Source organism: Oncorhynchus kisutch, unplaced genomic scaffold, assembly GCF_002021735.2.
Source record: "Oncorhynchus kisutch isolate 150728-3 unplaced genomic scaffold, Okis_V2 Okis02a-Okis13b_hom, whole genome shotgun sequence".
NCBI classification, from domain to species: Eukaryota; Metazoa; Chordata; class Actinopteri; order Salmoniformes; family Salmonidae; genus Oncorhynchus; species Oncorhynchus kisutch.
In genome coordinates this window covers 14,652,726-14,724,814 of record NW_022261979.1, presented here as the reverse complement: position 1 = coordinate 14,724,814, position 72,089 = coordinate 14,652,726, and the positions used below count along the sequence as shown (strand labels likewise).

The 72,089-nt window shown below is 46.5% G+C and overlaps 2 protein-coding genes across 2 annotated transcripts; both read right to left on the bottom strand.

Annotated features, from left to right (window-relative positions):
- Positions 1-7,370: 7,370 nt before the first annotated feature.
- Positions 7,371-12,038, bottom strand: LOC116359314 (uncharacterized). The gene has a single exon (XM_031812159.1). It carries the CDS (start codon positions 12,026-12,028, stop codon positions 7,436-7,438), a length of 4,593 nt encoding a protein of 1,530 aa, XP_031668019.1. The 5' UTR covers positions 12,029-12,038; the 3' UTR covers positions 7,371-7,435.
- Positions 12,039-25,439: 13,401 nt separating this feature from the next.
- Positions 25,440-53,900, bottom strand: LOC116359298 (low-density lipoprotein receptor class A domain-containing protein 4-like). Its single transcript, XM_031812077.1, has 4 exons — positions 53,392-53,900; positions 30,442-30,596; positions 29,414-29,464; positions 25,440-27,141 (listed from the first exon to the last, which is right to left on the bottom strand). The coding sequence occupies exons 1-4, from the start codon at positions 53,486-53,488 to the stop codon at positions 26,623-26,625; spliced, it is 822 nt and encodes a 273-aa protein (XP_031667937.1). The 5' UTR covers positions 53,489-53,900; the 3' UTR covers positions 25,440-26,622.
- Positions 53,901-72,089: the final 18,189 nt, after the last annotated feature.

Here is a 72,089-nt window from a genome sequence, read left to right as displayed (position 1 = left end):
GAGGACTGCTATAGAGTAGACTAGTAAATGAGGACTGCTATAGAGTAGACTAGTAAATGAGGACTGCTATAGAGTAGACTAGTAAATGAGGACTGCTATAGAGTAGACTAGTAAATGAGGACTGCTATAGAGTAGACTAGTAAATGAGGACTGCTATAGAGTAGACTAGTAAATGAGGACTGCTATAGAGTAGACTAGTAAATGAGGACTGCTATAGAGTAGACTAGTAAATGAGGACTGCTATAGAGTAGACTAGTAAATGAGGACTGCTATAGAGTAGACTAGTAAATGAGGACTGCTATAGAGTAGACTAGTAAATGAGGACTGCTATAGAGTAGACTAGTAAATGAGGACTGCTATAGAGTAGACTAGTAAATGAGGACTGCTATAGAGTAGACTAGTAAATGAGGACTGCTATAGAGTAGACTAGTAAATGAGGACTGCTATAGAGTAGACTAGTAAATGAGGACTGCTATAGAGTAGATAGTAAATGAGGACTGCTATAGAGTAGACTAGTAAATGAGGACTGCTATAGAGTAGACTAGTAAATGAGGACTTGCTATAGAGTAGACTAGTAAATGAGGACTGCTATAGAGTAGACTAGTAAATGAGGACTGCTATAGAGTAGATAGTAAATGAGGACTGCTATAGAGTAGACTAGTAAATGAGGACTGCCTATAGAGTAAGCTAGTAAATGAGGACTGCTATAGAGTAGACTAGTAAATGAGGACTGTAGCGTAATTAGAGATCTGCTAGTAATGAGGCTGCCTATAGAGTAGACTAGTAAATGAGGACTGCTATAGAGTAGACTAGTAAATGAGGACTGCTATAGAGTAGACTAGTAAATGAGGACTGCTATAGAGTAGACTAGTAAATGAGGACTGCTATAGAGTAGACTAGTAAATGAGGACTGCTATAGAGTAGACATAGTAAATGAGGACTTAGGCTTATAGAGTAACTAGTAAATGAGGACTGCTATAGAGTAGACTAGTAAATGAGGACTGCTATAGAGTAAACTAGTAAATGAGGGACTGCTATAGAGTAGACTAGTAAATGAGGACTGCTATAGAGTAGACTAGTAAATGAGGACTTGCTATAGAGTAGACTAGTAAATGAGGACTGCTATAGAGTAGACTAGTAAAATGAGGACTGCTATAGAGTAGACTAGTAAATGAGGACTGCTATAGAGTAAACTAGTAAATGAGGACTGCTATATGAGTAGACTAGTAAATGAGGACTGCTATAGAGTAGACTAGTAAATGAGGACTGCTATAGAGTAGACTAGTAAATGAGGACTGCTATAGAAGTAGACTAGTAAATGAGGACTTGCTATAGAGTAGACTAGTAAATGAGGACTGCTATAGAGTAGACTAGTAAATGAGGACTGCTATAGAGTAGACTAGTAAATGAGGACTTGCTATAGAGTAGACTAGTAAATGAGGACTGGCTTATAGAGTAGACTAGTAAATGAGGACTGCTATAGAGTACAGTAAATGAGGACTGCTATAGAGTAGACTAGTAAATGAGGACTGCTATAGAGTAGACTAGTAAATGAGGACTGCTATAGAGTAGACTAGTAAATGAGGACTGCTATAGAGTAGACTAGTAAATGAGGACTTGCTATAAGTAGACTAGTAAATAGGACTTGCATAGAGTAGACTAGTAAATGAGGACTGCTATAGAGTAGACTAGTAAATGAGGACTTGCTATAGAGTAGACTAGTAAATGAGGACGCTATAGAGTAGACTAGTAAATGAGGACTGCTATAGAGTAGACTAGTAAATGAGGACTGCTTATAGAGTAGACTAGTAAATGAGGACTGCTATAGAGTAGACTAGTAAATGAGGACTGCTATAGAGTAGACTAGTAAATGAGGACTGCTATAGAGTAAACTAGTATAAGAGACTGCTATAGAGTAGACTAGTAAATGAGGACTGCTATAGAGTAGACTAGTAAATGAGGACTGCTATAGGTAGACTAGTAAATGAGGACTGCTATAGAGTAGACTAGTAAATGAGGACTGCTATAGAGTAGACTAGTAAATGAGGACTGCTATAGAGTAGACTAGTAAATGAGGACTGCTATAGAGTAGACTAGTAAATGAGGACTGCTATAGAGTAGACTAGTAAATGAGGACTGCTATAGAGTAGACTAGTAAATGAGGACTGCTATAGAGTAGACTAGTAAATGAGGACTTGACTATAGAGTAGACTAGTAAATGAGGACTGCTATAGAGTAGACTAGTAAATGAGGACTGCTATAGAGTAGACTAGTAATGAGGACTGCTATAGAGTAGACTAGTAAATGAGGACTGCTATAGAGTAGACTAGTAAATGAGGACTGCTATAGAGTAAACTAGTAAATGAGGACTGCTATAGAGTAGACTAGTAAATGAGGACTGCTATAGAGTAGACTAGTAAATGAGGACTGCTATAGAGTAGACTAGTAAATGAGGGACTGCTATAGAGTAGACTAGTAATGAGGACTTTGCTATAGTAGACTAGTAATGAGGACTGCTATAGAGTAACTAGTAAATGAGGACTGCTATAGAGTATAGAGAGACTAGTAAATGAGGACTGCTATAGAGTAGACTAGTAAATGAGGACTGCTATAGAGTAGACTAGTAAATGAGGACTTGCTATAGAGTAACTAGTAAATGAGACTTGCTATAGAGTAAATGAGGACTGCTATAGAGTAAACTAGTAAGATGAGGACTGCTATAGAGTATAGACTAGTAAATGAGGACTGCTATAGAGTAAACTAGTAAATGAGTGACTTGTATAGAGTAGACTAGTAAATGAGGGACTGCTATAGAGTAGACTAGTAAAATGAGGACTGCTATAGAGTAGACTAGGTAAATGAGACTGCTATAGAGTAGACTAGTAAAGGAGGACGGCTATAGAGTAGACTAGTAATGAGGACCTTGCTATAGAGTAGACTAGTAATGAGGACTGCTATAGAGTAGACTAGTAAAATGAGGGACTTGCTATAGAGTAGACTGAAGTAAATTGAGGACTGCTAAAGAGTAGACTAGTAAATGAGGACTGCTAGTAGAGTAGACTAGTAATGAGGACTGCCTATGAGTAATGACTAGTAAATGAGGACTTGCATATAGAGTAGACTATGATAAATGAGGACTGGCGATAGAGTAAACTAGTAAATGAGGACTGCTATAGAGTAGACTAGTAAAATGAGGACTTGCTGATAGAGTAGACTAGTAAATGAGGAACTGTAGAGAAGTGGACTAGTAAATGAGGACTGCTATTAGAGTAGACTAGTAAATGAGGACTGCTATAGAGTAGACTAGTAAATGAGGACTGCTATAGAGTAGACTAGTAAATGAGGACTGCTATAGAGTAGACTAGTAAATGAGGACTGCTATAGAGTAGACTAGTAAATGAGGACTGCTATAGAGTAGACTAGTAAATGAGGACTGCTATAGAGTAGACTAGTAAATGAGGACTGCTATAGAGTAGACTAGTAAATGAGGACTGCTATAGAGTAGACTAGTAAATGAGGACTGCTATAGAGTAGACTAGTAAATGAGGACTGCTATAGAGTAGACTAGTAAATGAGGACTGCTATAGAGTAGACTAATAAATGAGGACTTATATAGAGTAGACTAGTAAATGAGGACTGCTATAGAGTAGACTAGTAAAACTGCTAAACAGTAGCAATAAATGTAGACTGCTATAGAGTAGACTAGTAAATGAGGACTGCTATAGAGTAGACTAGTAAATGAGGACTGCTAGTAGAGTAGACTAGTAAATGAGGACTGCTATAGAGTAGACTAGTAAATGAGGACTGCTATAGAGTAGACTAGTAAATGAGGACTGCTATAGAGTAGACTAGTAAATGAGGACTGCTATAGGAGTAGAGGACTAGTAAGAGTAGACGGTAAATGAGACTGCTATAGAGTTAGACTAGTAAATGAGGACTGCTATAGAGTAAACTAGTAAATGAGGACTTGCTATAGAGTAAACTAGTAAATGAGACTGCTATAGAGTAAACTAGTAAATGAGGACTGCTATAGAGTAGACTAGTAAAATGAGGACTTGCTATAGAGTAGACTAGTAAATGAGGACTTGCTATAGAGTAGACTAGTAAATGAGGACTGCTATAGAGTAGACTAGTAAATGAGGACTGCTATAGAGTAGACTAGTAAATGAGGACTGCTATAGAGTAGACTAGTAAATGAGGATCTGCTATAGAGTAGACTAGTAAATGAGGACTTGCTATAGAGTAGACTAGTAAATGAGGACTTGCTATAGAGTAAACTAGTAAATGAGGACTGCTATAGAGTAGACTAGTAAATGGGGAGGACTGCTATAGAGTAAACTAGTAAATGAGGACTTGCTATAGAGTAGACTAGTAAATGAGGACTGCTATAGAGTAAACTAGTAAATGAGGACTGCTATAGAGTAGACTAGTAAATGAGGACTGCTATAGAGTAGACTAGTAAATGAGGACTGCTATAGAGTAGACTAGTAAATGAGGACTGCTATAGAGTAAACTAGTAAATGAGGACTTGCTATAGAGTAGACTAGTAAATGAGGACTGCTATAGAGTAGACTAGTAAATGAGGACTGCTATAGAGTAGACTAGTAAATGAGGACTGCTATAGAGTAGACTAGTAAATGAGGACTGCTATAGAGTAGACTAGTAAATGAGGACTGCTATAGAGTAGACTAGTAAATGAGGACTGCTATAGAGTAAACTAGTAAATGAGGACTTGCTATAGAGTAAACTAGTAAATGAGGACTTGCTATAGAGTAAACTAGTAAATGAGGACTGCTATAGAGTAACTAGTAAATGAGGACTGCTATAGAGTAAGACTAGTAAATGAGGACTGCTATAGAGTAGACTAGTAAATGAGGACTGCTATAGAGTAGACTAGTAAATGAGGACTGCTATAGAGTAGACTAGTAAATGAGGACTGCTATAGAGTAGACTAGTAAATGAGGACTTGCTATAGAGTAGACTAGTAAATGAGGACTTGCTATAGAGTAGACTAGTAAATGAGGACTTGCTATAGAGTAGACTAGTAAATGAGGACTTGCTAAGAGTAGACTAGTAAATGAGGACTGCTATAGAGTAGACTAGTAAATGAGGACTGCTATAGAGTAGACTAGTAAATGAGGACTGCTATAGAGTAGACTAGTAAATGAGGACTGCTATAGAGTAGACTAGTAAATGAGGACTGCTATAGAGTAAACTAGTAAATGAGGACTGCTATAGAGTAGACTAGTAAATGAGGACTTGCTATAGAGTAGACTAGTAAATGAGGACTTGCTATAGAGTAGACTAGTAAATGAGGACTGCTATAGAGTAGACTAGTAAATGAGGACTGCTATAGAGTAGACTAGTAAATGAGGACTGCTATAGAGTAGACTAGTAAATGAGGACTGCTATAGAGTAGACTAGTAATGAGGACTTGCTATAGAGTAGACTAGTAAATGAGGACTTGCTATAGAGTAAACTAGTAAATGAGGACTGCTATAGAGTAGACTAGTAAATGGGGAGGACTGCTATAGAGTAAACTAGTAAATGAGGACTTGCTATAGAGTAGACTAGTAAATGAGGACTGCTATAGAGTAAACTAGTAAATGAGGACTGCTATAGAGTAGACTAGTAAATGAGGACTGCTATAGAGTAGACTAGTAAATGAGGACTGCTATAGAGTAAACTAGTAAATGAGGACTTGCTATAGAGTAGACTAGTAAATGAGGACTGCTATAGAGTAATCAAATCAAATCAAATTTATTTATATAGCCCTTCGTACATCAGCTGATATCTCAAAGTGCTGTACAGAAACCCAGCCTAAAACCCCAAACAGCAAGCAATGCAGGTGTAGAAGCACGTAGAGTAGACTAGTAAATGAGGACTGCTATAGAGTAGACTAGTAAATGAGGACTGCTATAGAGTAGACTAGTAAATGAGGACTGCTATGGAGTAGGACTAGTAAATGAGGACTGCTATAGAGTAGACTAGTAAATGAGGACTGCTATAGAGTAAACTAGTAAATGAGGACTTGCTATAGAGTAAACTAGTAAATGAGGACTTGCTATAGAGTAAACTAGTAAATGAGGACTGCTATAGAGTAAACTAGTAAATGAGGACTGCTATAGAGTAAACTAGTAAATGAGGACTTGCTATAGAGTAGACTAGTAAATGAGGACTGCTATAGAGTAGACTAGTAAATGAGGACTGCTATAGAGTAGACTAGTAAATGAGGACTGCTATAGAGTAGACTAGTAAATGAGGACTTGCTATAGAGTAGACTAGTAAATGAGGACTTGCTATAGAGTAGACTAGTAAATGAGGACTTGCTATAGAGTAGACTAGTAAATGAGGACTGCTATAGAGTAGACTAGTAAATGAGGACTGCTATAGAGTAGACTAGTAAATGAGGACTGCTATAGAGTAGACTAGTAAATGAGGACTTGCTATAGAGTAGACTAGTAAATGAGGACTGCTATAGAGTAGACTAGTAAATGAGGACTGCTATAGAGTAGACTAGTAAATGAGGACTGCTATAGAGTAGACTAGTAAATGAGGACTGCTATAGAGTAGACTAGTAAATGAGGACTTGCTATAGAGTAGACTAGTAAATGAGGACTGCTATAGAGTAGACTAGTAAATGAGGACTGCTATAGAGTAGACTAGTAAATGAGGACTTGCTATAGAGTAGACTAGTAAATGAGGACTGCTATAGAGTAGACTAGTTGTCACGTAGAGTAGGCCAGATGGCTAAACTGGATATCCTAACCTCTATAAAAATAAAAGATGGCGGAACCGCAAAAGTTCTTCTGTGCAAAGGTGTTTATTTACAAGTGATTCCGGAACAGAAAACAACAGTACTGCCATCAACGTCTACCTTATGGGACAGCTTAACAACAATGCTGCCCCATCCACAGCTCAATCCAAAAAATCCCCCTTAGAGACTGGAGAGAGGCTCCTTTTGTAGGGCTAGCCCCTCCCCTCAGAACAATTAACCCTAATTAATTAATCAATTAACAATACAAACCTACATTTTCCATGAACTAAACATACTAAAGGATATACATTGCAACACGGTTTTAAACAATATCACAACATAACATTTACAACATTACATCACTACTGACAATATCTTTCAATATGCCCATATGCATTAATGAGCCATTTGGGACAGGCACTATAAAGCCAACCCAATTCCCTTAGCTCGGGTCCTTTTCCAGCATACCCAGAAGCTACAGAGATGGAGAGAGAGGAACAGAACAAACAAACAATGCGCTCATCCACAACATTGATAAGTATGAAATGCATGCACCAAGACAGAAGTTAAATTGTGTGTCGACCCACATTGTTAACTTATGGTATAATGGCGCAGGGAGGAGTGATGAATATGTGTATATATAAGAACCAAATGCTGCCCGCGGCCAGTGACGGACTTCTACGTCACATTACCTTCCTCCTCTCCTGAAGCGACCATGTTCGGGAGCCTTGATAGGTAGTCCGCAGTAACGTTCTCTTTTCCTGCCTTGTGACGGACACAGAACCTGAAGGGCTGGAGCTCCAGATACCACCTGGTCACACGAGAATTCCGGTCCTTCATGGTCTGGATCCAGGTCAGTGCTCTGTGGTCCGTGTGCAGGTCAAATTCCCTCCCAAGAAGGTAGTAACGGAGGCTATCTAGGGCCCACTTTATAGCCAGGCACTCCTTTTCGATTGTAGAATACCTGGTTTCCCTGGGCAACAGCTTCCGACTCAGGTACAGCACAGGAAGCTCTTCTCCTGGCTCCCCTTGGGCCAGTACAGCTCCAATTCCTACAGCCGAAGCGTCCACCTGCACGAGAAATCTCTTCTTAAAATCAGGGGTCTGGAGAACAGGGAATGAGCACAGTCGTTTTTTTAGTGTCATGAAGGCTTCCTCACACTCCTCAGTCCACTTCACAGGGTTGCTGGCCCCCTTCGAAGTGAGGTTGGTCAGAGGGACAGCGATGGTCGAAAACTGTGGAATGAATCTCCGGTACCACCCTGCCAGACCTAGGAAGGACTTCACCTGTGTCTTGGTTCTGGGTTGAGGGCTATTCCTGATGGACTCCACTTTCTCCACCTGAGGCCGAACTTCACCCTTACCCAGCTGGTAACCCAGGTACTTTGTCTCCTGTTTCGCCCACTCACACTTCAGGAGGTTAAGCGTGAGGCCTGCTTCATGGATCTTCCCCAGGACGCTGCTAAGATGCTGTATGTGCTCCTCCCAGGAGTGGCTGTAGATCACCACGTCATCCAAGTAAGCAGCACAGTAATCGTCACAGTCCTGGAGGACCTTGTCCATCAGCCTCTGGAAAGTCGCAGGGGCCCCATGAAGGCCAAACGGCATGACCTTGAACTGGAACAGGCCCATTGGCGTCCGGAATGCAGTGTAGGCCTTGGATTGTTCATCCAGGGGCACCTGCCAGTACCCTTTGCAGAGATCCAATGTGGTGATGTAATGAGCTCTACCTATTCTCTCCAGTAAGTCATCAATGCGGGGCATGGGATAGGCATCAAACTGGGAGATGGCATTCACCTTACGGAAGTCCATGCAGACGCGCAAAGAGCCATCCTTCTTTGGGACAATGACAATAGGGCTGCTCCATTCACTTGAAGATGGCTCGACAACATCCATCTCTATCATGGTGTGGACCTCTTCCTTGAGGGCTACCACCAGCCTCTCAGGCACACGGTAAGGATGCTGGCGGACAGGGTTCTGGCCAGGTTTCAAACGAATGACGTGTTCCAGGACTTTGGTTCTTCCTGGTCTCTGACTGAAGAGGGCCGGATACTTGCCAAACAGCTGCTTCAGCTCATCTTGCTTGTCTTCTTCCAGGTGAGCCAGTATGACTTCTGCTCGTTCTTTCCATGCCTCTGTGACCCCATCCGACTCATCCTCTTCTACTCTGCGGACCAGAAAGGACTTTCCTTTGGAGAGTTCCTCTTTCTCCTCCCAGGCCTTGAGAAGGTTCACATGGTAGGTTTGCTTCTTCTTACCCTTGTCCGGGTGCAGCACCTCGTAGGTCACTGGGCCCATCTTCCTCCCGATTAGGTACGGTCCTTGCCATTGCGCAAGGAGCTTGCTGGTAGATGAGGGAAGGAGGAGCAGGACTTTCTGTCCTGGCTCAAACTCTCTGTGGCGAGCGTGCTGGTCATAGCCTCTCTTCTGGGCCTTCTGGGCTAGCTGAAGGTTTGCTCTAGCTTCCTCTCGGTACCGTTCCAACCTGTCTCGCATCTGGAGGACATACTGGACAATCCCCTGTCCTGAGGTAGCTACTGGGGAACCTTCCCAGCACTTCTTCAGCAGGTCCAGTGGTCCTTGCACTGGCCATCCATAGAGGAGTTCGAATGGCGAGAAACCTGTCGATGCCTGAGGCACCTCCCTGTAAGCAAAAAGCAGAAAGGGTAACCACTTATCCCAGTCTTTACCAGTGTCAGCCACAAACTTCCTCAGCATGTTCTTGAGCGTTTGATTGAATCTCTCTACGAGCCCATCCGTTTGGGGATGGTAGGGAGTAGTCCTCAAGCCTTTAATGCCCAGCTGTCGGTGGAGTTGAACCATCAGTCGCGAGGTGAAGTTTGTCCCTTGGTCCGTCAGGATTTCATCTGGGATTCCTACACGAGAGAAGAGCTGAACAAGAGCACTGATTATCTTTGGAGTGGTTATGGAACGGAGTGGGAAGGCTTCTGGGAACCGGGTGGCATAGTCACAGATCACCAATATATACTTGTAACCTGCACTACTCTTCTCCAAGGGTCCAACAATGTCCATTGCAATTCTCTTGAATGGGGTAGAGATAACTGGCAGTGAACATAGAGGAGCCCGTTCAGACCTACGGACAGCACTGGTTTTCTGGCACGTGGGGCATGATTTGCAGTATTTTTGTACATCAGTATACATGGAGGGCCAAAAGAAACGGGAGCCTAGCCTAAGATAGGTCTTATGTTGCCCTAGATGGCCTGCCCATGGAACTGTATGTGCAAGGTTGAGAACAAGTGGTCTACAGGTAGATGGCACCACCAACTTCCTGCTATCTGCCTCTGACCCAAGGTAGAGTATGTGGTTGTCTACTGTGTAAATCCCCCCACATAAAGATTGACTGTCCCCAGCTAAGGCCTTGTCAAACAAACATTTCAAGGTTGCATCAGACTTCTGCAGTGTAGCAAAATTTTGTGGAACATCCCATTGCACCTCTAACCCAGACACATCAGCAACAGGTACAGGGGTTCCCACATACTTCTCAAGACGCCGCTGGCGGCGTGACTTTCTGGGCCCTTTGGTTCCCCCCTCGCACAGACTATCACACAAGTCAGGCAGAGGTTGTAAACCAGCTTTGGCCTGGGCACGAGTGACAACTGAACATGCCATCTGAACATCAGACTGGCAAACTGACTGCTCATATAGCTGACCCCCCACACTTCCCAACAGATCAGAGAGTACAGGCACATCCCTCCCCAAAATCATCTCAAAAGGTAGCTTCTCCATTACCCCAACTTTGAGGAGGTATTTCTGACCCTGAATCTCAACTGTGAGCTCAGCTGTGGGCTGCTGTGACTGGTCACCATGGACACATTGGATCAGTGTCTGATGACCATAATCAATGTCATTAACAGGTACATTACCTTTTCTGATCAATGACAGGGAACTGCCGGTGTCAATCATTGCAGTAAGACTTTTACCATTCACTTTTACAGGTACCAAGCATGACCCTTCCCGAGTCTGTCTATTCTGAACACCATCCCCCTCTCTGGGTACATAACAGTAACCTGAGAGCTTGGATTTACGTAGCGGACACATTGAAGCTTTGTGCCCCTGCTGCCGGCAGTAAAAACAGGTCAGACCCCTCCCATCAGAGCGAACTGCATGATCCCTTACCTCCCTCCCAGACACATAACCCCCAGAGTTACCTCCACCATCTCTGGCGTTTCTGATGTCCCTTGTGTCTCTGAGACTCCTTGGAGCGGGTGCTGCAGGTTGTGGTGGGCCCCCTTTACGTGCATTAAGATACTGCAGTGCAAGCTTGGCCGCCATAAGCCCGTCCTTGGGCTCGTGCTCTCGGACCCAGGTTCGAATGTCGTGTGGTAGAACTTGTAGAAGTTGCTCGAGGATGATGACCTCCCCGATTTCGTCCTGTGTCTTCTCCCCCGGTCGAACCCATCGTCGGTAGAGACCCTTGAGGCGGTGGTACGTCTCTGTCGGCGACTCACCCGATGGCGTTGATGCAGCTCTGAAGCGTTGACGGTAGGTTTCCGGTGAGATGTCAAACTTCACCAGCAGCGCTTCCTTCAAGCCCTTGTAGACATTGGCCAGCCCCTCATCCATTGCTGTGTAAGCCTCTAAGGCCTTGCCCGTGAGCAATGGGACAAGCCTGCAGGCCCACTCTACCTCAGGCCACTGCCACGTCTTAGCCATACGCTCAAACCTCAGCAGGTAGTTTTCAATGTCCTCCCCCTGCTGGTATGAGGGCATCTTTGGCTCCTTCCTCAGGAATGCTGGAAGATGGACGTTAACACTGCTGGACTGGTCTCCTGGTGCTGGCCTCATTACTGCTTGGGGTGCCTGCTGTGGAGTTGAAGTCCCTGCTGCATCGAGCCTTTGTCGTCCTGGTGTTGGAAGACCCAATCTTGGGCTCTCACTGACGAGTTCCGCCTGGTGGGGAGCTGTGAGGATAGATTGGCGTAGGCCACGTAACTCCTGCTTGAGGTCTTCGTCCCTCCTCTCAAGGCAGGTGAAAAGTTGCTGAAAAAGGGTTACCATGGTTGGGTGTGGTTCTGGTCCCCCAACTGCTCCTTCAGTCAGCAGCTCACCCAGTTCTGGTTGTCTTTGGCCCCGCGGTCGGGCTCCTAGTTTCTCATACTTGACCTCTTCTTCACCAGACGATTCCATGGTATTCCACCCCGGTTCAACTTCAGGTACCTTTTCTGACAGTTGATGCTGTTGCTGAGAACGCAATCCTGTACGCATTCCTTTACCTCTCTTGTTGGAATTCACTGATTTGCGGTACGCCATCCCACCACTGCCACCATATGTCACGTAGAGTAGGCCAGATGGCTAAACTGGATATCCTAACCTCTATAAAAATAAAAAGATGGCGGAACCGCAAAAGTTCTTCTGTGCAAAGGTGTTTATTTACAAGTGATTCCGGAACAGAAAACAACAGTACTGCCATCAACGTCTACCTTATGGGACAGCTTAACAACAATGCTGCCCCATCCACAGCTCAATCCAAAAAATCCCCCTTAGAGACTGGAGAGAGGCTCCTTTTGTAGGGCTAGCCCCTCCCCTCAGAACAATTAACCCTAATTAATTAATCAATTAACAATACAAACCTACATTTTCCATGAACTAAACATACTAAAGGATATACATTGCAACACGGTTTTAAACAATATCACAACATAACATTTACAACATTACATCACTACTGACAATATCTTTCAATATGCCCATATGCATTAATGAGCCATTTGGGACAGGCACTATAAAGCCAACCCAATTCCCTTAGCTCGGGTCCTTTTCCAGCATACCCAGAAGCTACAGAGATGGAGAGAGAGGAACAGAACAAACAAACAATGCGCTCATCCACAACATTGATAAGTATGAAATGCATGCACCAAGACAGAAGTTAAATTGTGTGTCGACCCACATTGTTAACTTATGGTATAATGGCGCAGGGAGGAGTGATGAATATGTGTATATATAAGAACCAAATGCTGCCCGCGGCCAGTGACGGACTTCTACGTCACACTAGTAAATGAGGACTTGCTATAGAGTAGACTAGTAAATGAGGACTTGCTATAGAGTAGACTAGTAAATGAGGACTTGCTATAGAGTAGACTAGTAAATGAGGACTGCTATAGAGTACACTAGTAAATGAGGACTGCTATAGAGTAGACTAGTAAATGAGGACTGCTATAGAGTAGACTAGTAAATGAGGACTGCTATAGAGTAGACTAGTAAATGAGGACTGCTATAGAGTAGACTAGTAAATGAGGACTTGCTATAGAGTAGACTAGTAAATGAGGACTTGCTATAGAGTAGACTAGTAAATGAGGACTGCTATAGAGTAGACTAGTAAATGAGGACTGCTATAGAGTAAACTAGTAAATGAGGACTTGCTATAGAGTAGACTAGTAAATGAGGACTTGCTATAGAGTAGACTAGTAAATGAGGACTGCTATAGAGTACACTAGTAAATGAGGACTGCTATAGAGTAGACTAGTAAATGAGGACTGCTATAGAGTAAACTAGTAAATGAGGACTGCTATAGAGTAGACTAGTAAATGAGGACTTGCTATAGAGTAGACTAGTAAATGAGGACTTGCTATAGAGTAGACTAGTAAATGAGGACTGCTATAGAGTAGACTAGTAAATGAGGACTGCTATAGAGTAGACTAGTAAATGAGGACTGCTATAGAGTAGACTAGTAAATGAGGACTGCTATAGAGTAGACTAGTAAATGAGGACTGCTATAGAGTAGACTAGTAAATGAGGACTTGCTATAGAGTAAACTAGTAAATGAGGACTGCTATAGAGTAGACTAGTAAATGAGGACTGCTATAGAGTAGACTAGTAAATGAGGACTGCTATAGAGTAGACTAGTAAATGAGGACTTGCTATAGAGTAGACTAGTAAATGAGGACTGCTATAGAGTAGACTAGTAAATGAGGACTTGCTATAGAGTAGACTAGTAAATGAGGACTGCTATAGAGTAGACTAGTAAATGAGGACTGCTATAGAGTAAACTAGTAAATGAGGACTGCTATAGAGTAAACTAGTAAATGAGGACTGCTATAGAGTAGACTAGTAAATGAGGACTTGCTATAGAGTAGACTAGTAAATGAGGACTTGCTATAGAGCAGACTAGTAAATGAGGACTTGCTATAGAGTAGACTAGTAAATGAGGACTGCTATAGAGTAGACTAGTAAATGAGGACTTGCTATAGAGTAGACTAGTAAATGAGGACTGCTATAGAGTAGACTAGTAAATGAGGAGGACTGCTATAGAGTAAACTAGTAAATGAGGACTGCTATAGAGTAGACTAGTAAATGAGGACTGCTATAGAGTAGACTAGTAAATGAGGACTGCTATAGAGTAGACTAGTAAATGAGGACTGCTATAGAGTAGACTAGTAAATGAGGACTGCTATAGAGTAGACTAGTAAATGAGGACTGCTATAGAGTAGACTAGTAAATGAGGACTGCTATAGAGTAAACTAGTAAATGAGGACTGCTATAGAGTAGACTAGTAAATGAGGACTGCTATAGAGTATACTAGTAAATGAGGACTTGCTATAGAGTAGACTAGTAAATGAGGACTGCTATAGAGTAGACTAGTAAATGAGGACTGCTATAGAGTAGACTAGTAAATGAGGACTTGCTATAGAGTAGACTAGTAAATGAGGACTGCTATAGAGTAGACTAGTAAATGAGGACTGCTATAGAGTAGACTAGTAAATGAGGACTTGCTATAGAGTAGACTAGTAAATGAGGACTGCTATAGAGTAGACTAGTAAATGAGGACTGCTATAGAGTAGACTAGTAAATGAGGACTGCTATAGAGTAGACTAGTAAATGAGGACTGCTATAGAGTAGACTAGTAAATGAGGACTGCTATAGAGTAGACTAGTAAATGGGGACTGCTATAGAGTAGACTAGTAAATGAGGACTGCTATAGAGTAGACTAGTAAATGAGGACTTGCTATAGAGTAGACTAGTAAATGAGGACTGCTATAGAGTAGACTAGTAAATGAGGACTTGCTATAGAGTAGACTAGTAAATGTGGACTTGCTATAGAGTAGACTAGTAAATGAGGACTGCTATAGAGTAGACTAGTAAATGAGGACTTGCTATAGAGTAGACTAGTAAATGAGGACTGCTATAGAGTAGACTAGTAAATGAGGACTGCTATAGAGTAGACTAGTAAATGAGGACTTGCTATAGAGTAGACTAGTAAATGAGGACTGCTATAGAGTAGACTAGTAAATGAGGACTGCTATAGAGTAGACTAGTAAATGAGGACTTGCTATAGAGTAGACTAGTAAATGAGGACTGCTATAGAGTAGACTAGTAAATGAGGACTGCTATAGAGTAGACTAGTAAATGAGGACTGCTATAGAGTAGACTAGTAAATGAGGACTGCTATAGAGTAGACTAGTAAATGAGGACTGCTATAGAGTAGACTAGTAAATGAGGACTTGCTATAGAGTAAAGTAGTAAATGAGGACTGCTATAGAGTAAACTAGTAAATGAGGACTGCTATAGAGTAAACTAGTAAATGAGGACTTGCTATAGAGTAGACTAGTAAATGAGGACTGCTATAGAGTAGACTAGTAAATGAGGACTGCTATAGAGTAAACTAGTAAATGAGGACTGCTATAGAGTAAACTAGTAAATGAGGACTGCTATAGAGTAGACTAGTAAATGAGGACTGCTATAGAGTAGACTAGTAAATGAGGACTGCTATAGAGTAGACTAGTAAATGAGGACTGCTATAGAGTAAACTAGTAAATGAGGACTGCTATAGAGTAGACTAGTAAATGAGGACTGCTATAGAGTAGACTAGTAAATGAGGACTGCTATAGAGTAGACTAGTAAATGAGGACTGCTATAGAGTAGACTAGTAAATGAGGACTGCTATAGAGTAGACTAGTAAATGAGGACTGCTATAGAGTAGACTAGTAAATGAGGACTGCTATAGAGTAGACTAGTAAATGAGGACTGCTATAGAGTAGACTAGTAAATGAGGACTGCTATAGAGTAGACTAGTAAATGAGGACTGCTATAGAGTAGACTAGTAAATGAGGACTGCTATAGAGTAGACTAGTAAATGAGGACTGCTATAGAGTAGACTAGTAAATGAGGACTGCTATAGAGTAGACTAGTAAATGAGGACTGCTATAGAGTAAACTAGTAAATGAGGACTGCTATAGAGTAAACTAGTAAATGAGGACTGCTATAGAGTAGACTAGTAAATGAGGACTGCTATAGAGTAGACTAGTAAATGAGGACTTGCTATAGAGTAGACTAGTAAATGAGGACTGCTATAGAGTAGACTAGTAAATGAGGACTTGCTATAGAGTAGACTAGTAAATGAGGACTGCTATAGAGTAGACTAGTAAATGAGGACTGCTATAGAGTAGACTAGTAAATGAGGACTGCTATAGAGTAGACTAGTAAATGAGGACTGCTATAGAGTAGACTAGTAAATGAGGACTGCTATAGAGTAGACTAGTAAATGAGGACTGCTATAGAGTAGACTAGTAAATGAGGACTGCTATAGAGTAAACTAGTAAATGAGGACTTGCTATAGAGTAGACTAGTAAATGAGGACTTGCTATAGAGTAGACTAGTAAATGAGGACTGCTATAGAGTTAACTAGTAAATGAGGACTGCTATAGAGTAGACTAGTAAATGAGGACTGCTATAGAGTAAACTAGTAAATGAGGACTGCTATAGAGTAGACTAGTAAATGAGGACTGCTATAGAGTAGACTAGTAAATGAGGACTGCTATAGAGTAGACTAGTAAATGAGGACTGCTATAGAGTAGACTAGTAAATGAGGACTGCTATAGAGTAGACTAGTAAATGAGGACTGCTATAGAGTAGACTAGTAAATGAGGACTTGCTATAGAGTAGACTAGTAAATGAGGACTTGCTATAGAGTAGACTAGTAAATGAGGACTTGCTATAGAGTAGACTAGTAAATGAGGACTGCTATAGAGTAGACTAGTAAATGAGGACTTGCTATAGAGTAGACTAGTAAATGAGGACTGCTATAGAGTAGACTAGTAAATGAGGACTGCTATAGAGTAGACTAGTAAATGAGGACTGCTATAGAGTAGACTAGTAAATGAGGACTGCTATAGAGTAGACTAGTAAATGAGGACTGCTATAGAGTAGACTAGTAAATGAGGACTGCTATAGAGTAGACTAGTAAATGAGGACTGCTATAGAGTAGACTAGTAAATGAGGACTGCTATAGAGTAGACTAGTAAATGAGGACTGCTATAGAGTAGACTAGTAAATGAGGACTGCTATAGAGTAGACTAGTAAATGAGGACTGCTATAGAGTAGACTAGTAAATGAGGACTGCTATAGAGTAGACTAGTAAATGAGGACTGCTATAGAGTAGACTAGTAAATGAGGACTGCTATAGAGTAGACTAGTAAATGAGGACTGCTATAGAGTAAACTAGTAAATGAGGACTGCTATAGAGTAAACTAGTAAATGAGGACTGCTATAGAGTAGACTAGTAAATGAGGACTGCTATAGAGTAGACTAGTAAATGAGGACTTGCTATAGAGTAGACTAGTAAATGAGGACTGCTATAGAGTAGACTAGTAAATGAGGACTTGCTATAGAGTAGACTAGTAAATGAGGACTGCTATAGAGTAGACTAGTAAATGAGGACTGCTATAGAGTAGACTAGTAAATGAGGACTGCTATAGAGTAGACTAGTAAATGAGGACTGCTATAGAGTAGACTAGTAAATGAGGACTGCTATAGAGTAGACTAGTAAATGAGGACTGCTATAGAGTAGACTAGTAAATGAGGACTGCTATAGAGTAAACTAGTAAATGAGGACTTGCTATAGAGTAGACTAGTAAATGAGGACTTGCTATAGAGTAGACTAGTAAATGAGGACTGCTATAGAGTTAACTAGTAAATGAGGACTGCTATAGAGTAGACTAGTAAATGAGGACTGCTATAGAGTAGACTAGTAAATGAGGACTGCTATAGAGTAGACTAGTAAATGAGGACTTGCTATAGAGTAGACTAGTAAATGAGGACTGCTATAGAGTAGACTAGTAAATGAGGACTGCTATAGAGTAGACTAGTAAATGAGGACTGCTATAGAGTAGACTAGTAAATGAGGACTGCTATAGAGTAGACTAGTAAATGAGGACTGCTATAGAGTAAACTAGTAAATGAGGACTGCTATAGAGTAGACTAGTAAATGAGGACTGCTATAGAGTAGACTAGTAAATGAGGACTTGCTATTGAGTAGACTAGTAAATGAGGACTGCTATAGAGTAGACTAGTAAATGAGGACTGCTATAGAGTAAACTAGTAAATGAGGACTGCTATAGAGTAGACTAGTAAATGAGGACTGCTATAGAGTAGACTAGTAAATGAGGACTGCTATAGAGTAGACTAGTAAATGAGGACTGCTATAGAGTAGACTAGTAAATGAGGACTGCTATAGAGTAAACTATCCCATAATGACAAAGTTAAAACAGGGTTTTAGAAATGTTTGCACATTTTTCGGAGGAGAAGGGCCTTGGTCATGGAGGTGACCACGAACCCAATGGTTACTCTGACAGAGCTCCAGAGTTCCTCTGTTGTGATGGGAGAACTTTCCTACTGACAACCATCTCTGCAGCACTCCACCAATCAAGGCAGGCGGAAGCAACTCCTCAGTAAAAGGCACATGACAGCCCACTTGGAGTTTGCCAAAAGGCACCTAAAGGACTCTCACAGCATGAGAAACAAGATTCTCTGGTCTGATGAAACCAAGATTGACCTCTTTGGCCTGAATGCCAAGCGTCACGTCTGGAGGAAACCTGGCACCATCCCTACTGTGGCAGCATCATGCTGGTGGGATGTTTTTCAGTGGCAGGGACTGAGAAACTAGTGAGGATCGAGGCACAGATGAACGGAGCAAAGTACCTTGATGAAAACCTGCTCCAGATCGCTCAGGACCTCAGACTGGGGTGAAGGTCCACCTTCCAACAGGACAACAACCCTAAGCACACAGCCAAGACAACACAGGAGTGGCTTCAGGACAAGTTTCTGAATGTCCTTGAGTGGCCCAGCCAGAACCCGGAATTGAACCCAATCTAAACATCTCTGGAGAGACCTGGAAATAGCTGTGCAGTGACGCTCCCCATCCAACCTGACAGAGCTTGAGGATCTGCAGAGAAGAATGGGAGAAACTCCCCAAATACAGATGTGCCAAGCTTATAGCATCATACCCAAGAAGACTGGAGGCTGTTATCGCTGCCAAAGGTGCTTTAACAAAGTACTGAGTAAAGGGTCTGAATACTTATGTAAATGTGATATTACATTTTTTGGGCGACATTTTCTAAAAACTTGTTTTTGTTTATGGGGTATTGTGCTGTAATTATGGGGTATTGGGATGTCATTATGGGGTATTGTGATGTCATTATGGGGTATTGTGATGTCATTATGGAGTATTGTGATGTCATTATGGAGTATTGTGATGTCATTATGGAGTATTGTGATGTCATGGAGTATTGTGATGTCATTATGGGGTATTGTGATGTCATTATGGGGTATTGTGACGTCATTATGGAGTATTGTGATGGCATTATGGAGTATTGTGATGGCATTATGGAGTATTGTGATGCCATTATGGGGTATTGTGATGTCATTATGGGGTATTGTGTGTTGATTGATGAGGGTGTACTCTATATAGAGGAGACTGATGGAGGGCTATGTGTTGAGCTACAGAGACACCTCTATATAGAGGAGACTGATGGAGGGCTATGTGTTGAGCTACAGAGACACCTCTATATAGAGGAGACTGATGGAGGGCTATGTGTTGAGCTACAGAGACACCTCTATATAGAGGAGACTGATGGAGGGCTATGTGTTGAGCTACAGAGACACCTCTATATAGAGGAGACTGATGGAGGGCTATGTGTTGAGCTACAGAGACACCTCTATATAGAGGAGACTGATGGAGGGCTATGTGTTGAGCTACAGAGACACCTCTATATAGAGGAGACTGATGGAGGGCTATGTGTTGAGCTACAGAGACACCTCTATATAGAGGAGACTGATGGAGGGCTATGTGTTGAGCTACAGAGACACCTCTATATAGAGGAGACTGATGGAGGGCTATGTGTTGAGCTACAGAGACACCTCTATATAGAGGAGACTGATGGAGGGCTATGTGTTGAGCTACAGAGACACCTCTATATAGAGGAGACTGATGGAGGGCTATGTGTTGAGCTACAGAGACACCTCTATATAGAGGAGACTGATGGAGGGCTATGTGTTGAGCTACAGAGACACCTCTATATAGAGGAGACTGATGGAGGGCTATGTGTTGAGCTACAGAGACACCTCTATACAGAGGAGACTGATGGAGGGCTATGTGTTGAGCTACAGAGAAACTAGCTAGTTGTTCGGTGTGTCTCCCAGGTGGCTTGTGGCAATCTTTAAACAACACTTTTTATGGATATCTTTAAGAAATGGCTTTCTTCTTGCCACTCTTCCATAAAGGCCAGATTTGCGCTATATGACTGATTGTTGTCCTATGGACAGAGTCTCCCACCTCAGCTGTAGATCTCTGCAGTTCACCCAGAGTGATCATGGGCCTCTTGGCTGCATCTCTGATCAGTCTTCTCCTTGTATGAGCTGAAAGTTTAGAGGGACGGCCAGGTCTTGGTAGATTTGCAGTGGTCTGATACTCCTTCCTATTTCAATTTTATCGCTTGCACAGTGCTCCTTGGGATGTTTAAAGCTTGGGAAATCTTTTTGTATCCAAATCCGGCTTTAAACTTCTTCACAACAGTATCTCGGACCTGCCTGGTGTGTTCCTTGTTCTTCATGATGCTCTCTGCGCTTTTAACGGACCTCTGAGACTATCACAGTGCAGGTGCATTTATACGGAGACTTGATTACACACAGGTGGATTGTATTTATCATCATTAGTCATTTAGGTCAACATTGGATCATTCAGAGATCCTCACTGAACTTCTGGAGAGAGTTTGCTGCACTGAAAGTAAAGGGGCTGAATAATTTTGCGCACCCAATCTTTCAGTTTTTGATTTGTTAAAAAAGTTTGAAATATCAAAAAAAATGTCGTTCCACTTCATGATTGTGTCCCACTTGTTGTTGATTCTTCACAAAAAAATACAGTTTTATATCTTTATGTTTGAAGCCTGAAATGTGGCAAAAGGTCGCAAAGTTCAAGGGGGCCGAATAGTTTCGCAAGGCACTGTACATATGGGATGAGTATGTAAACAAAGTGGCATAGTTAAAGTGGCTAGTGATACATGTATTACATAAAGATGCAGTAGATGATATAGAGTACAGTATCTACGTATACATATGAGATGAATAATGTAGCGTATGTAAACATTATATTAGGTAGCATTGTTTAAAGTGGCTAGTGATATATTTTACATCATTTCCCAACAATTCCCATTATTAAAGTGGCTGGAGTTGAGTCAGTGTGTTGGCAGCAGCCACTCAATGTTAGTGGTGGCTGTTTAACAGTCTGATGGCCTTGAGATAGAAGCTGTTTTTCAGTCTCTCGGTCCCAGCTTTGATGCACCTGTACTGACCTCGCCTTCTGGATGATAGCGGGGTGAACAGGCAGTGGCTCGGGTGGTTGTTGTCCTTGATGATCTTTATGGCCTTCCTGTAACATCGGGTGGTGTAGGTGTCCTGGAGTGCAGGTAGTTTGCCCCCGGTGATGCGTTGTGCAGACCTCACTACCCTCTGGAGAGCCTTACGGTTGTGGGCGGAGCAGTTGCCGTACCAGGTGGTGATACAGCCCGCCAGGATGCTCTCGATTGTGCATCTGTAGAAGTTTGTGAGTGCTTTTGGTGACAAGCCAAATTTCTTCAGCCTCCTGAGGTTGAAGAGGCACTGCTGCGCCTTCTTCATGATGCTGTCTGTGTGGGTGGACCAATTCAGTTTGTCTGTGATGTGTATGCCGAGGAACTTAAAACTTACTACCCTCTCCACTACTGTTCCATCGATGTGGATAGGGTGGTGTTCCCTCTGCTGTTTCCTGAAGTCCACAAACATCTCCTTAGTTTTGTTGACGTTGAGTGTGAGGTTATTTTCCTGACACCACACTCTGAGGGCCCTCACCTCCTCCCTGTAGGCCGTCTCGTCGTTTTTGGTAATCAAGCCTACCACTACCACTGTGTCGTCCGCAAACTTGATGATTGAGTTGGAGGCGTGCGTAGCCACGCAGTCGTGGGTGAACAGGGAGAGGGCTCAGAACGCACCCTTGTGTGGCTCCAGTGTTGAGGATCAGCGGGGTGGATATGTTGTTGCCTACCCTCACCACCTGGGGGCGGCCCGTCAGGAAGTCCAGTACCCAGTTGCACAGGGCGGGGTCGAGACCCAGGGTCTCGAGCTTGATGACGAGCTTGGAGGGTACTATGGTGTTAAATGCCGAGCTGTAGTCGATGAACAGCATTCTCACATAGGTATTCCTCTTGTCCAGGTGGGTTAGGGCAGTGTGCAGTGTGGTTGAGATTGCATCGTCTGTGGACCTATTTGGGCGGTAAGCAAATTGGAGTGGGTCTAGGGTGTCAGGTAGGGTGGAGGTGATATGGTCCTTGACTAGTCTCTCAAAGCACTTCATGATGACGGAAGTGAGTGCTACGGGGCGGTAGTCGTTTAGCTCAGTTACCTTAGCTTTCTTGGGAACAGGAACAATGGTGGCCCTCTTGAAGCATGTGGGAACAGCAGACTGGGATAGGGATTGATTGAATATGTCCGTAAACACACCAGCCAGCTGGTCTGCGCATGCTCTGAGGGCGCGGCTGGGGATGCCGTCTGGGCCTGCAGCCTTGCGAGGGTTAACACGTTTAAATGTTTTACTCACCTCGGCTGCAGTGAAGGAGAGGCCGCATGTTTTGGTTGCAGGCCGTGTCAGTGGCACTGTATTGTCCTCAAAGTGGGCAAAAAAGTTATTTAGTCTGCCTGGGAGCGAGACATCCTGGTCCGTGACGGGGCTGGTTTTCTTTTTGTAATCCGTGATTGACTGTAGACCCTGCCACATACCTCTTGTGTCTGAGCCGTTGAATTGAGATTCTACTTTGTCTCTATACTGACGCTTAGCTTGTTTGATTGCCTTGCGGAGGGAATAGTTACACTGTTTGTATTCGGTCATGTTTCCGGTCACCTTGCCCTGATTAAAAGCAGTGGTTCGCACTTTCAGTTTCACGCAAATGCTGCCATAAATCCACGGTTTCTGGTTTGGGAATGTTTTAATCGTTGCTATGGGAACGACATCTTCAACGCACGTTCTAATGAACTCGCACACCGAATCAGCGTATTCATCAATGTTGTTGTCTGACGCAATACGAAACATATCCCAGTCCACGTGATGGAAGCAGTCTTGGAGTGTGGAATCAGATTGGTCGGACCAGCGTTGGACAGACCTCAGCGTGGGAGCTTCTTGTTTTAGTTTCTGTCTGTAGGCAGGGATCAACAAAATGGAGTCGTGGTCAGCTTTTCCGAAAGGAGGGCGGGGCAGGGCCTTATATGCGTCGCGGAAGTTAGAATAGCAATGATCCAAGGTTTTGCCAGCCCTGGTTGCGCAATCGATATGCTGATACAATTTAGGGAGTCTTGTTTTCAGATTAGCCTCGTTAAAATCCCCAGCTACAATGAATGCAGCCTCAGGATGTATGGATTCCAGTTTGCAAAGAGTCAAATAAAGTTAGTTCAGAGCCATCGATGTGTCTGCTTGGGGGGGAATATATACGACTGTGATTATAATCGAAGAGAATTCCCTTGGTAGATAATGCGGTCGACATTTGATTGTGAGGAATTCTAAATCAGGTGAACAGAAGGACTTGAGTTCCTGTATGTTGTTGTGACCACACCACGTCTCGTTAGCCATAAGGCATACGCCCCCGCCCCTCTTCTTACCAGAAAGATGTTTGTTTCTGTCGGCGCGATATGTGATCTACTGCACAAGGCTGACTGTAGGTCTGTCTTCTCTCTAATGGGCGTCCAGACCAGTGGGCTAGCTAGTTGTTCTAGTCATCCAGTCTCAAGCAGCTAAACTGATGATGTCAGAGAAAAGAAAAGTACTACTGAAGTAGACTATGACACGTCCCAAATGGCACCTTATTCCCATAGAGCTCTGGTCAAATGGCACCTTATTCCCATAGGGCTCTGATCAAATGGCACCTTATTCCCATAGAGCTCTGGTCAAATGGCACCTTATTCCCATAGAAATCTGGTCAAATGGCACCTTATTCCCATAGAAATCTGGTCAAATGGCACCTTATTCCCATAGAAATCTGATCAAATGGCACCTTATTCCCATAGAGCTCTGATCAAAGGGCACCTTATTCCCATAGGGCTCTGGTCAAATGGCACCTTATTCCCATAGAGCTCTGGTCAAATGGCACCTTATTCCCATAGAACTCTGGTCAAATGGCACCTTATTCCCATAGAAATCTGATCAAATGGCACCTTATTCCCATAGAGCTCTGGTCAAATGGCACCTTATTCCCTTAGACCCTCTGGTCAAATGGCACCTTATTCCCATAGAAATCTGGTCAAATGGTACCTTATTCCCATAGAAATCTGATCAAATGGCACCTTATTCCCATAGAAATCTGATCAAATGGCACCTTATTCCCATAGGGCTCTGGTCAAATGGCACCTTATTCCCATAGAAATCTGATCAAATGGCACCTTATTCCCATAGAGCTCTGTTCAAATGGCACCTTATTCCCATAGAAATCTGATCAAATGGCACCTTATTCCCATAGGGCTCTGGTCAAATGGCACCTTATTCCCATAGGGCTCTGGTCAAATGGCACCTTATTCCCATAGGGCTCTGGTCAAAAAGCACCTTATTCCCATAGAGCTCTGGTCAAATGGCACCTTATTCCCATAGGGCTCTGGTCAAATGGCACCTTATTCCCACAGGGCTCTGGTCAAATGGCACCTTATTCCCATAGGGCTCTGGTCAAATGGCACCTTATTCCCATAGGGCTCTGGTCAAATGGCACCTTATTCCCATAGGGCTCTGGTCAAATGGCACCTTATTCCCATAGAGCTCTGGTCAAATGGCACCTTATTCCCATAGGGCTCTGGTCAAATGGCACCTTATTCCCATAGGGCTCTGGTCAAATGGCACCTGGTCAGTGTTGTGGATTAGTTACTAAGTCTTTCAGGGGCCTGGTCAGTGTTGTGGATTAGTTACTAAGTCTTTCAGGGGCCTGGTCAGTGTTGTGGATTAGTTACTAAGTCTTTCAGGGGCCTGGTCAGTGTTGTGGATTAGTTACTAAGTCTTTCAGGGGCCTGGTCAGTGTTGTGGATTAGAGTGAGAAGGTTTTAGGGTCTTACTCGGCTGGGTTCTACAGGGTAGCTGGTGTACTGTGTGTTAGTGGGACTGATAGATACTAGGCTGGGTTCTACAGGGTAGCTGGTGTACTGTGTGGTAGTAGGACTGATAGATACTAGGCTGGGTTCTACAGGGTAGCTGGTGTACTGTGTGGTAGTGGGACTGATAGATACTAGGCTGTTGGTCCTCCAATAGAAAGAGGCCTGGCCCTACCATTTGCTCCTACCTTACCTTTGGAGCCAGAGTTCAATCCACTCCTGACAGGACAACAACACACATCATCACATCACGTGTTTCTCTCTTTACGCTTCAACAAGTAGACAATGCAACTTTATAGAACGCTTATTATTTTTATTGTTAGTTACATAGACACGTCAGTTCCTCTCCTCTGTTTCCACGGTAACCTTGGCACTAAGATTTGGATGTTTGAGTCGTTCCTTCTCCAGCTTGGTTGTGTTCAGACCCTGGTCGGTATAAAACCACCCAGTTCAGCTCGGGGTCAGTACAGACCCTAGTCTGTATAAAACCACCCAGTCCAGCTCGGGGTCAGTACAGACCCTGGTCTGTATAAAACCACCCAGTCCAGCTCGGGGTCAGTACAGACCCTGGTCTGTATAAAACCACCCAGTCCAGCTCGGGGTCAGTACAGACCCTTGTCTGAATAAAACCACACAGTCCATCTCGGGGTCAGTACAGACCCTAGTCTGTATAAAACCACCCAGTCCAGCTCGGGGTCAGTACAGACCCTGGTCTGTATAAAACCACCCAGTCCAGCTCGGGGTCAGTACAGACCCTGGTCTGTATAAAACCACCCAGTCCAGCTCGGGGTCAGTACAGACCCTGGTCTGAATAAAACCACACAGTCCATCTCGGGGTCAGTACAGACCCTGGTCTGTATAAAACCACCCAGTCCAGCTCGGGGTCGGTACGGACTTTCAATTAATGAAAAAAGAAATGTATTTATGCTTGGTTCCTCTCTGTGTTGTGTTTAGTTGTAGCAGGTTGATAATGTTGTGTGTATTTGTAGCAGGGCGATAATGTTGTGTTTAGTTGTAGCAGGTCGATAATGTTGTGTGTATTTGTAGCAGGGCGATAATGTTGTGTTTAGCAGTAGCAGGTCGATAATGTTGTGTTTAGCAGTAGCAGGTTGATAATGTTGTGTTTAGTTGTAGCAGGTCGATAATGTTGTGTGTATTTGTAGCAGGGCGATAATGTTGTGTGTATTTGTAGCAGGGCGATAATGTTGTGTTTAGTTGTAGCAGGTCGATAATGTTGTGTGTATTTGTAGCAGGGCGATAATGTTGTGTGTATTTGTAGCAGGTCGATAATGTTGTGTTTAGCAGTAGCAGGTTGATAATGTTGTGTTTAGTTGTAGCAGGTCGATAATGTTGTGTGTATTTGTAGCAGGGCGATAATGTTGTGTTTAGTTGTGCATCCTGGGAGTGTCGGTCCATATAGAGATTGGCCACACCTCTTTACAGGGGGGAGGAGTCTAAGACAGCTTAGTCCCTCATCCATCTCACCTCAGCTCCTCCCCTTTCCTGGCCTTGGCAGGTATTGTGCTTTCTGATTGGCCCTGCTGGCTGGTCCCACCCCCGGTCCAGGTCCCGAGTGGGTTACTGCTGTGCGGGTGGTGAAAAAAGTGACCAATCACCTCACAATATGCCGGAGGCGAGCGTTCCATGCGTCCGTGGCTGCTGCTATTGGCTACGCTGATACCAGAGTTACTGCTGGGTGGTCTCGGCCCTCCCCCCCCTCCACTGTGCATGTCTATCACTTCACTGTGGAAGATGGTTCTATTGGGGGGGGCCCTGACCGACTCCCTGTTTAACTCCAACTGCTGCTCTGGGTCCCTCAGCTGTAAGGTGCAGGGGCCCTGGTAGGGCGGGGGCTCCTCTCCGTCAGACAGGGAGATGGTGGGGGGAAGGTGGATGTCGTGGGTCAGGTAGGGGTAGGTGGGCTGGAAGCGACTGAAACGATCCCGGGACATAAAGGAGGGGGCTGTGAACCTCTCCCTGGCCTGGGGCAAATACACCACCTAGACACAGAGATAGATAGAGGGTTAGATAGTTTCACCACCTAGACACAGAGATAGAGGGTTAGATAGTTACACCACCTAGACACAGAGATAGATAGAGGGTTAGATAGTTACACCACCTAGACACAGACAGATACACCACCTAGTCCTAGACACAGACAGATAGACAGATACACCACCTAGTCCTAGACACAGACAGAAACACCACCTAGTCCTAGACACAGACAGATAGACAGATACACCACCTAGTCCTAGACACAGACAGATACACCACCTACTCCTAGACACAGACAGATAGACAGATACACCACCTAGTCCTAGACACAGACAGACCAACTATCCTTCCTGTTTGGCCCTGTCCGGGGGTGTCCTCGGATGGGGCCACAGTGTCTCCTGACCCCTCCTGTCTCAGCCTCCAGTATTTATGCTGCAGTAGTTTATGTGTCGGAGGGCTGGGGTCAGTTTGTTATATCTGGAGTACTTCTCCTGTCCTATTCGGTGTCCTGTGTGAATCTAAGTGTGCGTTCTCTAATTCTCTCCTTCTCTCTTTCTTTCTCTCTCTCGGAGGACCTGAGCCCTAGGACCATGCCCCAGGACTACCTGACATGATGACTCCTTGCTGTCCCCAGTCTACCTGGCCATGCTGCTGCTCCAGTTTCAACTTCCACCTGACTGTGCTGCTGCTCTAGTTTCAACTGTTCTGCCTTATTATTATTCGACCATGCTGGTCATTTATGAACATTGAACATCTTGACCATGTTCTGTTATAATCTCCACCCGGCACAGCCAGAAGAGGACTGGCCACCCCACATAGCCTGGTTCCTCTCTAGGTTTCTTCCTAGGTATTGGCCTTTCTAGGGAGTTTTTCCTAGCCACCGTGCTTCTACACCTGCATTGCTTGCTGTTTGGGGTTTTAGGCTGGGTTTCTGTACAGCACTTTGAGATATCAGCTGATGTACGAAGGGCTATATAAATAAATTTGATTTGATTTGATTTGACCTAGTCCTAGACACAGACAGATACACCACCTAGTCCTAGACACAGACAGATACACCACCTAGTCCTAGACACAGACAGATACACCACCTAGTCCTAGACACAGACAGATACACCACCTAGTCCTAGACAGATACACCACCTAGTCCTAGACACAGACAGATACACCACCTAGTCTTAGACCCATTACTAAACAGATTGGATCCATTACTAAACAGATTGGATCTATTACTAAACAGATTGGATCCATTACTAAACAGATTGGATCCAGTGGGATCCATTACTAAACAGATTGGATCCAGTGGGGTACATTACTAAACAGATTGGATCTAGTGGGATCCATTACTAAACAGATTGGATCCAGTGGGGTCCATTACTAAACAGATTGGATCCATTACTAAACAGATTGGATCCATTACTAAACAGATTGGATCCATTACTAAACAGATTGGATCCAGTGGGGTCCATTACTAAACAGATTGGATCCATTACTAAACAGATTGGATCCATTACTAAACAGATTGGATCCATTACTAAACAGATTGGATCCAATACTAAACAGATTGGATCCAATACTAAACAGATTGGATCCAGTGGGATCCATTACTAAACAGATTGGATCTAGTGGGGTCCATTACTAAACAGATTGGATCCATTACTAAACAGATTGGATCCAATACTAAACAGATTGGATCCAGTGGGATCCATTACTAAACAGATTGGATCCATTACTAAACAGATTGGATCCATTACTAAACAGATTGGATCCAATACTAAACAGATTGGATCCAGTGGGATCCATTACTAAACAGATTGGATCTAGTGGGGTCCATTACTAAACAGATTGAATCTAGTGGGATCCATTACTAAACAGATTGGATCTAGTGGGGTCCATTACTAAACAGATTGGATCTAGTGGGGTCCATTACTAAACAGATTGGATCTAGTGGGGTCCATTACTAAACAGATTGGATCTAGTGGGGTCCATTACTAAACAGATTGGATCTAGTGGGGTCCATTACTAAACAGATTGGATCTAGTGGGGTCCATTACTAAACAGATTGGATCTAGTGGGGTCCATTACTAAACAGATTGGATCTAGTGGGGTCCATTACTAAACAGATTGGATCCATTACTAAACAGATTGGATCCAGTGGGCTCCCCATCACATCAGACAGACTGATGTCAGTGACTGCCAAGTAGACCTGTCTCTCTCCTCCGCTGCGCGCACACGCGCACACGCACACACACACACGCACACACCCTTGGTTTTTACCTCGGAGGCACCTTGTCGAGAGCCGCTGTCCGGCGGCCAGAGACACACATCCTGATGACAGAAAGAGACAGTCTGAACATTTGACCTGTGGAGGAAACCGATAACCTAACGGCCATATTGGTCTGCTTCACTCAGCAATATATGGTATAACAAGAACCAGCTCCAATCTGGTGAACTGGGTCTGCTTCACTCAGCAATATATGGTATAACAAGAACCAGCTCCAATCTGGTGAACTGGGTCAGCTGTCTAGACAGGTGTCTGGTACAGGGTCAGCTGTCTAGACAGGTGTCTGGTGAACAGGGTCAGCTGTCTAGACAGGTGTCTGGTGAACAGGGTCAGCTGTCTAGACAGGTGTCTGGTGAACAGGGTCAGCTGTCTAGACAGGTGTCTGGTACAGGGCCAGCTGTCTAGACAGGTGTCTGGTACAGGGCCAGCTGTCTAGACAGGTGTCTGGTACAGGGCCAGCTGTCTAGACAGGTGTCAGGTGAGTACACATGAAGAGGAAAGAGGTGTCTGGAGGACTGGGTATATACACATGCAAACACAGGCATACACACACACGCACGCACGTACGTACACACACAAATCACAGGAGGTTGGTGGCACCTTAATTGGGGAGGACAGGCTGGTTGTAATGACTGGAGCAGAATGGGTGGGATGGTATCAGGCACATCACTGTTTCCATGGTTTCCAGGGGTTTGATGCCATTCCATTTCCTCTGTTCCGTTATTAAGAGCCGTCCTCCCCTCAGCAACCTCCACTGACACACACACACTGTACTGACCTGCTGTAGTTGTTGTGCTTGCCTCCGGGCCTGGCTCTGTCTGGTCGTAAAGGAGCAGACACACACACACACGGTACTGACCTGCTGTAGTTGTTGTGCTTGCCTCCGGGCCTGGCTCTGTCTGGTCGTAAAGGAGCAGACAGACACACACACTGTACTGACCTGCTGTAGGTGTTGTGCTTGCCTCCGGGCCTGGCTCTGTCTGGTCGTAAAGGAGCAGACAGACACACACACTGTACTGACCTGCTGTAGGTGTTGTGCTCGCCTCCGGGCTTGGCTCTGTCTGGTCGTAAAGGAGCAGGCAGACAGCTTGTAGTGGTTCAACAGACAGCCAATCACCAGCAGCATTACAGTCATCAGGACCAGGATGATGAGGATCTGAGCAGACTCCAGGACAGCTGGAGGACAGAGAGGAGAGACACGGAGAGAAAGACAACAGGTTGAAGGATCTGAGCAGACTCCAGGACAGCTGGAGGACAGAGAGGAGAGACACGGAGAGAAAGACAACAGGTTGGAGGATCTGAGCAGACTCCAGGACAGCTGGAGGACAGAGAGGAGAGACACGGAGAGAAAGACAACAGGTTGGAGGATCTGAGCAGACTCCAGGACAGCTGGAGGACAGAGAGGAGAGACACGGAGAGAAAGAGGGGGAGGCAGGTAGTCTAGTGGTTAGAGGGGGGAGGCAGGTAGTCTAGTGGTTAGAGGGGGGAGGCAGGTAGTCTAGTGGTTAGAGGGGGGAGGCAGGTAGTCTAGTGGTTAGAGGGGGGAGGCAGGTAGTCTAGTGGTTAGAGGGGGGAGGCAGGTAGTCTAGTGGTTAGAGGGGGAGGCAGGTAGCCTAGTGGTTAGAGGGGGAGACAGGTAGCCTAGTGGTTAGAGGGGGAGACAGGTAGCCTAGTGGTTAGAGGGGGAGGCAGGTAGTCTAGTGGTTAGAGGGGGGAGGCAGGTAGTCTAGTGGTTAGAGGAGGGGTGGCAGGTAGTCTAGTGGTTAGAGGAGGGGGTGGCAGGTAGCCTAGTGGTTAGAGGGGGAGGCAGGTAGTCTAGTGGTTAGAGGGGGAGGCAGGTACAGTGCCTTGCGAAAGTATTCGGCCCCCTTGAACTTTGCGACCTTTTGCCACATTTCAGGCATCAAACATAAAGATATAAAACTGTATTTTTTTTGTGAAGAATCAACAACAAGTGGGACACAATCATGAAGTGGAACGACATTTATTGGATATTTCAAACTTTTTTAACAAATCAAAAACTGAAAAATTGGGTGCGCAAAATTATTCAGCCCCTTTACTTTCAGTGCAGCAAACTCTCTCCAGAAGTTCAGTGAGGATCTCTGAATGATACAATGTTGACCTAAATGACTAATGATGATAAATACAATCCACCTGTGTGTAATCAAGTCTCCGTATAAATGCACCTGCACTGTGATAGTCTCAGAGGTCCGTTAAAAGCGCAGAGAGCATCATGAAGAACAAGGAACACACCAGGCAGGTCCGAGATACTGTTGTGAAGAAGTTTAAAGCCGGATTTGGATACAAAAAGATTTCCCAAGCTTTAAACATCCCAAGGAGCACTGTGCAAGCGATAATATTGAAATGGAAGGAGTATCAGACCACTGCAAATATACCAAGACCTGGCCGTCCCTCTAAACTTTCAGCTCATACAAGGAGAAGACTGATCAGAGATGCAGCCAAGAGGCCCATAATCACTCTGGATGAACTGCAGAGATCTACAGCTGAGGTGGGAGACTCTGTCCATAGGACAACAATCAGTCGTATATAGCACAAATCTGGCCTTTATGGAAGAGTGGCAAGAAGAAAGCCATTTCTTAAAGATATCCATAAAAAGTGTTGTTTAAAGTTTGCCACAAGCCACCTGGGAGACACACCAAACATGTGGAAGAAGGTGCTCTGGTCAGATGAAACCAAAATTGAACTTTTTGGCAACAATGCAAAACGTTATGTTTGGCGTAAAAGCAACACAGCTCATCACCCTGAACACACCATCCCCACTATCAAACATGGTGGTGGCAGCATCATGATTTGGGCCTGCTTTTCTTCAGCAGGGACAGGGAAGATGGTTAAAATTGATGGGAAGATGGATGGAGCCAAATACAGGACCATTCTGGAAGAAAACCTGATGGAGTCTGCAAAAGACCTGAGACTGGGACGGAGATTTGTCTTCCAACAAGACAATGATCCAAAACATAAAGCAAAATCTACAATGGAATGGTTCAAAAACAAACATATCCAGGTGTTAGAATGGCCAAGTCAAAGTCCAGACCTGAATCCAATCGAGAATCTGTGGAAAGAACTGAAAACTGCTGTTCACAAATGCTCTCCATCCAACCTCACTGAGCTCGAGCTGTTTTGCAAGGAGGAATGGGAAAAAATGTCAGTCTCTTGATGTGCAAAACTGATAGAGACATACCCCAAGCGACTTACAGCTGTAATCGCAGCAAAAGGTGGCGCTACAAAGTATTAACTTAAGGGGGCTGAATAATTTTGCACGCCCAATTTTTCAGTTTTTGATTTGTTAAAAAAGTTTGAAATATCCAATAAATGTCGTTCCACTTCATGATTGTGTCCCACTTGTTGTTGATTCTTCACAAAAAAATACAGTTTTATATCTTTATGTTTGAAGCCTGAAATGTGGCAAAAGGTCGCAAAGTTCAAGGGGGCTGAATACTTTCGCAAGGCACTGTAGTCTAGTGGTTAGAGCGTTGGACGAGTAACCGAAAGGTTGCAAGATTGATGTTGGATGACGGCATTAAGAAAGCATATATTTGGGATGATGTGTTGTTTTTCCATTCCCCCACCAGGTGGAAGCAGAAGTCAACATGTGAAGCTCATCCAGAGACTCAGAGACAATCAGTCTTCAGGCCACACAGACAGGACCGCTACAGACAGGACCACTACAGACAGGACCACTATAGACCACTACAGACAGGACCACTACAGATAGGACCACCATAGACCACTACAGACAGGACCACTACAGACAGGACCACTATAGACCACTACAGACAGGACCACTACAGACAGGACCACCATAGACCACTACAGACCTCTACAGACAGGACCACCATAGACCACTACAGACAGGACCACCATAGACCACTACAGACAGGACCACTATAGACAGGACCACTACAGACCTCTACAGACAGGACCACTATAGACCCCTACAGACAGGACCACTACAGACAGGACCAAAATAGACCACTACAGACAGGACCACCATAGACAGGACCACTATAGACCACTACAGACAGGACCACTATAGACCACTACAGACAGGTCCACTATAAACAGGACCACTATAGACCACTACAGACAGGACCACTAGAAAGGACCACTATAGACAGGACCACTATAGACCACTAGAGACAGGACCACTACAGACAGGACCACTATAGACAGGACCACTATAGACAGGACCACTATAGACCATTATAGACTACTATAGACAGGACCACTATAGACAGGACCACTACAGACAGGACCACTATAGACAGGACCACTATAGACAATACCACTATGGACAGGACCACTATAGACAGGACCACTATAGACAGGACCACTACAGACAGGACCACTACAGACAGGACCACTATAGACAGGACCACTATAGACAGGACCACTATAGACAGCACCATTATAGACAGGACCACTATAGACAGGACCAATATAGACAGGACCACTATAGACACAGGACCACTATAGACAGGACCAATACAAGACAGGACCACTACAGACAGGACCACTACAAGACAGGACCACTACAGACAGGACCACTACAAAACAGGACCACTATAGACAGATCCAATACAAGACAGGACCACTACAAGACATGACCACTATAGACAGGACCACTACAAGACATGACCACTATAGACAGGACCAATACAAGACAAGACCACTACAAAACAGGACCACTATAGACAGGACAACTATAGACAGGACCACTATAGACAGGACAACTATAGACCACTATAGACAGGAACACTATAGACAGGACCACTATAGACATGGCCACTAAAGACCACTACAAGACATGACCATTATAGACAGGACCACTATAGACAGGACCACTATAGACAGGACCACTATAGACCACTATAGACAGGACCACTATAGACCATTATAGACAGGACAACTATAGACCATTATAGACAGGACAACTATAGACAGGACCACTATAGACAGGACCACTAAAGACAGGACCACTATAGACAGGACCACTATAGACAGGACCACTATAGACAGGACCACTATAGACAGGACCACTATAGACAGGACAACTATAGACCGGACAACTATAGACCATTATAGACAGGACCATTATAGACAGGACCACTATAGACACGACCACTATAGACCTCTATAGACAGGACCACTATAGACCATTATAGACAGGACCACTATAGACAGGACCACTATAGACAGGACCACTACAAGACATGACCACTACAAGACATGACCACTATAGACCATTATAGACAGGACCACTATAGACAAGATCACCATAGACTGGACCACTATAGACCATTATAGACAGGACCCTCTTCTCTTCATGAACTAAGACTGACCCTCTTCACTTCATGAACTAAGACTGACCCTCTTCTCTTCATGAACTAAGACTGACCCTCTTCTCTTCATGAACTAAGACTGACCCTCTTCTCTTCATGAACTAAGACTGACCCTCTTCTCTTCATGAACTAAGACTGACCCTCTTCTCTTCATGAACTAAGACTGACCCTCTTCTCTTCATGAACTAAGACCGACCCTCTTCATGAACTAAGACTGACCCTCTTCTCTCCATGAACTAAGACTGACCCTCTTCTCTTCATGAACTAAGCCTGACCCTCTTCATGAACTAAGACTGACCCTCTTCATGAATTAAGACTGACCCTCTTCTCTTCATTAACTAAGACTGACCCTCTTCATGAACTAAGACCGACCCTCTTCATGAACTAAGACCGACCCTCTTCATGAACTAAGACCGACCCTCTTCATGAACTAAGACCGACCCTCTTCATGAACTAAGACCGACCCTCTTCATGAACTAAGACTGACCCTCTTCTCTTCATTAACTAAGACTGATCTCTGTCTCTGTATCTAATAGACAGCTACAGAGGAGATACCCTACAACGAGAGTAGCAACACCTGCAGACAGACTCACTGGTAAATACCTGCAGACAGACTCACTGGTAAAGAGAGTAGCAACACCTGTAGACAGACTCACTGGTAAAGAGAATATAACACCTGTAGACAGACTCACTGGTAAAGAGAGTAGCAACACCTGTAGACAGACTCACTGGTAAAGAGAGTAGCAACACCTGTAGACAGACTCACTGGTAAAGAGAGTAGTAACACCTGTAGACAGACTCACTGGTAAAGAGAGTAGCAACACCTGTAGACACCTGTAGACAGACTCACTGGTAAAGAGAGTAGTAACACCTGTAGACAGACTCACTGGTAAAGAGAGTAGCAACACCTGTAGACACCTGTAGACAGACTCACTGGTAAAGAGAGTATAACACCTGTAGACAGACTCACTGGTAAAGAGAGTATAACACCTGTAGACAGACTCACTGGTAAAGAGAGTATAACACCTGTAGACAGACGCACTGGTAAAGAGAGTAGCAACACCTGTAGACAGACTCACTGGTAAAGAGAGTAGTTACACCTGTAGACAGACTCACTGGTAAAGAGAGTAGCAACACCTGTAGACAGACTCACTGGTAAAGAGAGTAGCAACATCTGTAGACAGACTCACTGGTAAAGAGAGTAGTAACACCTGTAGACAGACTCACTGGTAAAGAGAGTAGCAACACCTGTAGACAGACTCACTGGTAAAGACCTGCAGACAGACTCACTGGTAAAGAGAGTAGCAACACCTGTAGACAGACTCACTGGTAAAGAGAGTAGCAACACCTGTAGACAGACTCACTGGTAAAGAGAGTAGCAACACCTGTAGACACCTGTAGACAGACTCACTGGTAAAGAGAGTATAACACCTGTAGACACCTGTAGACAGACTCACTGGTAAAGAGAGTATAACACCTGTAGACACCTGTAGACAGACTCACTGGTAAAGAGAGTATAACACCTGTAGACAGACTCACTGGTAAAGAGAGTAGCAACACCTGTAGACACTCACTGGTAAAGAGAGTAGCAACACCTGTAGACAGACTCACTGGTAAAGAGAGTAGCAACACCTGTAGACAGACTCACTGGTAAAGAGAGTAGCAACACCTGTAGACAGACTCACTGGTAAAGAGAGTAGCAACACCTGTAGACAGACTCACTGGTAAAGAGAGTATAACACCTGTAGACAGACTCACTGGTAAAGAGAGTATAACACCTGTAGACAGACTCACTGGTAAGAGAGTATAACACCTGTAGACAGACTCACTGGTAAAGAGAGTATAACACCTGTAGACAGACTCACTGGTAAAGAGAGTATAACACCTGTAGACAGACTCACTGGTAAAGAGAGTAGCAACACCTGTAGACAGACTCACTGGTAAAGAGAGTAGCAACACCTGTAGACAGACTCACTGGTAAAGAGAGTATAACACCTGTAGACAGACTCACTGGTAAAGAGAGTATAACACCTGTAGACAGACTCACTGGTAAAGAGAGTATAACACCTGTAGACAGACTCACTGGTAAAGAGAGTATAACACCTGTAGACAGACTCACTGGTAAAGAGAGTATAACACCTGTAGACAGACTCACTGGTAAAGAGAGTATAACACCTGTAGACAGACTCACTGGTAAAGAGAGTATAACACCTGTAGACAGACACTGGTAAAGAGAGTATAACACCTGTAGACACCTGTAGACAGACACTGGTAAAGAGAGTATAACACCTGTAGACAGACTCACTACTACTACCTCTCTCTCCTGAAACACATTGTGTTGCATTACATATCTGAAATATGCTGTATAAATAAAGCTTGATTTGAAGAAGCCATTTCAGGCTAGCTTGTCTAACTATATTATCTTGTCTAACCATATCTTGTCTAACTATATTAGCTTGTCTAACTATATTATCTTGTCTAACTATATTATCTTGTCTAACTATATTATCTTGTGGAAGTATTTTATCTTGTCTAACTATATTATCTTGTCTAACTATATTATCTTGTCGAAGTACTTTATCTTGTCTAACTATATTATCTTGTCGAAGTACTTTATCTTGTCTAACTATATTATCTTGTGGAAGTATTTTATCTTGTCTAACTATATTATCTTGTCTAACTATATTATCTTGTGGAAGTATTTTATCTTGTGGAAGTATTTTATCCGGCACGCCTGCTGGCCCAGTTGGTGGACTTCAGAAAAACAAGCAACAGGTGAATGTAGTGAACAAGACTCACATTCCATTCAGTGTTTTTTACCCAGATTGGAGCAGAGATGCAGAGGAGCGTGTTGCTTGAAAACCAGAACTACACGCCAGGTGGATACAGACAGCTCTGAGGTTTGCTGAGACATGCAGAAGAATACACGGATTTAAAAACATAGAATGAAGCATAATGTTGAAGACTCTAGATTGTTTCAGGTGTTTTGACTGATCCAACTTAAGGACAGGGTGACCGTCCCCCCAGCCATCCTCACATACTTTGTGCCCCATCAGATTTTTGGAGTGCCCGACTCCCCTGAGCACTGCTCTCAATTCAATTTCAATTCAAGGGGCTTTATTGTCATGGGGAAACATATGTTAACATCGCCAAAGCAAGTTTAGTAGATAATAAACAAAAGTGAAATAAACAACAAAAATGACCAGTAAACATTACACTCACAGAAGTTCCAAAAGAATAAAGACATCACAAATGTCATATTATGTCTTTATACAGTGTTATAACGATGTGCAAATAGTTCAAGTACAAAAGGGAAAATAAATCAACATAAATATGGGTTGTATTTACAATGGTGTTTGTTCTTCACTGGTTGCCCTTTTCTTGTGGCAACAGGTCACACATCTTGCTGCTGTGATGGAACACTGTGGTATTCCACCTGATCTCTCTGATGTCACACTGTGGTATTCCACCTGATCTCTCTGTGATGTCACACTGTGGTATTCCACCTGATCTCTCTGTGATGTCACACTGTGGTATTCCACCTGATCTCTCTGTGATGTCACACTGTGGTATTCCACCTGATCTCTCTGTGATGGCACACTGGTATTCCACCTGATCTCTCTGTGATGTCACACTGTGGTATTCCACCTGATCTCTCTGATGTCACACTGGGATTCCACCTGATCTCTCTGTGATGTCACAGTGTGGTATTCCACCTGATCTCTCTGTGATGGCACACTGGTATTCCACCTGATCTCTCTGTGATGTCACACTGTGGTATTCCACCTGATCTCTCTGTGATGTCACACTGTGGTATTCCACCTGATCTCTCTGTGATGGCACACTGGTATTCCACCTGATCTCTCTGTGATGTCACACTGTGGTATTCCACCTGATCTCTGTGATGTCACACTGTGGTATTCCACCTGATCTCTCTGTGATGTCACACTGTGGTATTCCACCTGATCTCTGTGATGTCACACTGTGGTATTCCACCTGATCTCTCTGTGATGTCACACTGTGGTATTCCACCTGATCTCTCTGTGATGGCACACTGGTATTCCACCTGATCTCTCTGTGATGTCACACTGTGGTATTCCACCTGATCTCTCTGTGATGTCACACTGTGGTATTCCACCTGATCTCTCTGTGATGTCACACTGTGGTATTCCACCTGATCTCTCTGTGATGTCACACTGTGGTATTCCACCTGATCTCTCTGTGATGTCACACTGTGGTATTCCACCTGATCTCTCTGTGATGTCACACTGTGGTATTCCACCTGATCTCTCTGTGATGTCACACTGTGGTATTCCACCTGATCTCTCTGTGATGTCACACTGTGGTATTCCGGTCGGTCGGTCGGTCGGTCGGTCGGTCGGTCGGTCGGTCGGTCGGTCGGTCGGTCGGTCGGTCGGTCGGTCGGTCGGTCGGTCGGTCGGTCGGTCGGTCGGTCGGTCGGGTCGGTCGGTCGGTCGGTCGGTCGGTCGGTCGGTCGGTCGGTGCGGTCGGTCGGTCGGTCGGTCGGTCGGTCGGTCGGTCGGTCGGTCGGTCGGTCGGTCGGTCGGTCGCTCGGGTCGGTCGGTCGGTCGGTCGGTATCTATCGGCTCGGTCGGTCGGTCGGTCGGTCGGTCGGTCGGTCGGTCGGTCGGTCGGTCGGTCGGTCGGTCGGTCGGTCGGTCGGTCGGTAGGGTCGGTCGGTCGTCGTCGGTCGGTACGGTCGGTCGGTCGGTCGGTCGGTCGGCGGTCGGTCGGTCGGTCGGTCTGTCGGTCGGTCGTCGGTCGGTCGGTCGGTCGGTCGGTCGGTCGGTCGGTCGGTCGGTCGGTCGGTCGGGTCGGCGGTCGGTCGGTCGTGTCGGTCGGTCGGTCGGTCTGTCGGTCGGTCGGTCGGTCGGTCGGTCGGTCGGTCGGTCGGTCGTGTTCTGTCTGTCTGTCTTCTGTCTGTCTGTCTGTCTGTCTGTCTGTCTGTCTGTCTGTCTGTCTGTCTGTCTGTCTGTCTGTCTGTCTGTCTGTCTGTCTGTCTGTCTGTCTGTTCTGTCTGTCTGTCTGTCTGTCTGTCTGTCTGTCTGTCTGTCTGTCTGTCTGTCTGTCTGTCTGTCTGTCTGTCTGTCTGTCTGTCTGTCTGTCTGTCTGTCTGTCTGTCTGTCTGTCTGTCTGTCTGTCTGTCTGTCTGTCTGTCTGTCTGTCTGTCTGTCTGTCTGTCTGTCTGTCTGTCTGTCTGTCTGTCTGTCTGTCTGTCTGTCTGTCTGTCTGTCTGTCTGTCTGTCTGTCTGTCTGTCTGTCTGTCTGTCTGTCTGTCTGTCTGTCTGTCTGTCTGTCTGTCTGTCTGTCTGTCTAGACAGTAGACCAGCCAGCCCCTATCCTTCTCTCTCTCCCTCCAGACAATAGACCAGCCAGCCCCTCTCCTTTTCTCTCTCCCTCCAGACAGTAGACCAGCCAGCCCCTCTCCTTCTCTCTCTCCCTCCAGACAGTAGACCAGCCAGCCCCTCTCCTTCTCTCTCTCCCTCCAGACAGTAGACCAGCCAGCCCCTCTGCTTCTCTCTGTCCCTCCAGACAGTAGACCAGCCAGCCCCTCTCCCTCCAGACAGTAGACCAGCCAGCCCCTCTCCTTCTCTCTCTCCCTCCAGACAGTAGACCAGCCAGCCCCTCTCCCTCCAGATAGTAGACCAGCCAGCCCCTCTCCTTCTCTCTCTCCCTCCAGATAGTAGACCAGCCAGCCCCTCTCCTTCTCTCTCTCCCTCCAGATAGTAGACCAGCCAGCCCTCTCCTTCTCTCTCTCCCTCCAGACAGTAGACCAGCCAGCCCCTCTCCTTCTCTCTCTCCCTCCAGACAGTAGACCAGCCAGCCCCTCTCCTCTCTCTCCCTCCAGACAGTAGACCAGCCAGCCCCTCTCCTTCTCTCTCTCCCTCCAGATAGTAGACCAGCCAGCCCCTCTCCTTCTCTCTCTCCCTCCAGACAGTAGACCAGCCAGCCCCTCTCCTTCTCTCTCTCCCTCCAGACAGTAGACCAGCCAGCCCCTCTCCTCTCTCTCTCTCCCTCCAGATAGTAGACCAGCCAGCCCCTCTCCTCTCTCTCCCTCCAGATAGTAGACCAGCCAGCCCCTCTCCTCTCTCTCCCTCCAGACAGTAGACCAGCCAGCCTCTCTCCCTCCAGACAGTAGACCAGCCAGCCTCTCTCCCTCCAGACAGTAGACCAGCCAGCCCCTCTCCTCTCTCTCCCTCCAGATAGTAGACCAGCCAGCCCCTCTCCTCTCTCTCCCTCCAGATAGTAGACCAGCCAGCCCCTCTCCTCTCTCTCCCTCCAGACAGTAGACCAGCCAGCCCCTCTCCTTCTCTCTCTCCCTCCAGATAGTAGACCAGCCAGCCCCTCTCCTCTCTCTCTCCCTCCAGATAGTAGACCAGCCAGCCCCTCTCCTCTCTCTCCCTCCAGACAGTAGACCAGCCAGCCCCTCTCCCTCCAGACAGTAGACCAGCCAGCCCCTCTCCTCTCTCTCCCTCCAGACAGTAGACCAGCCAGCCCCTCTCCTCTCTCTCCAGATAGTAGACCAGCCAGCCCCTCTCCTCTCTCTCTCCCTCCCTCCAGATAGTAGACCAGCCAGCCCCTCTCCTCTCTCTCCCTCCAGACAGTAGACCAGCCAGCCCCTCTCCTCTCTCTCCCTCCAGATAGTAGACCAGCCAGCCCCTCTCCTCTCTCTCCCTCCAGACAGTAGACCAGCCAGCCCCTCTCCTCTCTCTCCCTCCAGACAGTAGACCAGCCAGCCCCTCTCCTCTCTCTCCCTCCAGATAGTAGACCAGCCAGCCCCTCTCCTCTCTCTCCCTCCAGACAGTAGACCAGCCAGCCCCTCCGCTCTCTCTCTCCCTCCAGATAGTAGACCAGCCAGCCCCTCTCCTCTCTCTCCCTCCAGACAGTAGACCAGCCAGCCCCTCTCCTCTCTCTCTCCCTCCAGACAGTAGACCAGCCAGCCCCTCTCCTCTCTCTCTCCCTCCAGACAGTAGACCAGCCAGCCCCTCTCCTCTCTCTCTCCATCCAGACAGTAGACCAGCCAGCCCCTCTCCTCTCTCTCCCTCCAGACAGTAGACCAGCCAGCCCCTCTCCTCTCTCTCCCTCCAGATAGTAGACCAGCCAGCCCCTCTCCTCTCTCTCCCTCCAGACAGTAGACCAGCCAGCCCCTCCGCTCTCTCTCTCCCTCCAGACAGTAGACCAGCCAGCCCCTCTCCTCTCTCTCTCCCTCCAGACAGTAGACCAGCCAGCCCCTCTCCTCTCTCTCTCCCTCCAGACAGTAGACCAGCCAGCCCCTCTCCTCTCTCTCTCCCTCCAGACAGTAGACCAGCCAGCCCCTCTCCTCTCTCTCTCCCTCCAGACAGTAGACCAGCCAGCCCCTCTCCTCTCTCTCTCCCTCCAGACAGTAGACCAGCCAGCCCCTCTCCTCTCTCTCTCCCTCCAGACAGTAGACCAGCCAGCCCCTCTCCTCTCTCTCCCTCCAGACAGTAGACCAGCCAGCCCCTCTCCTCTCTCTCCCTCCAGATAGTAGACCAGCCAGCCCCTCTCCTCTCTCTCCCTCCAGACAGTAGACCAGCCTTTCTCTCTCCTTCTCCTCAGGTCAGCAGTCAGCTGGAAGGAGGGGGGGGGGGGGGGGGCTTCACCAGACCAGACATTTCAATTTGAGTCATTTAGCAGAAGCTTTTATCCAGAGAGATATAAAGTTGTGAGTGCATGCATTTTTGTACAGACACACTACTCTCCCTCCAGACAATAGACCAGTCAGCCCCTCTTCCTCTCACTCTCCCTCCAGACAACAGACCAGCCAACCCCTCTTCCTCTGTGTCTCTCCCTCTGCCCCAGGGGCCTGGGGTCAGCAGTCAGCTGGTGGGGGAAGGGGGGGGGTAGTCTAGAGCTGCCAGACAGCGGGGGAGGAGGCTGTAGTCTGGGGGAGAGGTGGTTGAGATTCAGACACCCTCTGAATCACTGATGAAGACAGAGGACGACTCCAGACACCACAAATATCCCAGATCAGCCAATTGGTAAACTAGTACCAAGTCGTACCCTACACTATAGGGAAGAGAGTGCCGTTTGGGATGCACCCAGGGCATTATAGAGTTACAACAGTACTAAGACAACCCAGTGTGTGTTATCTGTCACGTACAGGGCCCAGTGAGAGGATCTCCTATCTGTCACGTCCAGGGCCCAGTGAGAGGATCTCCTATCTGTCATGTCCAGGGCCCAGTGAGAGGATCTCCTATCTGTCACGTCCAGGGCCCAGTGAGAGGATCTCCTATCTGACACGTACAGGACCCAGTGAGAGGATCTCCTATCTGTCACGTACAGGGCCCAGTGAGAGGATCTCCTATTTGTCACGTACAGGACCCAGTGAGAGGATCTCCTATCTGTCACGTACAGGGCCCAGTGAGAGGATCTCCTATTTGTCACGTACAGGGCCCAGTGAGAGGATCTCCTATCTGTTAGGTACAGGGCCCAGTGAGAGGATCTCCTATCTGACACGTACAGGGCCCAGTGAGAGGATCTCCTATTTGTCACGTACAGGGCCCAGTGAGAGGATCTCCTATCTGTTAGGTACAGGGCCCAGTGAGAGGATCTCCTATCTGACACGTACAGGACCCAGTGAGAGGATCTCCTATCTGTCACGTACAGGGCCCAGTGAGAGGATCTCCTATTTGTCACGTACAGGGCCCAGTGAGAGGATCTCCTATTTGTCACGTACAGGGCCCAGTGAGAGGATCTCCTATTTGTCACGTACAGGGCCCAGTGAGAGGATCTCCTATTTGTCACGTCCAGGGCCCAGTGAGAGGATCTCCTATTTGTCACGTACAGGGCCCAGTGAGAGGATCTCCTATTTGTCACGTACAGGGCCCAGTGAGAGGATCTCCTATTTGTCACGTACAGGGCCCAGTGAGAGGATCTCCTATTTGTCACGTACAGGGCCCAGTGAGAGGATCTCCTATTTGTCACGTACAGGGCCCAGTGAGAGGATCTCCTATTTGTCACGTACAGGGCCCAGTGAGAGGATCTCCTATCTGACACGTACAGGGCCCAGTGAGAGGATCTCCTATCTGTCACGTCCAGGGCCCAGTGAGAGGATCTCCTATCTGACACGTACAGGGCCCAGTGAGAGGATCTCCTATCTGTAATGTTAGTAAGAAGGAGAGAGGAGCGACCCAGAGACCAGGTTGTAATGTCCTGTAAGGAGAGAGGAGAGACCAGGTTGTAATGTCCTGTAAGGAGAGAGGAGATACCCAGAGACCAGGTTGTAATGTCCTGTAAGGAGAGAGGAGAGACCAGGTTGTAATGTCCTGTAAGGAGAGAGGAGATACCCAGAGACCAGGTTGTAATGTCCTGTAAGGAGAGAGGAAAGAGGAGAGACCAGGTTGTAATGTCCTGTAAGGAGAGAGGAGAGAGGAGAGACCAGGTTGTAATGTCCTGTAAGGAGAGAGGAGAGACCAGGTTGTAATGTCCTGTAAGGAGAGAGGAGAGACCAGGTTGTAATGTCCTGTAAGGAGAGAGGAGAGACCAGGTTGTAATGTCCTGTAAGGAGAGAGGAGAGACCAGGTTGTAATGCCCTGTAAGGAGAGAGGAGAGAGGAGAGACCAGGTTGTAATGTCCTGTAAGGAGAGAGGAGATACCCAGAGACCAGGTTGTAATGTCCTGTAAGGAGAGAGGAGAGACCAGGTTGTAATGTCCTGTAAAAGGAGAGAGGAGAGACCCAGAGACCAGGTTGTAATGTCCTGTAAGGAGAGAGGAGAGACCCAGAGACCAGGTTGTAATGTCCTGTAAGGAGAGAGGAGAGACCAGGTTGTAATGTCATGTAAGGAGAGAGGAGAGAGGAGATACCCAGAGACCAGGTTGTAATGTCCTGTAAGGAGAGAGGAGATACCCAGAGACCAGGTTGTAATGTCCTGTAAGGAGAGAGGAGAGACCCAGAGACCAGGTTGTAATGTCCTGTAAGAAGGAGAGAGGAGAGAGGAAATGCACTACGTTTGACCACTACTTTTGACCAGGCCAGCAACCAAGAAATCACAAAATGGAACAAACACCAAATTGAGACTGCATGCAGAATTCTGCTAAAATATCCTCTGTGTACAACGTAGAACACCAAATAATGCATGCAGAGCAGAATTAGGCCGATACCCACCATTTATAAATATCCAGACAAGACACGTTCCCAAACCTTCCATAACAAAGCCATCACCTACAGAGAGATGAACCTGGAGAAGTGTCCCCTAAGCAAGCTGGTCCTGGGGCTCTGGTCACAAACAGACCCCACAGAGCCCCAGGACAGCAGCACAAACAGACTCCACAGAGCCCCAGGACAGCAGCACAATTAGACTCCACAGAGCCCCAGGACAGCAGCACAATTAGACCCCACAGAGCCCCAGGACAGCAGCACAAACAGACTCCACAGAGCCCCAGGACAGCAGCACAATTAGACTCCACAGAGCCCCAGGACAGCAGCACAATTAGACCCCACAGAGCCCCAGGACAGCAGCACAATTAGACCCCACAGAGCCCCAGGACAGCATCACAAACAGACCCCACAGAGCCCCAGGACAGCAGCACAAACAGACCCCACAGAGCCCCAGGACAGCAGCACAAACAGACCCCACAGAGCCCCAGGACAGCAGCACAAACAGACCCCACAGAGCCCCAGGACAGCAGCACAATTAGATCCAACCAAATCATGAGAAGATTCATTGACACATTGGAAAGAATTGGCAAAAAACTGAACTAGAATGCTATTTGGGCCTAAACAGAGAGTACACAGTGGCAGAATAGACAGTGTTATTATTTCAGACAGTCTGTATATTTCAGACAGCGTTATCATCCCAGACAGCGTTATCATCTCAGGCAGCGTTATCATCCCAGACAGCGTTATCATCTCAGACAGCGTTATCATCCCAGACAGTGTTATCATCCCAGACAGCGTTATCATCTCGGACCGCGTTATCACATCGTTATCACATCGTTATCACCTCAGACAGTGTTATCATCCCAGACAGTGTTATCATCCCAGACAGCGTTATCATCTCAGACCGCATTATCATCTCAGACAGCGTTATCGTCTCGGGCCGCGTTATCATCTCAGACCGCGTTATCGTCCCAGACCGCATTATCATCTCAGACAGCGTTGTCATCTCAGACAGCGTTATCATCTCGGACCGCGTTATCATCTCGGACAGCGTTATCATCCCAGACCGCATTATCATCTCAGACAGCGTTGTCATCTCAGACCGCATTATCATCTCGGACAGCGTTATCATCTCAGACAGCGTTATCATCTCAGACAGCGTTATCACAGCGTTATCGTCTCGGACAGCGTTCTCATCTCAGGTCGCGTTATCACAGCGTTGTCATCTCAGACTGCGTTAACATCCCAGGCATCGTTATCACAGCGTTATCATCTCAGACAGCGTTATCATCCCAGACATCGTTATCATCTCAGACCGCGTTATCATCTCAGACCGCGGTATCATCCCAGACAGCGTTATCACAGCGTTATCATCTCAGACAGCATTATCACAGCGTTATCGCCTCAGACACCGTTGTCGTCTCAGACAGCGTTATCATCTCAGACCGCGTTATTATCTCAGACAGCGTTATCGTCTCAGACGGCATTATCATCTCGGGCAGCGTTATCATCTCGGGCAGCGTTATCGTCCCGGACCGTGTTGTCATCCCAGATAGCGTTATCACAGCATTATCGTCTCAGACAGCGTTATCATATCGTTATCGTCTCTGGCAGCGTTATCATCTCAGACCGCGTTGTCATCTCGGCCAGCGTTATCATCTCAGACAGCGTTATCATCCCAGACAGCGTTATCATCTCAGACCGCGTTGTCATCTCGGACAGCGTTATCATCTCAGACGGCGTTATCGTCTCAGACGGCGTTATCATCCCAGACGGCGTTATCGTCCCAGACAGCGTTATCATCCCAGACAGCGTTATCATCTCAGACCGCGTTGTCGTCTCAGACAGCGTTATCATCTCAGACAGCGTTATCATCTCGGACGGCGTTATCATCCCAGACAGCGTTATCATCTCAGACCGTGTTGTCATCTCAGACAGCATTATCATCTCAGACAGCGTTATCATCTCGGACGGCGTTATCGTCCCAGACAGCATTATCATCTCAGACCGCGTTGTCATCTCAGACAGCATTATCATCTCAGACAGCGTTATCATCTCAGACAGCGTTATCATCTCAGACCATCTAGAGAGTAAATAGCTGTTGACCCTCCGAGACATCAGACACACACACCCCTCTCTAGTCTGACTAATGGCCTGTCACACACCACAGACACACAGGGGAGGGTTGGGAACAAGTAGAGGGAGTGGGTGGTGAGGAACCCAGACACAAAAGGAGGGAGCCCAGTCACTGGCTGGCTGGCTGCCTGTGGCATGTCTCAGCAAGCAGGAACCAGTCTGAGGTCTGAGACAAGAGGACGTGACGTGAGGGCGGACCTCTCCTCTTCTCTGCCTAGTGCCTCAGCCTGCTCCTTGACCCCCATAGACAAGCAGCTCTTTCTAATTGTCATACCGTATCCCCTGGCTGTAGTCCTCTGTAACAACCGTACACTCTGAAGGGCTCCAAAAGGGTAATTCGTCTGTCCCCGTAGGAAAACCCTTTTGGGTTCCGAGGAGAACTATTTTGGGTTCCATGTAGAACCCTCTGTGTAAAGGACAACACTGCAGACCATAAAACACAGACACAGAGACAGACACAGAGAAAGAGCCAGACCCCACAATAGCCCACAGAGCCAGACCCCACTATAGCCCACAGAGCCAGACCCCACTATAGCCCACAGAGCCAGACCCCACTATAGCCCACAGAGCCAGACCCCACTATAGCCCACAGAGCCAGACCACACTATAGCCCACAGAGCCAGAACACACTATAGCCCACAGAGCCAGACCCCACTATAGCCCACAGAGCCAGACCCCACTATAGCCCACAGAGCCAGACCACACTATAGCCCACAGAGCCAGACCACACTATAGCCCACAGAGCCAGACACCACTATAGCCCACAGAGCCAGACACCACTATAGCCCACAGAGCCAGACCCCACTATAGCTCACAGAGCCAGACCCCACTATAGCCCACAGAGCCAGACCCCACTATAGCCCACAGAGCCAGACCACACTATAGCCCACAGAGCCAGACCACACTATAGCCCACAGAGCCAGACCACACTATAGCCCACAGAGTTAGACACAGAGCCAGACCCCACTATAGCCCACAGAGCCAGACCCCACTATAGCCCACAGAGCCAGACCACACTATAGCCCACAGAGCCAGACCCCACTATAGCCCACAGAGCCAGACCCCACTATAGCCCACAGAGCCAGACCCCACTATAGCTCACAGAGCCAGACCCCACTATAGCCCACAGAGCCAGACCCCACTATAGCTCACAGAGCCAGACCCCACTATAGCCCACAGAGCCAGACCCCACTATAGCCCACAGAGCCAGACCCCACTATAGCCCACAGAGCCAGACCCCACTATAGCCCACAGAGCCAGACCCCACTATAGCCCACAGAGCCAGACCCCACTATAGCCCACAGAGCCAGACCCCACTATAGCCCACAGAGCCAGACCCCACTATAGCCCACAGAGCCAGACCCCACTATAGCCCACAGAGCCAGACCCCACTATAGCCCACAGAGCCAGACCCCACTATAGCCCACAGAGCCAGACCACACTATAGCCCACAGAGCCAGACACCACTATAGCCCACAGAGCCAGACCCCACTATAGCCCACAGAGCCAGACCCCACTATAGCCCACAGAGCCTAAAAGGAGCCAGGCTGAAAGTACTGAACAAAACAAAGCTCCATTGAGAGTCAAACCAAAGAAGTGAAACTAATGTCAGTTAGTAACACAGAGCTGGGTTTGACTTCAGCTCTCTCGTTTAGAATGAATGTACAAGAGACTCATTATGGAACATTACTAACAGAAACACACTGTCTAACCCCATAAACACACCACAACCAGCACTGGGCAGGGGAGTGAGGGATCCTAACTAGTATTGGACAGGGGAGTGAGGGATCCTAACGAGTATTGGACAGGGGAGTGAGGGATCCTAACTAATATTGGACAGGGGAGTGAGGGAACCTAACTAGTATTGGACAGGGGAGTGAGGGATCCTAACTAATATTGGACAGGGGAGTGAGGGATCCTAACTAATATTGGACAGGGGAGTGAGGGATCCTAACTAGTATTGGACAGGGGAGTGAGGGATCCTAACTAGTATTGGACAGGGGAGTGAGGGATCCTAACTCATATTGGACAGGGGAGTGAGGGATCCTAACTAGTATTGGACAGGGGAGTGAGGGATCCTAACTAGTATTGGACAGGGGAGTGAGGGATCCTAACGAGTATTGGACAGGGGAGTGAGGGATCCTAACGAGTATTGGACAGGGGAGTGAGGGATCCTAACTAGTATTGGACAGGGGAGTGAGGGATCCTAACTAGTATTGGACAGGGGAGTGAGGGATCCTAACTAATATTGGACAGGGGAGTGAGGGATCCTAACTAGTATTGGACAAGGGAGTGAGGGATCCTAACTAATATTGGACAGGGGAGTGAGGGATCCTAACTAGTGTTGGACAGGGGAGTGAGGGATCCTAACTAATATTGGACAGGGGAGTGAGGGATCCTAACTAGTATTGGACAGGGGAGTGAGGGATCCTAACTAATATTGGACAGGGGAGTGAGGGATCCTAACTAGTATTGGACAGGGGAGTGAGGGATCCTGACGAGTATTGGACAGGGGAGTGAGGGATCCTAACTAATATTGGTATGGGAGTGAGGGATCCTAACGAGTATTGGTATGGGAGTGAGGGATCCTAACTAGTATTTGTATGGGGAGTGAGGGATCCTAACTAGTGTTGGTATGTTCGTGAGCGATCCTAACTAGTATTGGACAGGGGAGTGAGGGATCCTAACTAATATTGGACAGGGGAGTGAGGGATCCTAACTAATATTGGACAGGGGAGTGAGGGATCCTAACTAATATTGGACAGGGGAGTGAGGGATCCTAACTAATATTGGACAGGGGAGTGAGGGATCCTAACTAGTATTGGACAGGGGAGTGAGGGATCCTAACTAGTATTGGACAGGGGAGTGAGGGATCCTAACTAGTATTGGACAGGGGAGTGAGGGATCCTAACTAGTATTGGACAGGGGAGTGAGGGATCCTAACTAGTATTGGTATGGGAGTGGGGGATCCTAACTAATATTGGACAGGGGAGTGAGGGATCCTGACTAATATTGGTATGGGAGTGAGGGATCCTAACTAGTATTGGTATGGGAGTGATGTTAGACTTCATTGTGTCCTTTCCTGGCAAGATGACATGGAGCATCAGACCAGACAGACCATAGCAGACAGCACCAGACCAGACCTGGCCAAACAGACAATAGCAGACAGCATCAGACCAGACAGACCATAGCAGACAGCACCAGACCAGACAGCACCTGGCCAAACAGACAAAAGCAGACAGCACCAGACCAGACAGACCATAGCAGACTGACCCAGAGGAGATAGACCATAGCAGACAGCACCAGACCAGACAGGCCATTGCAGACAGCACCAGACCAGACAGACCATAGCAGACAGCATCAGGGCAGACAGAACATAGCAGACAGCACCAGACCAGACAGACAATAGCAGACAGACCCAGACCATAGCAGACAGCACCAGACCAGACAGACCATAGCAGACAGCACCAGACCAGACAGACCATAGCAGACAGCACCAGACTAGACAGACCATAGCAGACAGCACCAGACTAGACAGACCATAGCAGACAGCACCAGACCAGACAGACCATAGCAGACAGAACATAGCAGACAGCACCTTACCAGACAGACCATAGCAGACAGACAATAGCAGACAGCACCTGGCCAGACACACCATAGCAGACAGCACCAGACCAGACAGACCATAGCAGACAGCACCAGACCAGACAGACCATAGCAGACAGCACCAGACCAGACAGACCATAGCAGACAGACCATAGCAGACAGCACCTGGCCAGACAGACCATAGCAGACAGACCATAGCAGACAGCACCTGGCCAGACAGACCATAGCAGACAGCACCAGCCCAGACAGACCATAGCAGACAGCACCAGACCAGACAGACCATAGCAGACAGCACCAGACCAGACAGACCATAGCAGACAGCACCAGACAAGACAGCACCTGGCCAGACAGACCATAGCAGACAGCACCTGACCAGACAGACCATAGCAGACAGCACCAGACCAGACAGACCATAGCAGATAGCACCAGACAAGACAACACCTGGCCAGACAGACAATAGCAGACTGCACCTGACCAGACAGCACCAGACAAGACAACACCTGGCCAGACAGACCATGGCAGACAGCACCTGACCAGACAGACCATAGCAGACAGCACCAGACCAGACAGACCATAGCAGACAGCACCAGACTAGACAGACCATAGCAGACAGCACCAGACCAGACAGACCATAGCAGACAGCACCTGGCCAGACAGACCATAGCAGACAGCACCAGGCAAGACAGCACCTGGCCAGACAGACCATAGCAGACAGCACCTGACCAGAGAGACCATAGCAGACAGCACCAGAATAGACAGACCATAGCAGACAGACCACAGCAGACAGCAGACCGACCATAGCAGACAGACAAAAGCAGACAGACAATAGCAGACAGACAATAGCAGACAGACAATAGCAGACAGCTACAGTGGTCTTTTGGTTACATGATGGCGTCAGTTCATCCCAGCCTAACTGCCAAATCACCATCTAATATATCCTGCTGCCTTCCTTTTCTCGTGGTTTTGCTGTCTGGCCCTGGTCCCAGGGGAAATGACTGTCTGTCTGTCTGGCCCTGGTCCCAGGGGAAATGTCTGTCTGTCTGTCTGTCTGGCCCTGGTCCCAGGGGAAATGACACATCCCACTGTAACACAACCCGTCTGTCTGTCTGTCTGCAATGAAATCAGTAGATCTGTCTACATTCCATTCAAACAACATCTCAACACAACAACATAACCCAGCAAGCCCCATGAAACTGTCTGTCTGTCTGTCTGTCTGTCTGTCTGTCACACAACACACTGTCTGTCTGTCTGTCTGTCTGTCTGTCTGTAACACCATCTCAACACAACAACATAACCCAGCAAGTCCCATGAAACTGTCTGTCTGTCTGTCACACAACACACTGTCTGTCTGTCTGTCTGTCTGTCTGTAACACCATCTCAACACAACAACAAAACCCAGCAAGTCCCATGAAACTGTCTGTCTGTCTGTCTGTCTGTCACACAACACACTGTCTGTCTGTCTGTCTGTAACACCATCTCAACACAACAACATAACCCAGCAAGTCCCATGAAACTGTCTGTCTGTCTGTCTGTCACACAACACACTGTCTGTCTGTCTGTCACACAACACACTGTCTGTCTGTCTGTAACACCATCTCAACACAACCCAGCAAGTCCCATGAAACGAACACCATCTCAACACAACCCAGCAAGTCCAGCAAGTCCCATGAAACTAACACCATCTCAACACAACCTAGCAAGTCCCATGAAACTGTCTGTCTGTCTGTCACACAACACACTGTCTGTCTGTCTGTCTGTCTGTCTGTCTGTCACACAACACACTGTCTGTCTGTCTGTAACACCATCTCAACACAACAACATAACCCAGCAAGTCCCATGAAAATGTCTGTCTGTCTGTCTGTCACACAACACACTGTCTGTCTGTCTGTCTGTCTGTCACACAACACACTGTCTGTCTGTCTGTCTGTAACACCATCTCAACACAACAACATAACCCAGCAAGTCCCATGAAACTGTCTGTCTGTCTGTCTGTCACACAACACACTGTCTGTCTGTCTGTCTGTCTGTCTGTCACACAACACACTGTCTGTCTGTCACACAACACACTGTCTGTCTGTCTGTCTGTCTGTCTGTAACACCATCTCAACACAACAAGGTAACCCAGCAAGTCCCATGAAACTGTCTGTCTGTCTGTCACACAACACACTGTCTGTCTGTCTGTCACACAACACACTGTCTGTCTGTCTGTCTGTCTGTCTGTAACAACATCTCAACACAACAACATAACCCAGCAAGTCCCATGAAACTGTCTGTCTGTCTGTCTGTCACACAACACACTGTCTGTCTGTCTGTAACACAACAACATAACCCAGCAAGTCCCATGAAACTGTCAACAGGGTAATATATCTTCCTTCATAGCGTATTTCGTCTAAATGTTTTACAGTGTTGGAGTATGTAGCAGAAACTACTGCCAGTCTATGGCAATTACCGAACGACGACAGCAAGACGGTAACGTAACCATAAACGACTGACAGCGAACATACCAGAACACCAACCAAACACGGATATTTGACTGATAAAAAGTTCCCAAACCATAACCAAATTGTATTTAAATAATCCCCTACAATGTGTACCTCTCGTTTATAACACATCGTCGTTTACATGCGCGTAATCGATGCGTAAAAGGTAACATAGTGATAAATCACAGTAGAACAACAGACATCATTTCCAAAGCGGCATACGCGGTTTCCGCTACAATTCTACTTACATATCTCCATTCCCTCCGGCTGGGGACCGGTGCAGTTACAGGAGCAAATGACATCAGAGTTGTTGTTGTGGCTGCCGGGTGCCGTTATGTTTTGCATGGGGCTACCCGGGAAAATGGGACCCCGGTAATAACACCGGACCGGGGAAGAGGCGCCGTGATCGGCCCTTCAAAACTTCCAGCCTGAGTCTGTCTCCGGTGCCCGTTCACATTCCCTTGAGTACGACATAATCCATATTGCTACCAAGTTAAAGTAATTTGTTTTAAAGTGTATCCGCATGCCATTTCTTCAGACTAGTACATTCTCAGACAGAGTGAGTAACGTTATCCGCCTGGCCGTGTAGTTCCTCTCTCCGCTGTACAGGGGAAAACACCTCTCCGATCGACTGAAGGCTGGATGCACGGACTATGGCCCACCCCCAAACAAGGAAGCCACTCTCTTAAACCAGACGTGCAGGAGGGGAGAGGAGGAGGAGAGGAGATTAGGGGCGACTCGGAACAGACTGGTGAGGTAGTGACAATAAGGGGTTTCGTTTATCTGGCCCGGGTTACCCCACTGGGAGGAGTTTACATCGGGTGAAATTGGATTGCATTGAGGCCCTTCGCTAGGGGGCCCGTGTAGGCGTGTTTTGCACTCTGTCTGTCTGTCTGTCTGTCTGTCTGTCTGTCTGTCTCTGTCTGTTACACATCACAGTGGGCAAAGGGGGATACCTAGTCAGCTGTACACCTAATGCCTACAACTGAAATGTGTCTTCTGCATTTAACCCAACCCCTCTGAATCAGAGAGGTGCGGGGAGCTGCCATAATCGACATCCACGTCAACGGCGCCTAAGACTATCGGTCTGTCTAGTATCTATAATAATATCACACTGTAACGGTCTGTCTAGTCTTCTATAATAACATCACACTGTAATGGTCTGTCTAGTCTTCTATAATAACATCACACTGTAACGGTCTGTCTAGTCTTCTATAATAACATCACACTGTAATGGTCTGTCTAGTCTTCTATAATAACATCAGACTATCGGTCTGTCTAGTCTTCTATAATAACATCAGACTATCGGTCTGTCTAGTCTTCTATAATAACATCACACTGTAACGGTCTGTCTAGTCTCTATAATAACATCAGACTATCGGTCTGTCTAGTCTCTATAATAACATCACACTGTAATGGTCTGTCTAGTCTTCTATAATAACATCACACTGTAACGGTCTGTCTAGTCTTCTATAATAACATCACACTGTAACGGTCTGTCTAGTCTTCTATAATAACATCACACTGTAATGGTCTGTCTAGTCTTCTATAATAACATCACACTGTAACGGCCTGTCTAGTCTTCTATAATAACATCACACTGTAATGGTCTGTCTAGTCTTCTATAATAACATCACACTGTAATGGTCTGTCTAGTCTTCTATAATAACATCACACTGTAATGGTCTGTCTAGTCTTCTATAATAACATCACACTAACGGTCTGTCTAGTCTTCTATAATAACATCACACTGTAATGGTCTGTCTAGTCTTCTATAATAACATCACACTGTAATGGTCTGTCTAGTCTTCTATAATAACATCACACTGTAATGGTCTGTCTAGTCTTCTATAATAACATCACACTGTAATGGTCTGTCTGTTACACATCACACTGTAATGGTCTGTCTAGTCTTCTATAATAACATCACACTGTAATGGTCTGTCTAGTCTTCTATAATAACATCACACTGTAACGGTCTGTCTAGTCTTCTATAATAACATCACACTGTAATGGTCTGTCTAGTCTTCTATAATAACATCACACTGTAATGGTCTGTCTGTTACACATCACACTGTAATGGTCTGTCTAGTCTTCTATAATAACATCACACTGTAATGGTCTGTCTAGTCTTCTATAATAACATCACACTGTAATGGTCTGTCTAGTCTTCTATAATAACATCACACTGTAATGGTCTGTCTAGTCTTCTATAATAACATCACACTGTAATGGTCTGTCTGTTACACATCACACTGTAATGGTCTGTCTAGTCTTCTATAATAACATCACACTGTAATGGTCTGTCTAGTCTTCTATAATAACATCACACTGTAACGGTCTGTCTAGTCTTCTATAATAACATCACACTGTAATGGTCTGTCTAGTCTTCTATAATAACATCACACTGTAATGGTCTGTCTGTTACACATCACACTGTAATGGTCTGTCTAGTCTTCTATAATAACATCACACTGTAATGGTCTGTCTAGTCTTCTATAATAACATCACACTAACGGTCTGTCTTCTATAATAACATCACACTGTAATGGTCTGTCTAGTCTTCTATAATAACATCACACTGTAACGGTCTGTCTAGTCTTCTATAATAACATCACACTGTAATGGTCCGTCTAGTCTTCTATAATAACATCACACTGTAATGGTCTGTCTAGTCTTCTATAATAACATCACACTGTAATGGTCTGTCTAGTCTTCTATAATAACATCACACTGTAATGGTCTGTCTAGTCTTCTATAATAACATCACACTGTAACGGTCTGTCTAGTCTTCTATAATAACATCACACTGTAATGGTCTGTCTGTTACACATCACACTGTAATGGTCTGTCTAGTCTTCTATAATAACATCACACTGTAATGGTCTGTCTAGTCTTCTATAATAACACCACACTGTAACGGTCTGTCTAGTCTTCTATAATAACATCACACTGTAATGGTCTGTCTAGTCTTCTATAATAACATCACACTGTAATGGTCTGTCTGTTACACATCACACTGTAATGGTCTGTCTAGTCTTCTATAATAACATCACACTGTAATGGTCTGTCTAGTCTTCTATAATAACATCACACTAACGGTCTGTCTAGACTTCTATAATAACATCACACTGTAATGGTCTGTCTAGTCTTCTATAATAACATCACACTGTAACGGTCTGTCTAGTCTTCTATAATAACATCACACTGTAATGGTCCGTCTAGTCTTCTATAATAACATCACACTGTAATGGTCTGTCTAGTCTTCTATAATAACATCACACTGTAATGGTCTGTCTAGTCTTCTATAATAACATCACACTGTAACGGTCAAGAACTCGGAAATCTCAGACTACCGACAGCAGTGCGTTCACGACAACTGGGAACTCTGGAGAGAAAACAAAACTAGCTCCGACAGAGAGAAATCTTTTGAACGGTCATCCAACTCGGAATTTCAACTCGGGAACTCGGACCTCTTTCCAGAGCTCCAACTTTCTGACCTGAAGATCACTGAAGTCATTTATTTTTATTTTTTTATTTTTTTTTATATCACCTTTATTTAACCAGGTAGGCTAGTTGAGAACACCTTTATTTAACCAGGTAGGCTAGTTGAGAACACCTTTATTTAACCAGGTAGGCTAGTTGAGAACACCTTTATTTAACCAGGTAGGCTAGTTGAGAACACCTTTATTTAACCAGGTAGGCTAGTTGAGAACAAGTTCTCATTTGCAACTGCGACCTGGCCAAGATAAAGCATAGCAGTGTGAGCAGACAACAAAGAGTTACACATGGAGTAAACAATTAACAAGTCAATAACACAGTAGAAAACAAAGGGGGGGTCTATATACAATGTGTGCAAAAGGCATGAGGAGGTAGGCAAATAATTACAATTTTGCAGATTAACACTGGAGTGATAAATGATCAGATGGTCATGTACAGGTAGAGATATTGGTGTGCAGAAGAGCAGAAAAGTAAATAAATAAAAACAGTATGGGGATGAGGTAGGTGAAAATGGTGGGCTATTTACCAATAGCCTATGTACAGCTGCAGCGATCGGTTAGCTGCTCAGATAGCTGATGTTTGAAGTTGGTGAGGGAGATAAAAGTCTCCAACTTCAGCGATTTTTGCAATTCGTTCCAGTCACAGGCAGCAGAGTACTGGAACGAAAGGCGGCCAAATGAGGTGTTGGCTTTAGGGATGATCAGTGAGATACACCTGCTGGAGCGCGTGCTACGGATGGGTGTTGCCATCGTGACCAGTGAGCTGAGATAAGGCGGAGCTTTACCTAGCATAGACTTGTAGATGACCTGGAGCCAGTGGGTCTGGCGACGAATATGTAGCGAGGGCCAGCCGACTAGAGCATACAAGTCGCAGTGGTGGGTGGTATAAGGTGCTTTAGTGACAAAACGGATGGCACTGTGATAGACTGCATCCAGTTTGCTGAGTAGAGTGTTGGAAGCCATTTTGTAGATGACATCGCCGAAGTCGAGGATCGGTAGGATAGTCAGTTTTACTAGGGTAAGCTTGGCGGCGTGAGTGAAGGAGGCTTTGTTGCGGAATAGAAAGCCGACTCTTGATTTGATTTTCGATTGGAGATGTTTGATATGAGTCTGGAAGGAGAGTTTAATTGACCTTATATTTTTCCAAGATCCAAGTTGTCTTGAAAGCACCAAAAGCCCACGGCAAAGGCAGCGCAAAACAAAGTTAAAGTGATGTAGGAGCAAGTGGAGTAATGAGTAGGATTCTGTGTTTCCAAATGCAAGTGGAGTAATGAGTTGGATTCTGTGTTTCCAAATGCAAGTGGAGTAATGAGTTGGATTCTGTGTTTCCAAATGCAAGTGGAGTAATGAGTTGGATTCTGTGTTTCCAAATGCAAGTGGAGTAATGAGTTGGATTCTGTGTTTCCAAATGCAAGTGGAGTAATGAGTTGGATTCTGTGTTTCCAAATGCAAGTGGAGTAATGAGTAGGATTCTGTGTTTCCAAATGCAAGTGGAGTAATGAGTAGGATTCTGTGTTTCCAAATGCAAGTGGAGTAATGAGTAGGATTCTGTGTTTCCAAATGCAAGTGGAGTAATGAGTTGGATTCTGTGTTTCCAAATGCAAGTGGAGTAATGAGTTGGATTCTGTGTTTCCAAATGCAAGTGGAGTAATGAGTTGGATTCTGTGTTTCCAAATGCAAGTGGAGTAATGAGTTGGATTCTGTGTTTCCAAATGCAAGTGGAGTAATGAGTTGGATTCTGTGTTTCCAAATGCAAGTGGAGTAATGAGTAGGATTCTGTGTTTCCAAATGCAAGTGGAGTAATGAGTAGGATTCTGTGTTTCCAAATGCAAGTGGAGTAATGAGTAGGATTCTGTGTTTCCAAATGCAAGTGGAGTAATGAGTTGGATTCTGTGTTTCCAAATGCAAGTGGAGTAATGAGTTGGATTCTGTGTTTCCAAATGCAAGTGGAGTAATGAGTTGGATTCTGTGTTTCCAAATGCAAGTGGAGTAATGAGTTGGATTCTGTGTTTCCAAATGCAAGTGGAGTAATGAGTTGGATTCTGTGTTTCCAAATGCAAGTGGAGTAATGAGTTGGATTCTGTGTTTCCAATGCAAGTGGAGTAATGAGTAGGATTCTGTGTTTCCAAATGCAAGTGGAGTAATGAGTAGGATTCTGTGTTTCCAAATGCAAGTGGAGTAATGAGTAGGATTCTGTGTTTCCAAATGCAAGTGGAGTAATGAGTTGGATTCTGTGTTTCCAAATGCAAGTGGAGTAATGAGTAGGATTCTGTGTTTCCAAATGCAAGTGGAGTAATGAGTTGGATTCTGTGTTTCCAAATGCAAGTGGAGTAATGAGTTGGATTCTGTGTTTCCAAATGCAAGTGGAGTAATGAGTTGGATTCTGTGTTTCCAAATGCAAGTGGAGTAATGAGTAGGATTCTGTGTTTCCAAATGCAAGTGGAGTAATGAGTAGGATTCTGTGTTTCCAAATGCAAGTGGAGTAATGAGTAGGATTCTGTGTTTCCAAATGCAAGTGGAGTAATGAGTTGGATTCTGTGTTTCCAAATGCAAGTGGAGTAATGAGTTGGATTCTGTGTTTCCAAATGCAAGTGGAGTAATGAGTTGGATTCTGTGTTTCCAAATGCAAGTGGAGTAATGAGTAGGATTCTGGTTTCCAAATGCAAGTGGAGTAATGAGTAGGATTCTGTGTTTCCAAATGCAAGTGGAGTAATGAGTAGGATTCTGTGTTTCCAAATGCAAGTGGAGTAATGAGTTGGATTCTGTGTTTCCAAATGCAAGTGGAGTAATGAGTTGGATTCTGTGTTTCCAAATGCAAGTGGAGTAATGAGTTGGATTCTGTGTTTCCAAATGCAAGTGGAGTAATGAGTTGGATTCTGTGTTTCCAAATGCAAGTGGAGTAATGAGTTGGATTCTGTGTTTCCAAATGCAAGTGGAGTAATGAGTAGGATTCTGTGTTTCCAAATGCAAGTGGAGTAATGAGTAGGATTCTGTGTTTCCAAATGCAAGTGGAGTAATGAGTAGGATTCTGTGTTTCCAAATGCAAGTGGAGTAATGAGTTGGATTCTGTGTTTCCAAATGCAAGTGGAGTAATGAGTTGGATTCTGTGTTTCCAAATGCAAGTGGAGTAATGAGTTGGATTCTGTGTTTCCAAATGCAAGTGGAGTAATGAGTTGGATTCTGTGTTTCCAAATGCAAGTGGAGTAATGAGTTGGATTCTGTGTTTCCAAATGCAAGTGGAGTAATGAGTAGGATTCTGTGTTTCCAAATGCAAGTGGAGTAATGAGTAGGATTCTGTGTTTCCAAATGCAAGTGGAGTAATGAGTAGGATTCTGTGTTTCCAAATGCAAGTGGAGTAATGAGTTGGATTCTGTGTTTCCAAATGCAAGTGGAGTAATGAGTTGGATTCTGTGTTTCCAAATGCAAGTGGAGTAATGAGTTGGATTCTGTGTTTCCAAATGCAAGTGGAGTAATGAGTTGGATTCTGTGTTTCCAAATGCAAGTGGAGTAATGAGTAGGATTCTGTGTTTCCAAATGCAAGTGGAGTAATGAGTAGGATTCTGTGTTTCCAAATGCAAGTGGAGTAATGAGTAGGATTCTGTGTTTCCAAATGCAAGTGGAGTAATGAGTTGGATTCTGTGTTTCCAAATGCAAGTGGAGTAATGAGTTGGATTCTGTGTTTCCAATGCAAGTGGAGTAATGAGTTGGATTCTGTGTTCCAAATGCAAGTGGAGTAATGAGTTGGATTCTGTGTTTCCAAATGCAAGTGGAGTAATGAGTTGGATTCTGTGTTTCCAAATGCAAGTGGAGTAATGAGTTGGATTCTGTGTTTCCAATGCAAGTGGAGTAATGAGTAGGATTCTGTGTTTCCAAATGCAAGTGGAGTAATGAGTAGGATTCTGTGTTTCCAAATGCAAGTGGAGTAATGAGTTGGATTCTGTGTTTCCAAATGCAAGTGGAGTAATGAGTAGGATTCTGTGTTTCCAAATGCAAGTGGAGTAATGAGTTGGATTCTGTGTTTCCAAATGCAAGTGGAGTAATGAGTTGGATTCTGTGTTTCCAAATGCAAGTGGAGTAATGAGTTGGATTCTGTGTTTCCAAATGCAAGTGGAGTAATGAGTAGGATTCTGTGTTTCCAAATGCAAGTGGAGTAATGAGTAGGATTCTGTGTTTCCAAATGCAAGTGGAGTAATGAGTAGGATTCTGTGTTCCAAATGCAAGTGGAGTAATGAGTTGGATTCTGTGTTTCCAAATGCAAGTGGAGTAATGAGTTGGATTCTGTGTTTCCAAATGCAAGTGGAGTAATGAGTTGGATTCTGTGTTTCCAAATGCAAGTGGAGTAATGAGTTGGATTCTGTGTTTCCAAATGCAAGTGGAGTAATGAGTTGGATTCTGTGTTTCCAAATGCAAGTGGAGTAATGAGTTGGATTCTGTGTTTCCAAATGCAAGTGGAGTAATGAGTTGGATTCTGTGTTTCCAAATGCAAGTGGAGTAATGAGTTGGATTCTGTGTTTCCAAATGCAAGTGGAGTAATGAGTTGGATTCTGTGTTTCCAAATGCAAGTGGAGTAATGAGTTGGATTCTGTGTTTCCAAATGCAAGTGGAGTAATGAGTAGGATTCTGTGTTTCCAAATGCAAGTGGAGTAATGAGTAGGATTCTGTGTTTCCAAATGCAAGTGGAGTAATGAGTAGGATTCTGTGTTTCCAAATGCAAGTGGAGTAATGAGTTGGATTCTGTGTTTCCAAATGCAAGTGAGAGTAATGAGTTTGGATTCTGTGTTTCCAAATGCAAGTGGAGTAATGAGTTGGATTCTGTGTTTCCAAATGCAAGTGGAGTAATGAGTTGGATTCTGTGTTTCCAAATGCAAGTGGAGTAATGAGTTGGATTCTGTGTTTCCAAATGCAAGTGGAGTAATGAGTTGGATTCTGTGTTTCCAAATGCAAGTGGAGTAATGAGTTGGATTCTGTGTTTCCAAATGCAAGTGAGTAATGAGTAGGATTCTGTGTTTCCAAATGCAAGTGGAGTAATGAGTAGGATTCTGTGTTTCCAAATGCAAGTGGAGTAATGAGTTGGATTCTGTGTTTCCAAATGCAAGTGGAGTAATGAGTAGGATTCTGTGTTTCCAAATGCAAGTGGAGTAATGAGTTGGATTCTGTGTTTCCAAATGCAAGTGGAGTAATGAGTTGGATTCTGTGTTTCCAAATGCAAGTGGAGTAATGAGTTGGATTCTGTGTTTCCAAATGCAAGTGGAGTAATGAGTTGGATTCTGTGTTTCCAAATGCAAGTGGAGTAATGAGTTGGATTCTGTGTTTCCAAATGCAAGTGGAGTAATGAGTAGGATTCTGTGTTTCCAAATGCAAGTGGAGTAATGAGTAGGATTCTGTGTTTCCAAATGCAAGTGGAGTAATGAGTAGGATTCTGTGTTTCCAAATGCAAGTGGAGTAATGAGTTGGATTCTGTGTTTCCAAATGCAAGTGGAGTAATGAGTTGGATTCTGTGTTTCCAAATGCAAGTGGAGTAATGAGTTGGATTCTGTGTTTCCAAATGCAAGTGGAGTAATGAGTTGGATTCTGTGTTTCCAAATGCAAGTGGAGTAATGAGTTGGATTCTGTGTTTCCAAATGCAAGTGGAGTAATGAGTAGGATTCTGTGTTTCCAAATGCAAGTGGAGTAATGAGTAGGATTCTGTGTTTCCAAATGCAAGTGGAGTAATGAGTAGGATTCTGTGTTTCCAAATGCAAGTGGAGTAATGAGTTGGATTCTGTGTTTCCAAATGCAAGTGGAGTAATGAGTTGGATTCTGTGTTTCCAAATGCAAGTGGAGTAATGAGTTGGATTCTGTGTTTCCAAATGCAAGTGGAGTAATGAGTTGGATTCTGTGTTTCCAAATGCAAGTGGAGTAATGAGTTGGATTCTGTGTTTCCAAATGCAAGTGGAGTAATGAGTTGGATTCTGTGTTTCCAAATGCAAGTGGAGTAATGAGTAGGATTCTGTGTTTCCAAATGCAAGTGGAGTAATGAGTAGGATTCTGTGTTTCCAAATGCAAGTGGAGTAATGAGTAGGATTCTGTGTTTCCAAATGCAAGTGGAGTAATGAGTTGGATTCTGTGTTTCCAAATGCAAGTGGAGTAATGAGTTGGATTCTGTGTTTCCAAATGCAAGTGGAGTAATGAGTTGGATTCTGTGTTTCCAAATGCAAGTGGAGTAATGAGTTGGATTCTGTGTTTCCAAATGCAAGTGGAGTAATGAGTTGGATTCTGTGTTTCCAAATGCAAGTGGAGTAATGAGTAGGATTCTGTGTTTCCAAATGCAAGTGGAGTAATGAGTAGGATTCTGTGTTTCCAAATGCAAGTGGAGTAATGAGTTGGATTCTGTGTTTCCAAATGCAAGTGGAGTAATGAGTTGGATTCTGTGTTTCCAAATGCAAGTGGAGTAATGAGTTGGATTCTGTGTTTCCAAATGCAAGTGGAGTAATGAGTTGGATTCTGTGTTTCCAAATGCAAGTGGAGTAATGAGTTGGATTCTGTGTTTCCAAATGCAAGTGGAGTAATGAGTAGGATTCTGTGTTTCCAAATGCAAGTGGAGTAATGAGTAGGATTCTGTGTTTCCAAATGCAAGTGGAGTAATGAGTAGGATTCTGTGTTTCCAAATGCAAGTGGAGTAATGAGTTGGATTCTGTGTTCCAAATGCAAGTGGAGTAATGAGTTGGATTCTGTGTTTCCAAATGCAAGTGGAGTAATGAGTTGGATTCTGTGTTTCCAAATGCAAGTGGAGTAATGAGTTGGATTCTGTTTCCAAATGCAAGTGGAGTAATGAGTTGGATTCTGTGTTTTTAAATGCAAGTGGAGTAATGAGTTGGATTCTGTGTTTCCAAATGCAAGTGGAGTAATGAGTTGGATTCTGTGTTTCCAAATGCAAGTGGAGTAATGAGTTGGATTCTCTGTTTCCAAATGCAAGTGGAGTAATGAGTTGGATTCTGTGTTTCCAAATGCAAGTGGAGTAATGAGTTGGATTCTGTGTTTCCAAATGCAAGTGGAGTAATGAGTTGGATTCTGTGTTTCCAAATGCAAGTGGAGTAATGAGTTGGATTCTGTGTTTCCAAATGCAAGTGGAGTAATGAGTAGGATTCTGTGTTTCCAAATGCAAGTGGAGTAATGAGTTGGATTCTGTGTTTCCAAATGCAAGTGGAGTAATGAGTTGGATTCTGTGTTTCCAAATGCAAGTGGAGTAATGAGTTGGATTCTGTGTTTCCAAATGCAAGTGGAGTAATGAGTTGGATTCTGTGTTTCCAAATGCAAGTGGAGTAATGAGTTGGATTCTGTGTTTCCAAATGCAAGTGGAGTAATGAGTTGGATTCCGTGTTTCCAAATGCAAAAGTGGAGTAATGAGTAGGATTCTGTGTTTCCAAATGCAAGTGGAGTAATGAGTTGGATTCTGTGTTTCCAAATGCAAGTGGAGTAATGAGTAGGATTCTGTGTTTCCAAATGCAAGTGGAGTAATGAGTTGGATTCTGTGTTTCCAAATGCAAAAGTGGAGTAATGAGTAGGATTCTGTGTTTCCAAATGCAAAAGTGGAGTAATGAGTAGGATTCTGTGTTTCCAAATGCAAAAGTGGAGTAATGAGTAGGATTCTGTGTTTCCAAATGCAAGTGGAGTAATGAGTTGGATTCTGTGTTTCCAAATGCAAAAGTGGAGTAATGAGTAGGATTCTGTGTTTCCAAATGCAAAAGTGGAGTAATGAGTAGGATTCTGTGTTTCCAAATGCACAAGTGGTAGCAACTAGCTTTATCTGCCTTCCCAATGAAAACCATGACGATGACGTAAGGGGTACTGCAGCACAGATCACTGTTCCATCTGATTAGGGAGCTCCTCCCCCTTTCACCCGATGACGTAACGGGTACTGCAGCACAGATCACTGTTCCATCTGATTAGGGAGCTCCTCCCCCTTTCACAGCATATTTGAATCCACTCAATCGTTTTGAAACCGGGCTCTGGGCTGCTGGCGAAGTCGGATCAAAACTAAAGTGACGTAAATAGGATTCTTTGTTTTCACATTAAAAAAAAAAAGTGATTGATTTAGATATAAACATGACCCTAACCCCAGCTGGTCTAGGGTCACCTCAGGTCTAACCCTAACCCTCAGGTCTAACCCTGACCCTAACCCCAGCTGGTCTAGGGTCACCTCAGGTCTAACCCTAACCCTCAGGTCTAACCCTGACCCTAACCCCAGCTGGTCTAGGGTCACCTCAAGTCTAACCGTAACCCTCAGGTCTAACCCTGACTCTAACCCCAGCTGGTCTAGGGTCACCTCAGGTCTAACCCTGACCCTAACCCTAACCCCAGCTGGTCTAGGGTCAACTCAGGTCTAACCCTGACCCTAACCCCAGCTGGTCTAGGGTCACCTCAGGTCTAACCCTGACCCTAACCCCAGCTGGTGTCACCTCAGGTCTATCCCTGACCCTAACCCTCAGGTCTAACCCTGACCCTAACCCTCAGATCTAACCCTAACCCTCAGGTCTAACCCTGACCCTAACCCTCAGGTCTAACCCTAACCCTCAGGTCTAACCCTGAGGTCTAACCCTGAGGTCTAACCCTGAAGTGACCCTGAGGTCTAACCCTGAGGTGACCCTGAGTTCTAACCCAGAGGTGTGACCCTGAGGTGACCCTGAGGTCTAACTGAGTTCTGACCCTGAGGTGACCCTGAGGTCTAACCCTGAGTTCTATCCCTGAGTTCTAACCCTGAGGTGACCCTGAGGTCTAACCCTGAGGTCTAACCCTGAGGTCTAACCTTGAGGTGGCCCTGAGGTCTAACCCAGAGGTGTGACCCTGAGGTCTAACCCAGAGGTGTGACCCTGAGTTCTATCCCTGAGGTGACCCTGAGGTCTAACCCTGAGTTCTATCACTGAGGTGTGACCCTGAGGTCTGACGCTGAGGTCTAACCCTGAGTTCTAACCCTGAGGTGACCCTGAGGTCTAACCCTGAGTTCTAACCCTGAGATGACCCTGAGGTCTAAACCCTGAGGTCTAACCCTGAGTTCTAACCCTGAGATGACCCTGAGGTGACCCTGAGTTCTAACCCAGAGGTGTGACCCTGAGGTGACCCTGAGGTCTAACCCTGAGTTCTATCCCTGAGGTGTGACCCTGAGGTCTGACACTGAGGTGACCCTGAGGTCTAACCCTGAGATGACCCTGAGGTCTAACACAGAGGTGTGATCCTGAGGTGACCCTGAGGTCTAACCCTGAGTTCTATCACTGAGGTGTGACCCTGAGGTCTAACCCTGAGGTGGCCCTGAGGTCTAACCCTGAGTTCTAACCCTGAGATGATCCTATCCCCGTCCCTCCATACTACCCCTGTAGGCCCTAGAACCCCCCCACATTATCCCCGTCCCTCCATACTACCCCTGTAGGCCCTAGAACCCCCCCATATTATTCCCATCCCTCCATACTACCACTGTAGGCCCTAGAAGCCCCCCACATTATCCCTGTCCCTCCATAGTACCCCTGTAGGCCCTAGAACCACCCCATATTATCCCATCCCTCCATACTACCACTGTAGGCCCAGTTCACCTAGGATCCCCCCATATAATCCCCGTCCCTCCATACTACCCCTGTAGGCCCTAAAACCCCCCCATATTATCCCCGTCCCTACATACTACCACTGTAGGCCCTAAAACCCCCCATATTATCCCCTGTCCCCCATACTACCACTGAGGCCCTAGAACCCCCCATATTACCCCCTGTCCCCCATACTACCACTGTAGTCCCAAGAACCCCCCATATTACCCCCGTCCCCCCATATTACACCTGTAGGCCCTAGAACCCCCCCATATTAACCCCTGTCCCCCCATACTACAACTGTAGGCCCTGGAACCCCCATATATTACCCCCTGTCCCCCCATACTACCACTGTAGGCCCTGGAACCCCCCCATATTACCCCCTGTCCCCCCCATACTACCACTGTAGGCCCAAGAACCTCCCATATTACCCCCGTCCCCCCATATTACACCTGTAGGCCCTAGAACCCCTCCATATTACCCCCTGTCCCCCCATACTACCACTGTAGGCCCTGGAACCCCCCCGTCCCCCAACTTTACCCCTGTAGGCCCTGGAACCCACCCATAATACCCCCTGTCCCCCCATACTAACCCTGCAGGCCCTGGAACCCCCCCCCCATATTACCCCCTATCCCCCCATACTACCCCTGTAGGCCCTGGAACCCCCCATATTACCCCCTGTCCCCCCATACTACCCCTGTAGGCCCTAGAACCCCCCCCCATACTACCACTGTAGGCCCTAGAACCCCACATACTACCACTGAAGGCCCTAGAACCCCCCCATATTACCCCCTGTCCCCCATACTACCACTGAGGCCCTAGAACCCCCCATATTACCACTTTAGGCCCTAGAACCCCCCCCCCCCCCCAGGCCCTGGAACCCCCCCCCCATATTACCCCCTATCCCCCCATACTACCCCTGTAGGCCCTGGAACCCCCCATATTACCCCCTGTCCCCCCATACTACCCCTGTAGGCCCTAGAACCCCCCCCATACTACCACTGTAGGCCCTAGAACCCCACATACTACCACTGAAGGCCCTATAACCCCCATATTACCCCTGTCCCCCCATACTACCACTGTAGGCCCTATAACCCCCCATATTACACCATGTCCCCCATACTACCACTGTAGGCCCTAGAACCCCCCATACTACCACTGTAAGCCCTAGAACCCCCCCATATTACCCCCTGTCCCCCCATACTACCACTGTAGGCCCTAGAACCCCCCCATATTACCCCCTGTCCCCCCATACTACCACTGTAGGCCCTAGAACCCCCCCATATTACCCCCTGTCCCCCCATACTACCACTGAAGGCCCTAGAACCCCCCATACTACCACTGTAAGCCCTAGAACCCCCCAAATTACCCCCTGTCCCACCATACTAACACTGTAAGCCCTAGAACCCCCCCCATATTACCCCCTGTCCCCCCATACTACCAGTGTAGGCCCTGGAACCCCCCATACTACCACTGTAAGCCCTAGAACCCCCCAAATTACCCCCTGTCCCATCATACTACCACTGTAGGCCCTGGAACCCCCCCCCCCGTCCCCCCATATTACCCCTGTAGGCCCAGGACCCCCCCCCAAATTACCCCCTGTCCCCCATACTACCCCTGTAGGCCCTGGTACCCCCCATATTACCCCCGTCCCCCCATATTACCCCTGTAGGCCCTAGAACCCCCCATATTACCCCCCTGGAAGGATATTGACCTCATCCCGTCAGTAGAGGATGCCTGCTTAAAAGTAAAAGTACTTACCTCTCCATCTTAAATAAGAATGCTCCATTAAAAATGTAAGAACAGATATGGCCCTTGGTTCACCGCAGACTTGACTGCCCTTGAGCTACCCCACCACCACCACCACCAACACCACCACCACCACACCACCTCTCCACCACCTCTCCACCACCTCACCTCTCCACCACCACCACCTCACCCCCACCACACCACCACCACCACACCACCACCATCTCTCCACCACCTCACCTCTCCACCACCACCACCTCACCACCACCACCACACCAACACCACACCACCTCTCCACCACCACCACCACCACCACCACCTCTCCACCACCACCACCTCACCACCACCACCACCACCACATCACCACTACCACCACCATCTCTCCACCACCACCACCTCTCCACCACCTCTCCACCACCACCACCTCTCCACCACCTCACCTCACCACCACCTGTCCACCACCTCTCCACCACTACCACCACCACCACCTGTCCACCACCTGTCCACCACCTCTCCACCACCACCACCTCTCCACCACCTCACCTCACCACCACCTGTCCACCACCTCTCCACCACTACCACCACCACCACCACATTACCACTACCACCACCATCTCTCCACCATCACCACCTCTCCACCACCACCACCTCTCCACCACCACCACCTCTCCACCACCACCACCTCTCCACCACCTGTCCACCACCTCTCCACCACTACCACCACCACCACCTCACCACCACCTCTCCACCACCACCACCTCTCCACCACCACCATCTCTCCACCACCACCACCACCTCTCCACCACCTCACCTCTCCACCACCACCTCACCACCTCTCCACCACCATCTCTCCAACACCACCATCTCACCACCACCACCACCTCTCCACCACCACCTCACCACCACCACCTCTCCACCACCACCACCTCTCCACCACCTCTCCACCACCACCACCTCTCCACCACCACCACCACCTCTCCACCACTACCATCTCTCTGGCCATGCTGCTGCTCCAGTTTCAACTTCCACCTGACTGTGCTGCTGCTCCAGTTTCAACTGTTCTGCCTTATTATTATTCGACCATGCTGGTCATTTATGAACATTTGAACATCTTGGCCATGTTCTGTTATAATCTCCACCCGGCACAGCCAGAAGAGGACTGGCCACCCCACATAGCCTGGTTCCTCTCTAGGTTTCTTCCTAGGTATTGGCCTTTCTAGGGAGTTTTTCCTAGCCACCGTGCTTCTACACCTGCATTGCTTGCTGTTTGGGGTTTTAGGCTGGGTTTCTGTACAGCACTTTGAGATATCAGCTGATGTACGAAGGGCTATATAAATATGATTTGATCTCTCCACCACCACCTCACCACCACCACCACCTCTCCACCACCACCACCTCACCACCACCACCACCTCACCACCACCACCACCACCTCTCCACCACCACCACCTCACCACCACCACCTCACCACCACCTCTCCACCACCACCACCATCTCTGCACCACCACTACCTCTCCACCACCACCACCTCACCACCACCATCTCTCCACCACCACCACCATCTCTCCACCACCACCACCTCTCCACCACCACCACCACCACCTCACCACCACCATCTCTCCAACACCACCACCTCACCACCACCACCACCTCACCACCTCCACCTCACCTCACCACCACCTGTCCACCACCTCTCCACCACTACCACCACCACCACCACCACCACCTCCTCTCCACCACCACCACCACCACCTCTCCACCACCACCTCTCCACCACCACCACCTCACCACCACCACCACCTCTCCACCACCACCTCTCCACCACCACCACCTCTCCACCACCACCACCTCTCCACCACCACCACCTCTCCACCACCACCACCACCACCTCTCCACCACTACCATCTCTCCACCACCACCTCACCACCACCACCACCTCTCCACCACCACCACCTCTCCACCACCACCACCTCTCCACCACCACCACCTCTCCACCACCACCACCTCTCCACCACCACCACCTCACCACCACCACCACCACCACCACCACCATCTCTCCACCACCACCACCTCACCACCACCACCACCTCTCCACCACCACCACCATCTCTGCACCACCACTACCTCTCCACCACCACCACCTCACCACCACCATCTCTCCACCACCACCACCTCTCCACCACCACCATCTCTCCACCACCACCATCTCTCCACCACCACCACCACCACCTCACCACCAACATCTCTCCAACACCACCACCACCACCACCTCCACCACCACCTCACCACCACTACCATCTCTCCACCACCGCCTCTCCGCCACCACCACCTCACCACCGGTGAGTTCAAACACTCTTTAGAGGTCAGAAGGTACTCACACTCAAATCATACAAAGGAAAAAACTCAAATTCTCTGCAAAATGACTCCCTTTCATTTCCATCCAGGCGGTGAAGTTCAGCTGAGAGGTCTGTGTTGTCTGCCCGGCGACAGAGTCCACTGGGTCTGATTGGCCTGTGGGTCTGCAGGTGGAGGGCTGAGGAGGAATGGCACTGCTGAGCGGTCTCTTTTCCTCTTTAATCTCTCCTCTACTCTCCTTCCTCCCTCCCTCCCCTTTTCTCCTCTCCTCCCTCCCTCCCTCGTTTTTTCTCCTCTCCTCTCCCCTCCCTATCACTCTCTCCCCTCCCTATCACTCTCTTCTCTCATCTCCTCTCCGCCTCTTTCCCCTCCCTCCCTCTCCTCTCCACTACCTTCCTCCCTCCAGACCACCAGGCTAGCCAGCCAGTAACAAGTCTCTCCCCCTCTCTGTCTCCCTCCATCTCCCCTCTCTGTCTCCCTCCCTCCCTCTCAAAGCAGCAGTTTAACCAGCCAGTAACAGAGGAAGGCTTGTTGTCCTCCCTCTCAGAGCAGCAGTTTAACCAGCCAGTAACAGAGGAAGGCTTGTTGTCCTCCCTCTCAGAGCAGCAGTTTAACCAGCCAGTAACAGGGGAAGGCTTGTTGTCCTCCCTCTCAGAGCAGCAGTTTAACCAGCCAGTAACAGAGGAAGGCTTGTTGTCCTCCCCCTCAGAGCAGCAGTTTAACCAGCCAGTAACAGAGGAAGGCTTGTTGTCCTCCCTCCCTCTCAGAGCGGCAGTTTAACCAGCCAGTAACAGAGGAAGGCTTGATGTCCTCCCTCTCAGAGCAGCAGTTTAACCAGCCAGTAACAGAGGAAGGCTTGTTGTCCTCTCTCTCAGAGCAGCAGTTTAACCAGCCAGTAACAGAGGAAGGCTTGTTGTCCTCCCTCTCAGAGCAGCAGTTTAACCAGCCAGTAACAGAGGAAGGCTTGTTGTCCTCCCTCTCAGAGCAGCAGTTTAACCAGCCAGTAACAGAGGAAGGCTTGTTGTCCTCCCTCTCAGAGCAGCAGTTTAACCAGCCAGTAACAGAGGAAGGCTTGTTGTCCTCCCCCTCAGAGCAGCAGTTTAACCAGCCAGTAACAGAGGAAGGCTTGTTGTCCTCCCTCCCTCTCAGAGCGGCAGTTTAACCAGCCAGTAACAGAGGAAGGCTTGTTGTCCTCCCTCTCAGAGCAGCAGTTTAACCAGCCAGTAACAGAGGAAGGATTGTTGTCCTCCCTCCCTCTCAGAGCGGCAGTTTAACCAGCCAGTAACAGAGGAAGGCTTGATGTCCTCCCTCTCAGAGCAGCAGTTTAACCAGCCAGTAACAGAGGAAGGCTTGTTGTCCTCCCTCCCTCTCAGAGCGGCAGTTTAACCAGCCAGTAACAGAGGAAGGCTTGATGTCCTCCCTCTCAGAGCAGCAGTTTAACCAGCCAGTAACAGAGGAAGGCTTGTTGTCCTCTCTCTCAGAGCAGCAGTTTAACCAGCCAGTAACAGAGGAAGGCTTGTTGTCCTCCCTCTCAGAGCAGCAGTTTAACCAGCCAGTAACAGAGGAAGGCTTGTTGTCCTCCCTCTCAGAGCAGCAGTTTAACCAGCCAGTAACAGAGGAAGGCTTGTTGTCCTCCCTCTCAGAGCAGCAGTTTAACCAGCCAGTAACAGGGGAAGGCTTGTTGTCCTCCCTCTCAGAGCAGCAGTTTAACCAGCCAGTAACAGAGGAAGGCTTGTTGTCCTCCCCTCAGAGCAGCAGTTTAACCAGCCAGTAACAGAGGAAGGCTTGTTG

Bases quoted from the DNA above. Each gene is read 5' to 3' on its own strand.
- LOC116359314 (XM_031812159.1), bottom strand. From the start codon at position 12,028: ATGGCGTACCGCAAATCAGTGAATTCCAACAAGAGAGGTAAAGGAATG.
- LOC116359298 (XM_031812077.1), bottom strand. From the start codon at position 53,488: ATGCAAAACATAACGGCACCCGGCAGCCACAACAACAACTCTGATGTC. The intron at 30,597-53,391 runs GTAAGTAGAATT...TCTGTCCTCCAG, and splicing joins GCCGGAGGGAATGGAGATAT to CTGTCCTGGAGTCTGCTCAG. The intron at 29,465-30,441 runs GTCAGTACAGTG...TTCTGTCATCAG, and splicing joins GAGCACAACACCTACAGCAG to GATGTGTGTCTCTGGCCGCC.